Here is a 72,089-nt window from a genome sequence, read left to right as displayed (position 1 = left end):
GCCGGAGCTACTGTAGCGAGCTGCCACTCGTGCGGCGCCGGAACGTATGTACACGTCACTGCTAGGTTCGTAAGGAAGTGACACAAGTTTAACGTTGCAAAAATATGAACTTTTAGTTAGTACAAAATATGCAAACAATTACAACCTGCGCGCAACTCCTAAGGGCCCAATAAGTAATAAAATAAAATGAAATAGAATGTCCTTTCCAAAACTGTTCCTTGTAGAAATTGTTCTTTGAAGATCCAAGATTTAGTCAAGTTAAAAGTCAAGGGAAATAGTCAAAAGTCAGGGAAAATGTCCAGGAAGGGGACCTTGTTGTTCTTGGTCAACAAGATTGGCACAATCCTACCATAGGATCCGCTGGAAGCTGTATGGTGGATTTTCACAGTTCGTCATGGGAGGCTCGCCATCAAATGAATCACTGGTCCATTTTGTAGAGGACTGAAGCTTCTCGTTTTTTTTCTTGCATCCAAAAAACCTGACCTGTATAACAACAGGTTTATAGTCCAGAATAATAATTGCAATATCTAGCTGGGTTTTCTAGGTGTTGTACAACATTAAAATCACTTTTCAGTAAGGAAAACAAAATAGCATTGTTGCAGGAAGGTAACAATTAGTATTTTCCTATTAACAGTTCAATGGAATCAAAATATAGCATTTTAACCTTTAGAAATTAGAATGGATTGCAGTAATATGAACACAATTTAATTATGAACACTACAATTTACAAAGACACATTATCTTTAAGGTAATACGCATCACTCACATTTTCAATGTGTAGTAACTATGTACCTTAAGTCACAATTAGAGACAGTGACTAAATGCTTCACAGTGTAAGAACATCACACAGTACTTATTTTTATGAAATATGCCAAACCAGTAATCATTTCACTTTTAAATAATGAAATAATTGCTTTTTACAAAAAAATATATTCTCCAGAAACAACATAAAATGTGCAAAGTATCTTTAAACAGCTGCTAGCAAAGACTCATTCACTTCGTGGTGTTTTCCACACACACACAGAGAAATTTTCTATAGCTAGCTTACCAAGGAAAGGGATTTTCTGCCAGAAAGCCTAGCAATAAATGCTTCCTTGACGATTCTCGAAGTTCTAAAATGACATTTACATGGGTTTACCTTATAGGCAATTAAGTGTCAAGGGAGAAGAAGCAGGTTTTGCATACCTTTTTTTTTCTTGTTTCACATTTACACGGGCAAAATCAGAAGCCAATGCTCGATCATACTCGCGATGCTAAGCTGGAATGAGTACTGCAGAGCACTACTTCCGGTTTCTTTACAAAATAAACTTCCGTTTTTCAAAATAAAATTACTTATCATTCAAACACAAAATATGAACAAATAATGATTCGAATTTAACAAAGATTATTAGTTAACCCCTTTTTGGGTGGGTTACATCCTCCCCCTCTTAATTAACATGAGTCCCTTCATGTTCTTAATTGGGTGGAAGTACTTTCAAATGTTTCAACTAAAGCTTTGTTTAAACCCATCAAGTATGGTTTGTGCAAATGAAATCAGCGGTTTGCCAAGCTGTGGGTACGTGAACTTAGCAGGTGGCTTTCTCAACCGTTCAGATCTGCGTGTCTGATCAGCAGTTTGATGATCAGGGTTTTCACAATTAGCTAGATCTTGTTCCGTATTGTCCATTTCAGTAAGTTGTTTTTGTTCAGTGTCTTTGGGCTGTTCAAGTCTCTCTTCAGTTTCATTGTCCACTTTGTGTTCCATTTCAGGAGGTTCACATTCCTCTTCATTTTCAGATTCAAGTTCGTTTTCTGTCACATCCGTTAAAGGTCCATTCAGACTTTGTGTCTCATTGGGTAAGATTCCATTTTGGTTTGTTCCTTTTCTTTCCACAGGTTGATCCAGGAGTTCAGGAGGTAAGTCCTTGGATAAGTTGTCCGGTTCATCAACATTTGCTTTCTGCTCATTTGTAGCATTTGCGTTTGAGTTGACATTAGTTGGTTGGATGATTCGCATGGTTGTCTCGATTGTTGTAGGATAGTATCTTGGACTATAGTCATCTTCATTGTCAGAATCAGTAGGATTTTCCTCAGGAGAGATGGAAGTTTTCCTCGTTTTAGGTTTTGTCACTTGCTTCGGCTTTGCTACTTCCTCATCCTCCTCTGATAGAAAACCGCAAGGGAGCAATAAATCTCGGTGGAGTGCGTGCAAGGGTCCTTCCTGACCCTCAGGACAGACAGTGTACACAGGCATCTCCCCGGCCTTCTTGTGAACAACATAAATAGTGGACTCCCACCGATCGGCGAGTTTATGTTTTCCACGTAAGCGGAGATTTCGCACTAGGACCCTGTCACCAATGTCCAGTGTTGACTCCCTTACTCTCATGTCAAATCTGCGTTTGTTTCTGTCAGCAATTTTCTTTGCATTAGCAGATGCTAACTTATAAGTTCCTTTCAAATATGTCTTAAGATTTTTGACATACTGTGTGTGAGACGTACTCAAATCTTTATTAACGGTTAGACCAAATGCAATGTCTATGGGCAGTCTAGGTTGGCGCCCGAACATTAACTCATAGGGCGAAAATCCGGTGACATCACTCCTCGTGCAATTATACGCATGAGTGAGGGGTCGGACATATTCACGCCACCTAGTTTTCTCTTTGTCCTTGAGCGTACCCAACATACCTAGCAAGGTACGGTTATATCGCTCAACGGGGTTACCGTGGGGATGGTATGGGCTCGTTCTCACTTTCTTTGTACCAACCAAAGCGCACAATTCTTTAATGACTTGTGACTCAAAGTCGCGGCCTTGGTCGCTGTGGAGACGCTCAGGAAACCCGTAATGGACAAAGAACTGCTCCCAAAGGCATTTGGCTACAGTTAGGGCTTTTTGATCTCGAGTTGGAATAGCAGTTGCATATTTCGTGAAGTGGTCAGCTAAGACCAGAATGTCCTTGAAATTATGGCTGTCGGGTTCAATGGACAAAAAGTCCATACAGACGAGTTCCATCGGCCGACTTGCCTGTATGTTGACTAATGGTGCGGCTTTGTCAGGTTGTCTTTTTCTTTTAACGCACCTTGCACAGCTTTTGATCTTGGATTCAACATCAAGAGACATCTTCGGCCAATAAAAGCGAGATCTGGTTAGCTCCAGTGTTCGTTCAGCTCCTAAATGGCCCATCTCATCATGTAAGCTGTATAGCACAGGGTTTCTTAGAGTTTGGGGAAGGACAAGCTGGTAAACTGTTGAATGGTCACATTGTCTTTTTCTGTACAGCAAACTGTCTCTAATTTCGAATCGACTCATTTCTTTGAGCATAAGATGTAGTTCAGGGCAGTTGACACTAGCAGATACGGGTTCTCCTGATTCACACGACTGGATGACAACACTGATTACAGGATCGGCTCGCTGTAGTGCAGCTATCTCCTCTTCACTGAAGTTAGGGATGGTAGAAAGACCACTAAGATTTTCATCATCTGCGAAATCTGAGGAAATAGCATCTGGGTGCACTGCGAGAGACTTGATGTAACATGGGGACAGTTCAGGGTCATTTAGAAATACAGTGTTGCGTTGACATGTGGCTTGGACAACATCCACTGGTGCAAGATGAAAAGAGGTGAAGCCACGAATTCTTTGACTCTCTTTCTGTGATGCGTTGTCGTTGATTAGTTCCCCATGTGGTCTCCTTGAAAGGCCATCGGCATCTTGATTTTGCTTGCCCGTACGATACTTGATGTCAAAAGTGAACATAGACAAGGTTGCTAACCAGCGATAACTAGTAGCATCTAGTTTAGCTTTGTTTAGAACGTAGCACAAAGGGTTGTTATCGGTAATGACTGTGAAACTGTTTCCATATAAATAGTCGTGGAATTTTTCAGTGATAGCCCATTTTAAAGCTAGAAATCCCAACTTATGGGCTGGGTATCGAGCTTCACACTGCGAAAGACCCCGACTCGCATACGCAATGACGCGGGTCTGGCCGTCTTGTTCTTGATATAACGCTGCACCAAGGCCTGTTGTGCTTGCGTCTGTATGGACAACATAAGGCAATCTGGGGTTTGCAAAACCTAAGACTGGTGCAGAAGTTAGTTTTCCAATGATCTGATCAAAAGCATCTTGGCAGGCTTGGGTCCACCTTTCTCCGAAAGGTACTTTGGGATTATAGTACTTAGCGGCTATGTTGGTGATTTTAGCGCCTTTTCGTATGGGAGGGTACCCAGCTGTGAGGTTGGTTAAGGGCTTTACTATCTTAGAATAACCCTGCACAAACCTTCTGTAATACCCTGAGAACCCAAGAAAGGACCTAAGGTCTTTCAAGGTCTGAGGTCTTGGCCAGGTCTTTAGTGCTTCTGTCTTTTGGGGATCGGTTTCAACTCCGTTCTGTGATACTATGTGCCCTAAGTAACGGACTGAAGTTTGAAAGAAACGGCACTTTTCAGGAGATAGCTTTAAACCATTGTCTCGTAAAAGGGACAGGACATTTGTAAGACGGGTTTCATGCTCCTCCAGTGTTCTTGAGAAGACAATAATATCGTCTAGGAACACAAGTACTTCACGCAAATTGATGTCCCCCATGCACTTTTCCATCAAGCGCTGAAGAGTACTGGGCGCATTCGTGATCCCCTGGGGCATGCGATCCCATTCCCAAAAACCTAGTGGACACACGAATGCGGTCTTTGCTTTGTCACTCTCTGTCATCTCGATTTGGTAGTAGCCACTTTTCAGGTCCATTACTGAAAACCACTGAGAACCACTCAGGGCTGAGAAGGATTCCTCAAGATTTGGTAATGCATACGCATCTTTGACCGTTTGCATGTTCAATCGCCGGTAGTCCACACACAATCTGACATCACCATTTTTCTTTTTGATGATGACTATTGGAGATGCAAAGGGAGACTGTGATTCGCGAATGATACCAGCTTCAAGGAGAGACTGCAAATGATGCCTCACTGCATTATAGTCTTGAGGGTTAATGGGACGGGGACGGTGTTTGAAAGGTGTCTCGTCCTTCAGTTGGATGGAATGTTTCACTTTTGTTGCATGTCCACAGTCGAGATCGTGATGTGAGAAGATATCAGAAAACGTGTTTAACTTGTCAGTCATACATGCTTTCCACTCTTCTGGAAGTGACTCTCCAAAGTCAAAGTTTAGGGTAGAACTTTGTTGCTCATTTTTCTCGTTAGTAGACTACTGAAGGCTACTGCAACTAACGGTGTTCTGAGTTGGAAGTATCTCCTTAACAGCACTTTGTTCAGCCATACACACCTCACAGGTAGGCAAATGTCTCAATCTGTTTCATTCCTTACCACTACAGGTACTTTGTAAGGAGAGACTCTTGGAACGTTAATGAGACAACATTCAACAAAAATTCCTCCTGGTAAGAATGGCATGGTAGGTTGTTCAAGTAAGACACAATTTTCATTGTTCACATTGTCAATATGTGTATATCCTTCAAGCATTATCTTTTCACCAGCAGGAATTACACTTGGTTCAGTATTTCTCAGGTTGACAAGGCCAACTCGCCCATCTTGACGTTGCCAGTGTCTGACTTGTAAAGTTTTCAGAACTTGGTGGTAACCACAGAAAGCAGTATTTTAAATTATATTTCCATCACAAAATTGTTCGTAAAGTGGATCAAGAGTGTTTGTTCCAATTAACAATGGGGTGAGACTATTGGCATGAACATCTGGCACTATGAGGGCAAGAGTCTCAATTTCAGGCTGAGTGTCAATAAATTCTTTTGGAAACTGGAGTGTAACTTTTACATACCCCAGGTATGGTACAGACTGTCCATTTGCGCCTTCAATCTCTAGTAAGTCAGCAACTGGGTGAATGGTCTGATCGGAAAGGTAACTGTTATAGAAAGACAATGACATGGTCGTTACCTGAGACCCAGTATCAAGTATTGAATTGCACTCAAGCCCATCAACTTTAACATTAGCAGTGCTTTTACTGCCAACAAGTCCTTTGGGTAAGGTCCTGTATTTTGTCACTCTATGTTCTTTTAATTTGGCTTTCGGTTTGGTCTTTGGTTCAGTTATGGGACTTCCAGGTTGATTTGTTTCCATTTGTCCCTCAATAGAAACACAACTCAGTTTAAATGTTTGTCAGATGTTTCATTTTCTTTTTCCCAAGCTTGTTGTTTCTCTCTTAATAGAGTTCTTTTTGCAGACACCAAGGTGGCATTGGGAGGATCATTGCAGCTTGTGGCAATATGCCCATCCTCACCACAACGAAAACAGTACCATGGTTTTGGCTTGGGTTTAACTGTAACGCTTGTGGTTTCAGATGCGAGTTTCGGGTACGTCGTCTTCTTGTTGACTGGTTTCTTCTTTTGTTTATCTTTCTCTTTTTTATTTCCAGTTTTGTTTGTGGCTGATGTCTTTGGTTTTGGACTCAAGAGAGCAGCGATTTGAGCCTGTAGTTCAACAATTTGCATTTGAAGTTGTTGAGTAGCTTGTGGTTCTTCAGAGAAAGACTGCGATGACTCATAGGTGTCTCCAAGATATGCCTCATGTACTTGCGCTACAGCTTGGGCTTTAGGTTTTTGAAAGCCTAAATGCTGTTTCATCCGATTTGCTTTTGCAGTCTGTTTGTCCTCCTCTGTGCGTAAAAGGAGTAAAAACTCTGGAAAAGTGGGTGGATTCTCTCTTCGTTGCTCAAGATGAAGGTTGTTAATCAATGTATTGTTCCAACAACCTCTACAGAATTGCTTTAACAGTTGCTTCTCGGAATCTTGGGGTGCAATGGTTTTCATTTTTACGATTCGGTTCAAAAATGTTTGGAGTCTTTGAAGATAATTAGAAGGTTTCTCGCCCGAGTTTTGATTGACATTGAGAAACTGGGCAAAACGTTCATCTCTGTCTTCCACGATTGCACAATCTGAGTCAAGCAGGTCTAGATAAGATTTCGGATTGGCATGGGGATCAAGGGACTTGACTACAGTAGCAGCAGGGGGAAGTAAACTATCAACAATCCGTCTCACCAGTTGTGCACTTGAAACAGAAGAATCCGCCAAGTGACATTCAATACTGCTCCTCCAAGTATCGTAATCGACCTCAAAGTTTGGGCAAGGGATTTTGCCAGAAAATGGTCTTAGTTTGGTTGGTGCGTGTATATGAGAAGTGAGGTCTGAACTTATGACTATATGTTCAACCACTACACGCTGCACCTCGGGTGGGTTAAGCTGTTCAGCAGATGGAAGGAATGAGTTTGCTGACCCTACCTGCAAGGGCATAGCATTTGTTGGAGTTCTGAAAGTTGAGTTAGGTGGGTCGAGAGTGGCATTAGGTGAAATGGGGCCTACTAGTGGTTCAGCAGATCCCACGAGTGTATCCTGATGTATGCTAGATTCACATTGTTCTTTAATTAATCCAGTGATCCTCGTTAGCTCATCTTGTAGCAGGAGTTCAAAAGGTTTTCCACTGAGTTTTGCAATATTTTGCAAGTCTGTCAGAAATGTTTTGGTGATATCGGATCCCTTCTCACTTGAATACACACTAGCTAGGGCTTCAATATGAAAGACAACATTCTTATCTGAATCAAAGAGTTTGTCAATAGGTAAATCTTTCTCAATTGTCTCCAGGGCAGCACCACATGCATACTCTACAAGAGTTTTTCCGTACAACTCCGATATTTGGTCTGAAACTTGAATTATTTTGTCAATCGACCCAAATTGCTTCAAAAACTCATAAATTTCCTCGTCACCATCAGTATTTGTCAATCCTGACATAATGACAGCATTGGGAACCTTAATGCCTTCGCTCTCGATAACATCCATTTTGGTCAAATTTTGAAAAATATCAATTCACACTTGTAGGACACTTTTAGTAATAAAATAGTTATTACTTAACTCAAAGCTCCTGGCTGGCTCACCAAGTTTTACCGTGTAACCCACTTCAGGGTATGTACACGTCACTGCTAGGTTCGTAAGGAGCTGAGAGTTGAAGCAATAACGAAGTGACACAAGTTTAACGTTGCAAAAATATGAACTTTTAGTTAGTACAAAATATGCAAACAATTACAACCTGCGCGCAACTCCTAAGGGCCTAATAAGTAATAAAATAAAATGAAATAGAATGTCCTTTCCAAAACTGTTCCTTGTAGAAATTGTTCTTTGAAGATCCAAGATTTAGTCAAGTCAAAAGTCAAGGGAAATAGTCAAAAGTCAGGGAAAATGTCCAGGAAGGGGACCTTGTTGTTCTTGGTCAACAAGATTGGCACAATCCTACCATAGGATCCGCTGGAAGCTGTATGGTGGATTTTCACAGTTCGTCATGGGAGGCTCGCCATCAAATGAATTACTGGTCCATTTCGTAGAGGACTGAAGCTTCTCGGTTTTTTTCTTGCATCCAAAAAACCTGACCTGTATAACAACAGGTTTATAGTCCAGAATAATAATTGCAATATCTAGCTGGGTTTTCTAGGTGTTGTACAACATTAAAATCACTTTTCAGTGAGGAAAACAAAATAGCATTGTTGCAGGAAGGTAACAATTAGTATTTTCCTATTAACAGTTCAATGGAATCAAAATATAGCATATTAACCTTTAGAAATTAGAATGGATTGCAGTAATATGAACACAATTTAATTATGAACACTACAATTTACAAAGACACATTATCTTTAAGGTAATACGCATCACTCACATTTTCAATGTGTAGTATTTATGTACCTTAAGTCACAATTAGAGACAGTGACTAAATGCTTCACAGTGTAAGAACATCACACAGTAATTGTTTTATGAAATGTGCCAAACCAGTAATCATTTCACTTTTAAATCATGAAATAATTGCTTTTTACAAAAAATATATTCTCCAGAAACAACATAAAATGTGCAAAGTATCTTTAAACAGCCGCTAGCAAAGACTCATTCACCTCGTGGTGTTTTCCTCACACACAATCACAGAGAAATTTTCCAGAGCTAGTTTACCAAGGAAGGGGATTTTCCGCCAGAAAGCCAAGCAATAAATGCTTCCTTGACGATTCTCGAAGTTCTAAAATGACATTTACATGGGTTTACCTTATAGGCAAATGCATATTAAGTGTCAAGGGAAAAGAAGCAGGTTTTGCATACCTTTTTTTTTCTTGTTTCACATTTACACGGGCGAAATCAGAAGCCAATGCTCGATCGTACTCGTGATGCTAAGATGGAATGAGTACTGCAGAGCACTACTTCCGGTTTCTTTACTGAATAAACTTCCGGTTTTCAAAATAAAATTACTTATCATCCATCCATCCATTATCTGTACCGCTTCTCCTCACAAGGGTCGCGGGGCGTGCTGGAGCCTATCCCAGCTGTCTTTGGGCAGTAGGCTGGGGACACCCTGAACTGGTTGCCAGCCAATCGCAGGGCACACAGAGACAAACATCCGCACTCACAATCACACCTAGGGACAATTTAGAGTATCCAATCAACTTACCATGCATGTTTTTGGAATGTGGGAGGAAACCGGAGTGCCCGGAGAAAACCCACGCAGGCACGGGGAGAACATGCAAACTCCACACAGGGAGGCCGGAGCCTGGATCGAACCCACGACCTCTGAACTGTGAGGCGGACGTGCTAACCAGTCGACCACCATGCCGCCAATTACTTATCATTCAAACATAAAATATGAACAAATAATGATTCGAATTTAACAAAGATTATTAGTTAACCCCTTTTTAGGTGGGTTACAAACAGATGAAGATTCTTTTTGGAATATTGCACAAATATGTATTTCTATTACTATTGTTATTATATGCTAGGCAAATTTTCCCTATATTTGTATCCATAGGATTGGGAAGAGAAACAGATGATACCTGTGGTTGAACATCATTAAATAGCATCGGCATTCCCACGGGAATGGCATCAAACAATATGGCGTACTCTTTAGGTGTGACTGGAAATTTGTAAGTATGTAAAAATTCAGTGTAGGACATGAGCCGTCCATTAATATTAAATAACTGTTTACTAAGATAATGTGTTTCTTAACCCAATTGGGGAAAAATAAAGACTTGTTTTTGTACAATATGTTTCTATTATTTCAAATCAAATATTTGTGGAGTGAGAAGTTGTGCTTGTATATAAGGGACCATGACAGACAAGAACTTGTCTGTGAAACATTGAAAGCTTTACTAGTTTATCTATATTGTAGTCACAACCTAAAATAAAACTTAAACCACCAAATTTAGAGAATATGTAATAAGTTCCAAATAGAGACAGGATTTTTTAACCCTTTGCAATTCCACCTGGCAGTATTACCTGAACGAAAGGTGCACCAAAGTAAATTTGATGCTGTTCTTGAACCATTTGGAGTATCGGCATAGTTTTGGTCACTTTTTGAAGATAACACTTTTTTTCTCCTGAACTGTCAGAATCTTTTTAAGTGCTACTGGCACTGAATTATGGAAGTTTGAATACATAAAAGAAGGCCGACCCACGACCTTCTTTTAGCAAGAGTAAGTAGAACTTTCTCAGCTCAGCAGTAAGCGTCTACTTCCTCGGCCATCTTAGAAACCACTCGAAAAACATAGACTCTAAGAATATAATAAGAATAAGAATAAGAATAAGAATGCCTTTATTGATCCCACAGTGGGGAAATTTTCATTGTTACAGTAGCAAAGATATAGGTCACACAGGGGCGGCGGCATAATGTGGCCATTAATGTATAACATTGACGGCAAACATTTAGAATCAAACCTATGTAGATATACGCAGTAACATGTGTATATACACATATGTATACACACCAACCTACATCTACATAAAAAATATGAGGAACACTCATTTCGGCCTGTACATAGTACAGAGGAAAAAATACTCTAAGTGACAGTGCTGCAGTGCTGTAGTGAAATGTAAGGCACAGCATTGGATAAAAATAAAACTAGACTAACAGTAGTGGGGAATGTTGAGTATTGCACGGTATTACAGTAGTGGGGAATATTGGGTATTGCACGATACGAGCTCAGGTGCAGGACTGCACAATTGCACTAATGACCGCCAGTTTGTAGAGACTACACAATGTTCTTGTTAAAGAGTCTGACAGCAGCAGGCAAGAAGGAACGGCGGAATCTCTCCTTTGCACAGCGAGGGTGTAACAGTCTGTCACTGAAGGTGCTGTGGAGTGCTGTTAGGGTGCCCTGGAGGGGGTGGTCCGGGTTGCCCAGCATTGATGACAGCTTGGCCAACATCCTCCTGTCCCCCACCGAGTCCACAGAGTCCAGGGAGCAGCCCAGGACAGAGCCGGCCCTCTTGACCAGTTTGTCCAGCCGCTTCTTGTCCCGGGCCGAGACGCCGCCTGCCCAGGTGACCACTCCCTGGAAGATGACCGATGCAACCACCGAGTCATAAAAGTTCCTGAGGAGTGTCCCCTGAACCCCAAAAGACCTCAGTCTCCTGAGGAGGAAGAGTCTGCTCTGACTCTTCCTATAGAGGGCGTCTGTGTTGTCGCACCAGTCCAGTTTATTGTTCAGATGAACACCCAGGTACTTGTAAGTTGAGACTCTCTCAACATCTGTTCCCCGGATATTCACTGGTGCAGGTGAAGAGTGCTGGCGCCTACCGAAATCCACCACCATTTCTTTGGATTTCCCCGCATTGATCAGGAGGCGGTTCTGCTGGCACCAGTCCACAAAACCCTGAGTAAGTTCTCTGTACTCCCGATCATCTCCGCCTGTGATGAGGCCGACAATCGCAGAGTCGTCAGAGAACTTCTGCAGGTGACAGGTAGGGGTGTTGTAGTTGAAGTCCGAGGTGTAGAGGGTGAACAGGAAGGGAGCCAAGACAGTTCCCTGTGGGGCCCCCGTGCTGCAGAGGAGCACGTCAGACACACAGTCCTGTGTCCTCACATACTGTGGCCGGTTTGTGAGGTAGTCCTGGATCCATGTGGTGAGGTGGTGCGCCACCCCCGCCCGCTCCAGCTTGTCTCCCAGTAGGGTGGGCTGGATGGTGTTGAAAGCACTGGAGAAATCAAAGAACATGATCCTCACAGTGCTCCCCGCCTTCTCCAGGTGGGAGAGTGAAGTGTGGAGGAGGTAGATGATGGCATCATCCACACTGATGCCAGGCTGGTATGCGAACTGGAGTGGGTCCATTGAGGAGCTCACCAGGGGGCGCAGGTGGACAAGGACCAGTCTCTCCAGGGTCTTCATCAGGTGAGACGTCAGCGCCACCGGTCTGAAGCTGTTGAGCTCCTTCGGGTGGGGGGTCTTTGGCACCGGGACCAGGCAGGATGTTTTCCATAGCTGGGGGACCCTGCCCAGCTTCAGGCTCAGGTTGAACATGTGCTGGACAATTCCACACAGCTGGTCTGCGCAGGATTTGAGGAGCTGGGGGCTGATGCCATCTGGACCCGCTGCCTTCCTCGCCTTCATCTTCTTCAGCTGGTTCCTCACCTGAGATGTTGTGAAGGCCAAGGCTGGACAGGAAGGAGTGGTGGCTATCTGGTGTAGCTGGGAGCTGGAGACTGTGGAGAAAAGAGGGGAGGGGGTGACACGCCCAGCAGGAGGAGTAGGTGGAGACTGCAGCAGGAGAGACGGAGTGGAGGCAGGCATCTGATCGAACCTATTGAAAAAGAGATTTAGCTCATTTGCCCACTGCAGGTCCCCCCCAGTCCGGGTCTTGGGTTGTCCGTGGCCTGAGATGGTCTTCAGGCCCCTCCAGACTCCCCTGGCGTTATTCTGCAGCAGCTGCTCCTCCATCCTCTTCCTGTAGGACCTTTTCCCCTCTCTGATCCTCCTCCTCAGCTGGCGCTGCACAGTCCTCCGCTCCTCTATGTTGCCTGACGCAAAAGCCCTCTTCTTCTCCTTCAGGAGAGCTTTTATGTCTGGTGTGATCCAGGGTTTGTTGTTGGAGAAACACCTTACTGTCCTGGTGGGTATGGTGTTCTCCATGCAGAAATTTATATAGTCTGTAACAGTGTCCGTTAGACTACTAATGTCTTCCCCGTGAGCATCGCTGAAAACTTCCCACACAGTTGTGCTGAAGCAGTCCTTTAAGGCCTCCTCGGCCTCTCCAGACCATCTCTGAACCGTGCGGGTCACAGCTGGCTGCCTGCGGACCAGAGGTTTGTACACAGACTGGAGAGCCACCAGGTTGTGATCAGCTTTGCCCAGCGGGGGGAGGGGCAGTGATGTGTATGCCTCCTAGGTGTTGGCATAGAAAAGGTCCAGTGTTTTATTGTCTCTGGTGTGGCAGGTGACATACTGTGTGAATGAAGGCAGAGAGGAGGAAGGGGAGGCATGATTGAAGTCACCAGAGATGAGTACCAGGGCATTTGGGTGCTGTGTTTGTAGCCTGCTCACTGCTGCAGTCAAGACATCACAGGCTGTGTCGCTGCTGGCAGCTGGTGGGACGTAGACAGTCACCGCGATCACGTGACTAAACTCTCGCGGGATGTAGAATGGCCTCATGCCAACAGCTAGCAGCTCAATATCCCTGCTGCAAAGCTGCTCCTTAATCGTGATGTGCCCAGGATTACACCATCTATCGTTCACAAACACAGCCAGCCCTCCTCCTTTCCTCTTTCCACTCTCCAGCGTCCTGTCCGCGCGTATGATTTGGAAGCCGTCCAATTCTACGACCGCGTTCGGCGTTAGCGTTGTTAGCCACGACTCCGTGAATAGCATCAGGCTAGCCTCCCGGAAGTCCCTCTCGTGCCGGGTAAGCGCCGCTAGCTCGTCCATCTTGTTGGGGAGCGATCTAACATTCCCCATGATAACAGACGGGAGGACGGGATGGTATCGTCTCCTCCTTTCCCTGCGTTTAACCCCCGCACGAGATCCCCGTCTCTTCCTCCTCAGCTCACGGGGGATATCGGGTCTCGCCCCGGGGGCCGGCGCATGGTTAGCACGGAGTGCTAACAGCTGATTCCGGCTGTAAACAATGGGGGCTCGGCTCCGAGCCAAGTCGCCGGACACGATCGCGCAAAAAATAGCCATCAGCAGCAGCAAGAATACCGCAGTTTGGGTGTCCATTGCTACGCAAGTTACGACTATCAATTATACCAAAAAAGTATGAGGTAGAGTAATATTAAAGAACAAAAACACACGAAAAGGCTCACCGATGAGCCGGAGCTACTGTAGCGGGCTGCCACTCGCGCGGCGCCGGAAGTCGAGAAGGAAGCATTTCGAAACAAGAGGGCAGCTTTAAATCGCAGAAATGTGAATAGATTGGTTTGCCTCAGTGAATGAGTATGAGTAGAGATGAGGGCTGTCTTGTTTTGTGTTAATAAAGTCAGTTTAAAGGAGGAACACACGACGTGCTGATACCACCTAGAGCAGGGGTGCCCCACACTTCTTCAGCCTGAGAGCTACTTATGACATGACCGAGTCAAAATGATCTACCACCTACTAAAAATGCAAAACACATTATTTATAAATATATTGAGATTTATTTTTATATGTACCGTTTTTGCTGGTGTACCTTGCATGACTGCATCAACCTATATATAGCACAATACAACAAAAATACAACAATGTCAAAAAGAAAATGCAGGAGTGCAGAAACGAGGTGGAGAAAGAGTAAACTTACAGTACACCACGAAATATGTGAACAACTAAAATCCTACAATAAAACTGTCAAACAGGCAATAATTCCCTATTTCTCAAACCTCATTAGAATTAATAAAAACAACCCCAGATTTCTCTTCTCCACCTTTTGAACTTTTAACTAGCTCTGATTTTAACAAGTCCCCACAGAGACCAACAGACGCTCTCTGTGAGGACTTTGCAGACCACTTCAGAAGTAAAATCAGTAAAATAAGATCCAGTCTTTTAGCCCGTCACATCACAAGATCCGGTAAACCTGGACAATCACATTTACAAGAGGAAACACGAGCAAGTTTTGCCCTGGTTGACGCAAGGACGCTTGGTCGAGTTTTCTCCCAGGTAAATCCAACAACCTGCCTTTTGGATCCAATTCCCACATTTCTTTTTAAGACATTTTAGTGTCATCAGGAGACACGGGGTCAGCTTCCACAGCTATGCTGATGACACACAGCTGTATATTTCTGTATCTCCTGATGACACAGGACCCATTGATACCCTTTTAAATTGCATTTTAGATATTAAATCATGGATGGCAGAGAATTTCCTACAGCTCAGTCAGGACAAAACTGAGGTTTTAGTTATTGGAAAGAGAAACTTTTAACAAAACTACAAGATTTTAAACCCTCAGAATGTTTGAAGAACCTGGGCGTCATCTTTGACTCTGAGCTCAGTTTCATTCCTCATATTAAAAATGTAACTAAGATAGGTTTCTATAACCTTAAGAATATTGCCAGAGTCCGCCTGTTTCTCTCTCAGGCTAACACGGAAGTGCTGATGCATGCTTTTATTTCCTGTCGTTTATATTATTGTAATGCCCTGCTCTTTGGCCTCCCCAAAAAGAATATCTCTTCTTTACAACTACCCCAGAATTCAGCCACTCGGGTGCTGACGAGAACCAGAGTGTGGGAGCACATTACACCAGTTTTAAAACCGCTGCATTGGCTACGTGTGTGTTTCAGGATCGATTTTAAGGGACTTTTATTAGTTCATAAATGTGTTAATGGTTGTGGGCCATCTTATTTGTCTGATTTGCTTTTACCATACCAACCCTCGCAGATCCTGAGGTCCTCTGGCGCCGGCCTTTTAATTACTCTTGGGGTGAGGACCTAAACACATGGCGAGGCTGGACTCAGCCATTTTGGTCCTCAAATTTAGAATAGCCTGCCAGAGGACGTCAGGTCCGCAGAGACTGTTGATATTTTTAAGAGGAAGCTCAAGACCTACCTTTTTAGTTTGGCTTTTAAATAATTTAAGTAATTTATCTTTTTCTTTTTATTGGGGATTATTTTTACTCTATCATATTTTATCATTCTGATTTTAGTTCTTAGATTATGTTACTGTTTTGTCTTTTAGTGTTGTTGCTTTCTGCTGTTGTTAGCTTTTAGCTCCAGTGTTTCCTCATGGGGGGGCCTCCGCGTTCGGGGGTGGCTGCCCTTCCAGCGGGGGGCATTATCGCAGGAGCTCCCTAGTTCCAGGTGATCGGGGGCCTCCACACTAGGTGTGGGGTCTCCTCGGCTAATCTGGGCCGGGGATCTCTGTGATGGTGGCACACTAGGGGGTGGGGGGGGCTGTGCGTGTGTGTGTGTGTGTGTGCGTGTGTTTGTTGCACAAAATAAGGTCCAGGTGACCGGGGGCCTCCACACTAGGTCTGGGGTCTCCTCGGGTAATCTGGGCCGGGGGTCTCTGTGATGGTGCCACTCCCAGTGGCCCGTGGGCTGTCATTCCCCTCAGCGTGAATGAGTCCCCCTTGGGTTGTGTGCTTTGTGTGTGTGTGTGTGTGTGTGTGTGTTGGGGGGGGGGGGGGCGTGTGTGTGTGTGTGTGTGTGTGTGTGTGTTGCACAAAAATGTGCTGCACAGCTTCCCAACCATTCGAAAAAGGAGCTGACCTCCCAGCCATTTCAAATTGACCCTCAAACTCCCTAGCCATTCCAAAATAACCGTGACCTTTCAAGTTGTAAAATAAAGTAGTCAAAGGGTGACTGAGAATAGTGCCCCCTTTTTTAACACGTCTTAGAATGTTTCCCAAACAATGATCAGGTTACTTTACAACTAGAGAATGCAATTCCTGGAGAAATTGCGTGTGAAGGCAAAGGAAGCTGTATGGAAACCTCATAATGCGTTGGATGACCTTGAGAAAAATCCAAAGGGAAACAAGAAAAGAGGAAGTAAGGAAACAAGTTCGAAAAAAATAGGGAAAACAAAGAATGATGGAATCAAAGGAAAGGACGAGGCAAGAAACCAAGATACCAAGGAAAACAAGCAAGAAAGAAAACAAAGTTAGAAGACAAAATAGTAGGAAGGAAAGGATGAGGCGAGGAAATGAGGAAGAAAGGACACTAGGAAGCAAGGAAGGAAGGAAACCAGGAATCTCGGGAAGGACGGAACCTGCGGATGAAAAATCGGGGTATCCCAATATTTTTAAAATAAATGGCCACTTCATTAGGGACACCTGGGGATGAAATATTGGGGTGTCCCAATACTTTTGAACAGCATGGCCGCTGTATTAGGGACACCTGGGAATGAAAAATCGGTGTGCCCCAATACTTTTGAAAAACATGGCCGCCGCATTACGTTAAACCTGGGGATGAAAATTCTGTGTGTCCCAATACTTTTGAACAACATGGAGACTTCATTAGGGACACCTGGGGATGAAAATTCTGAGTGTTCCAATACTGTAAGATGGCCACCTTAATGGGGCTGGCTGAGGGTCGAGAATCATGGGTGCAACTAATATCCCAGCCCAAGACGGCCGCTGCACTGGGGAGACCTCTGGGTGAGTATCCCCAGTCAAGTTAATATCCCTGCCCAAGATGGCTGCCGCACTGGGGAGACCTCGGGGAGAGTATCCCCATTCGAGCGAATGTCCCTGCCCAAGATGGCTGCCCCATTGGGGAGACCTCGGGTTGAGTATCCCCAGTCTAGCTAATGTCCCTGCCCAAGATGGTCGCCGCAATGGGGAGACCTTGGGATGAGTATAGCCAGTCTAGCTAATGTCCCTGCCCAAGATGGCCGCCGCGTTGGGGAGACCTCGGGGTGAATATCCCCAGTATAGCTAATGTCCCTGTCCAGGATGGCAGCCGCACTGGGGAGACCAAGGGGAAATAGCACTGGTCTACTAGAAATGAATGGTGAAATTGTTTGGCTTTTTTAAGGGCGAATGAGTTGAATGTGTGGGAAGTAGGACTTTTTGGGGATGTTGAAAAGCTCAATGTGATTTGAATGAGTTGTATGACTTGAATTTGTGGAAATTGAAATGGTGTAAATGTGAAAAGTTGAATGTGCCAATGGAAATGAATGGTGATTAGTTTAATTTTTGTGGTTTTTTTCAGGGTAAATAAGTTGAATGTGTGGGAAATAGGAATTTGGGGTGTGTTGAAAGGCTTGACCAATATGAGTTGAATGAGATGAATGTTAGAAATTTAAAATTGGAATGATGTAAATGTGAATTGGTGAATATGGCAATGGGAATGAATGGTGGATTTTTGTGTTTTTTTTTTTACTGGTGAATAAGTTGAACTTTTGGGAAGTAGAAATTTTGGGTGTGTTTAAAATTTACCATTGTGAGTGGGGAGACCTCGGGTGTGTATCTCCAGTCTGGATAATGTCCCTGACCAAGATGGCCGCTGCACCAGGGAGACCTCGGGGCGAGTATCCCCTGTCTAGGTTATGTCCCTGACCAAGATGGCAACCGCACCGGGGAGACCACGGGGTGAGTATCCCTAGTCTAGCTAATGTCCCTGACCAAGATGGCTGGCGCAGCGGGGGAGACTTCGGGGCGAGTATCCCCAGTCTAGCTAATATCCCTGTCCAAGATGGCCGCTGCAACGGAGAGACCTCGGGGTGAGTATCCCCAGTCGAGCTAATGTCCCTGACCAAGATGGCTACTGCACCGGGGAGACCTCGGGGTGAGTATACCCAGTATAGCTAATGTCCCTGACCAAGGAGGCCACCGCAACAGGGAGACGTTGGGGTGAGTATCCCAAGTCTAGCTAATGTCCCTGACCAAGATGGCCGACGCACCGGGGAGACCTCGGGGTGAGTATCCCTAGTCTAGCTAATGTCGCTGACCAAGAAGGCCGCCGCACCGGGGAGACCTCGGGGCGAGTATCCCCAGTCTAACTTATGTCCCTGACCAAGATGGCCGCCACACCGGGGAGACCTCGGGGTGAGTATCCCCAGTCTAACTAATGTCCCTGATCAAGATGGCCACCGCAGCAGGAAGACGTTGGGGTGAGTATCCCAAGTCTAACTAATGTCCCTGACCAAGATGGCCGCCGCACCGGGGAGACCTCGGGGTGAGTATCCCTAGTCTAGCTAATGTCGCTGACCAAGATGGCCGCCACACCGGGGACAACTCGGGGTGAATATCCTCAGTCTAACTAAAGATCCTGACCAAGATGGCCGCCGCACCGGGGAGACCTCGGTTGTGTATCCCCAGTCTAGCTAATGTCCCTGACCTAGATGGCCGCTGAACCGGAGCGGCCTCGTGGGCGAGTGACCCCAGTCTAGCTAATGTCCCTGACCAAGATGGCCGCCGCAACGGGAAGACCTCCTGGTGAGTATCCCCAATCTAGCTAATGTCCCTGACCTAGATGGCCGCCGCACTGGGAAGACCTTGGGGTGAGTATCCCCAGACTAGCTGATGTCCCTGACCAAGATGTCCGCCGCACCGGGAAGTCCTTGGGTTGAATATCCCCAGGAGAGCTAATGTGCCTGACCAAGATGGCCGCCGCACGGGGGAGACCTCGGGTGAATATCCCCAGTCTAGTTATTGTGCCTGACCAAGATGGCTGCCACACACCGGGGAGACCTCGGGTGTGTATCCTCTGTTTAGCTAACGTCCCTGTCCAAGATGGCCGCCGCAACGGACAGACCTCGGTGCGAGTAACCACAATCTAGCTGTTGTCCCGGACCAAGACAGCCGCTGCATGGGGGAGACCTCTTGGCGAGTATCGCCTGTCTAGCCTATGTCCCTGACCAAGATGGCTGCTGCACCGGGGAGACCTCGGGGTGAGTATCCCGAGTCTAGCTAATGTCCCTGACCAAGGTGGCGATCGTACCGGGGAGACGTTTGGGTGAGTATCCCCCAGTCTAGCTAATGTCCCTGACTAAGATGACCGCCGCACCAGGGAGACCTCGGGGTGAGTATCCCTAGTCTAGCTAATGTCGCTAACCAAGATGGCCGTCACACCGGGGAGACCTCGGGGCGAGTATCCCCAGTCGAGCTAATATCACTGACCAAGATGTTTGCCGCACCGGGGAGAACTCCGGCATGTATCCCCAGTCTGGCTAATGTCCCTGTCTAAGATGGCCGCCGCACTGGGGAGAACTTGGGGCAGGTAACCCCAGTCTAGCTAATGTCCCTGACCAAGATGGCCGCTGCACAGGGGAGACCTCGGGGCGTGTATCCCCAGTCTATATAATGTCCCTGTCTAAGATGGCCGCCGCACTGGGGAGAACTTGGGGCAGGTAACCCCAGTCTAGCTAATGTCCCTGACCAAGATGGCCGCTGCACAGGGGAGACCTCGGGGCGTGTATCCCCAGTCTATATAATGTCCCTGTCCAAGATAGCCGCCGCACTGGGGAGACCTCGGGGCGAGTATCCCCAGTCTAGCTAATGTATCTGAACAAGATGGCTGCCGGACAGGGGCGAGCTTGGGGCGAGTATCCCCAGTCAAGCTAATGTCCCTGACCAAGATGGCCACCGCAAAAGGGAGACGTTGGGGTGAGTATCCCCAGTCTAACTAATGTCCCTGACCAAGATAGCCGCCGCACCGGGGAGACCTCAGGGTGAGTATTCCTAGTCTAGCTAATGTCCCTGACCAAAATGGCCGGCGCACCGGGGAGACCTCGGGGCGAATATCCCCAGTCTAGCTAATGTCCCTGCCCAAGATGGCCGCCGCACTCGGGAGACTTTGGGCTGAGTATCCCCAGTCTAGCTAATGTCCCTGCCCAAGATGGCCACCACACTGGGGAGACCACTGGTTAAGTATTACCAGTCTAGCTATTGTCCGTGCCCAAGATGGCTGCCGCACTGGGGAGACCTCGTGGTGAATATCCCCAGTCTAGCTAATGTCCCTGTCCAGGATGGCAGCCGCACTGGGGAGACCAAGGGGCAATAGCACATGTCTACTAGAAATGAATGGTGAAATTGTGTTGCTTTTTTAAGGGTGAATGAGTTGAATGTGTGGGAAGTAGGACTTTTTGGGGGTGTTGAAATGCTCAATGTGATTTGAAGGAGTTGAATGACTTGAATTTGTGGAAATTAGAATGGTGTAAATGTGAAATGTTGAACGTGCCAATGGAAATCCCCAGTAAATCTTATGTCCCTGTCCAAGATGGCGACCGCACCAGGGAGACCTCGGGGCGAGTAACCCCAGTCTAGCTAATGTCCCTGACAGAGATGGCCGTCGCAACAGAGAGACCTCGGGGCAAGTATCCCCAGTCTAGCTAATATCCCTGACCAAGATGTTTGCCGCACCAGGGAAACCTCAGGGCGAGTAACCCCAGTCTAGCTAATGTCCCTGACCAAGATGGCCGCTGAACCGGGGAGAACTCGGGCCGAGTAACCCCAGTCTAACTAATGTCCCTGACAAAGATGGCCACCGCAACGGGGAGACGTTGGGGTGAGTATCCCCAGTCCAGTTAATGTGCCTGACCAAGATGGCCGCTGCACCGGGGAGACCTTGAAGTGAGTATCCCCCTTCCAGCTAATGTCCCTGACCAAGATGGCCACCGCAACAGGGAGACGTTGGGGTGAGTATCCCCAGTCTAGCTAATGTCTCTGATCAAGATGGCCGCCGCACCAGGGAGACCTAGGGGTGAGTATCCCTAGTCTAGCTAATGTCGCTGACCAAGATGGCCGGCGCACCGGGGAGAACTCGGGGCGAGTATCCCCAGACTAGCTTTTGTCCCTGACCAAAATGGCCGCCGCAACGGGAAGACTTCGGAGTGAGTATACCCAGTCTAGCTAATGTGCCTGACCAAGACGGCTGCCGCACCGGGGAGACCTCGGGGCAAATATTACCTGTCAAACTTATGTCCCTGACCAAGATGGCCGCCGCACCAGGGAGACCTCGGGGTGAGTATCCCTAGTCTAGCTAATGTCGCTGACCAAGATGGCCGGCGCACCGGGGAGAACTCGGGGCAAGTATCCCCAAACTAGCTTTTGTCCCTGACCAAAATGGCCGCCGCAACGGGGACACTTCGTAGTGAGTATACCCAGTCTAGCTAATGTGCCTGACCAAAAGGGCTGCCAACACCGGGGAGACCTCGGGGCAAATATCACCTGTCGAGCTAATGTCTCTGAACAAGATGGCCGCCCTACCACGGATACCTCGGGGTGAGTATCTCTGCTCTAGCTAGTGTCGCTGACCAAGATGGCAGGCGCACCAGGGAGACCTCCGGTGTGTATCCCCTGTATAACTAACGTCCCTGTCCAAGATGGCCGCCGCACCGGACTTACCTGGGTGCGAGTAACCCCAGTGTAGCTAATGTCCCTGACCAAGACGGCCGCCGCACAGGGGAGACCTCGGGGCGAGTATCCCCTGTCAAGCTCATGTCCCTGACCAAGATGGCCGCTGCACCGGGTTGACCTCAGGGTGAGTATCCCGAGTCCAGCTAATGTCCCTGACCAATATGTCGAACGCACCAGGGAGACCTCGAGGTCAGTATACCAAGTCTAGCTAATGTCCCTGACCAAGATGGCCGGCGCACCGGGGAGAACTCGGGGCGAGTATCCCCAGTCTAGCAAATTTCCCTGACCAAGATGGCCGCCGCACCGGGGAGACATTGGGGCGTGTATCCCCAGTCTAGCTTATATCCTGACCAAGATGTTTGCCGCACCGGGGAGAACTCTGGCGTGTCTCCCCAGTCTGGCTAATGTCCCCTTCCAAGATGGCCGCCGCACTGGGGAGAACTTGGGGCAGGTAACCCCAGTCTAGCTAATGTCCCTGACCAAGATGGCTGCTGCACAGGGGAGACCTTGGGGCGTGTATCCCCAGTCTATATAATGTCCCTGTCCAAGATAGCCGCTGCACTGGGGAGAGCTCTGGGCGAGTTAACCCAGTCTAGCTAACATCCCTGACCAGGATAGCCGCCGCAGCGGGCAGACCTCGGGGCGAGTATCCCCAGTCGAGCTAATGTCCCTGACCAAGATGGCCACCGCAACAGGGAGACGTTGGGGTGATTATCCCCAGTGTATGTAATGTCCCTGACCAAGATGGCAGCCACACCGGGGAGACCTCGGGGTGAGTATCCCTAGTCTAGCTAATGTCCCTGACCAAGATGGCCGGCGCACCGGGGAGACCTCGGGGCGAATATCCCCTGTCTAGCTAATGTCCCTGCCCAAGATGGCCGCCGCACAGGGGAGACCTTGGGCTGAGTATCCCCAGTCTAGCTAATGTCCCTGCCCAAGATGGCCACCACACTGGGGAGACCTCTGGTTGAGTATAACCAGTCTAGCTATTGTCCCTGCCCAAGATGCCTGCCGCACTGGGGAGACCTCATGGTGAATATCCCCAGTCTAGCTAATGTCCCTATCCAGGATGGCAGCCGCACTGGGGAGACCAAGGGGCAATAGCACATGTCTACTTGAAATGAATGGTGAAATTGTGTGGCTTTTATAAGGGTGAATGAGTTGAATGTAAGGGAAGTAGGACTTTTTGGGGGTGTTGAAATGCTCAATGTGATTTGAATGAGATGAATGACTTGAATTTGTGGAAATTGGAATGGTGTAAATGGGAAAAGTTGAATGTGCCAATGGAAATCCCCAGTAAATCTTATGTCCCTGTCCAAGATGGCCGCCGCACCAGGGAGACCTCGGGGCGAGTAACCCCAGTCTAGCTAATGTCCCTGACCAAGATGGCCGTCGCTACGGGGAGACCTCGGGGCGAGTATCCCCGGTCGAGCTAATATCCCTGACCAAGATGTTTGCTGCACCGGGGAGACTTCGGGGTGTGTATCCCTAGTCTAACTAATGTCCCTGACCAAAAGGGCCGCTGAACTGGAGAGAGGTCGGGGCGAGTTACCCCAGTCTAGCTAATTCCCTGACAAAGATGGCCACCGCAACGGGGAGACGTTGGGGTGAGTATCCCCAGTCCAGCTAATGTGCCTGAAAAAGATGGCCACCGCACTGGGGAGACCTCTGGGTGAGTATCCGCCTTCTAGCTAATGTCCCTGACCAAGATGGCCACCGCAACAGGGAGACTTTGGGGTGGGTATCCCCAGTTTAGCTAATGTCTCTGATCAAGATGGCCGCCGCACCAGGGAGACCTCGGGGTGAGAATCCCTAGTCTAACTAATGTCGCTGACCAAGATGGCCACCGCACCGGGGAGACCTCAGGGTGAGTATCCCCAGTCTAGCTCATGACCCTTACCAAGATGGCCAACGCAACAGGGAGACGATGGGGTGAATATCCCCAGTCAAAGTAATGTCCCTGACAAAGATGGCCGCCGCACCGGGGAGACCTCGGTGTGAGTATCCCTAGTTTAGCTAATGTCGCTGACCAAGATGGCCGGCCCACCGGGGAGACCTCGGGGCGAGCATCCCTAGACTAGCTGACGTCCCTGACCAAGAATGCCGCTGCACCGGGGAGGCCTCGGGGTGAGTATACCCAGTCTAGCTAATGTCCCTGACCAACATGGCCACCGTAACAGGAAGACGTTGGGGTGAGTATCCCCAGACTAGCTGATGTCCCTGACCAAGAATGTCGCTGCACCGGGGAGACCTCGGGGTGAGTATACCCAGTCTAGCTAATGTCCCTGACCAAGATGGCCGCCGCATCGGGGAGACTACCGTGCGAGTAACTCCAGTCTTGCCAATTTCCCTGACCAAGATGGCCGCCTCATCGGGGAGACCTCGGGGCGAGTATCCCCTAAACTCCTCGGGGTGAGTATACCCAGTCTAGCTAATGTCCCTGACCAAGATGGCCGCCGCATCGGGGAGACTACCGTGCGAGTAACTCCAGTCTTGCCAATTTCCCTGACCAAGATAGCACACGCACCGGAGAGGGGTTGGGGTGTGTATCCCCAGTCTATCTAATTTGCCTGAAATAGATGGCCACCGCACCCGGGAGACCTCGGGGCGTGTATCCCCAGTCTAGCTAATGTCCCTGACCAAGATCGCCGCCGAACCGGGGAGACCTCGGGGCGTGTTTCCCCAGTTTAGATAATGTCCCCGACCAAGATGGCCGCCGAACCAGGGAGACCTTGTGGCAAGTATCCCTCGGCAATCGTATGTCCCTGTCCAAGATGGCCGCCGCACCAGGGAGACCTCGGGGCAGGTAACCCCGGTCTAGCTAATGTCCCCGACCAAGATGGCCGTCGCACCGGGGAAACCACGGGGCGAGTATTCCCAGTCTAGCTAATGTCCTTGACCAAGATGGCCGCCGCTTTGGGTAGACCTCGGGGCGAGTGTCCCCAGCCTATCTTATTTCCCTGAAATAGATGGCCGCCGCACCCGGGAGACCTCGGGGCGTGTATCCCCAGTCTAGCTAATGTCCCTGACCAAGATGGCCGCCGAACCGGGGAGACCTCGGGGCGAGTATCCCCAGTCAATCTTATGTCCCTGTCCAAGATGGCCGCCGCACCAGGGAAATCGCAGGGCAAGTAACCTTAGTCTAGCTAATGTCCCTGACCAAGATGGCCGTCGCACCGGGGAGACCTTGGGGCGAGTATTCACAATCCAGCTATCATCCCTGACCAAGATGGCCGCCACACCGGGGAGAACTCGGGACAGGTAACCCCAGTCTAGCTAATGTCCCTGACCAAGATGGCTGCCGCACAGGAACGAGCTCGGGGCAATTATCCCCAGTCTAGCTAATGTCCCTGACCAACATGGCCTCCCCAACAGGGAGACGTTGGGGTGAGTATCCCCAGTCTAGCTAATGTCCCTGACCAACATGGCCACCGCAACAGGGAGATATTGGGGTGAGTATCCCCAGTCTAGCTAATGTCCCTGACCAAGATGGCCGCCGAACCAGGGAGACCTTGTGGCAAGTATCCCTCGGCAATCTTATGTCCCTGTCCAAGATGGCCGCCGCACCAGGGAGACCTCGGGGCAGGTAAGCCAAGTCTAGCTAATGTCCCCGACCAAGATGGCCGTCGCACCAGGGAAACCACGTGGCGAGTATTCCCAGTCTAGCTAATGTCCTTGACCAAGATGGCCGCCGCTTTAGGTAGACCTCGGGGCGAGTATCCCCAGCCTATCTTATTTCGCTGAAATAGATGGCCGCCGCACCCGGGAGACCTCGGGGCGTGTATCCCCAGTCTAGCTAATGTCCCTGACCAAGATGGCCGCCAAACCGGGGAGACCTCGGGGCGAGTATCCCCAGTCAATCTTATGTCCCTGTCCAAGATGGCCGCCGCACCAGGGAAATCGCAGGGCAAGTAACCTTAGTCTAGCTAATGTCCCTGACCAAGATGGCCGTCGCACCGGGGAGACCTTGGGGCGAGTATTCCCAGTCCAGCTATCATCCCTGACCAAGATGGCCGCCACACCGGGGAGAACTCGGGACAGGTAACCCCAGTCTAGCTAATGTCCCTGACCAAGATGGCTGCCGCATAGGAACGAGCTCGGGGCAATTATCCCCAGTCTAGCTAATGTCCCTGACCAACATGGCCTCCCCAACAGGGAGACGTTGGGGTGAGTATCCCCAGTCTAGCTAATGTCCCTGACCAACATGGCCACCGCAACAGGGAGATATTGGGGTGAGTATCCCCAGTCGAGCTAATGTCCCTGACCAACATGGCCACTGCACTGGGGAGACCTCGGGGCGAGTATCCCCAGTCTAGCTAATGTCCCTGACCAACATGGCCACCCCAACAGGGAGACGTTGGGGTGAGTATCCCCAGTCTAGCTAATGTCCCTGACCAACATGGCCACCGCAACAGGGAGATGTTGGGGTGAGTATCCCCAGTCTAGCTAATGTCCCTGACCAACATGGCCACCGCAACAGGGAGACGTTGGGGTGAGTATCCCCAGTCTAGCTAATGTCCCTGACCAAGATTGCCGCCGCACCGGGCAGACCTCGGGGCGAGTATCCCCAGTCTAGCTAATATCCCTGACCAACATGGCCACCGCAACAGGGAGACGTTGGGGTAAGTATCCCCAGCCTAGCTAATGTCCCTGACCAAGATTTCCGCTGCACGGGGGAGACATCGGGGCAAGTATTCCCAGTGTAGCTGATGTCCCTGACCAAGATGGCCGCCGCTTCGGGGAGACCTCGGGGCGTGTAAGCCTAGTCTATTTCATTTCCCTGACATGGATGGCCGCCGCACCCGGGAGACCTCGGGGCGTGTATCCCCAGTTTAGCTAATGTCCCCGACCAAGACGGCTGCCGAAACGGGGAGATCTCGGGGCGAGTATCCCCAGTCAATCTTATATCCCTGTCCAAGATGGCCGCCGCACCGGGGAGACCTCGGGGTGATTTAACTCAGTCTAGCAAACCCCCCTGACCAAGATAGCCACCGCACCGGGGAGAACTTGGGGTGAGTATCCCTCGTCTAACTAATGTCCCTGACCAAGATGGCCTCCAAACCGGGGAGACCCTGAAGTGAGTATCCCCAGTCTAGCGAATGTCCCTGACCAAGATGGCCGCCGCACCGAGGAGACCTCAGGGCGAGTATCCCCAATCTAGTTAATGTACCTGACATAGATGGCCGCCGCACTGGGGAGACCTTGAGGTGAGTATCCTTAGTCTAGCTAATTTCCCTGACCAAGATGGCCGCGGCACCGGGGAGACCTCGGGTGCATATTCCCAGTCTAGCTAATGTCCCTGACCAAGATTGCCGCCGCACCGGGCAGACCTCGGGGCGAGTATGCCCTGTCTAGCTAATATCCCTGACCAACATGGCCACCGCAACAGGGAGACGTTGGGGTAAGTATCCCCAGTCTAGCTAATGTCCCTGACCAAGATTGCTGCCGCACCGGGGAGACCTCGGGGCAAGTATTCCCAGTGTAACTGATGTCCCTGACCAAGATGGCCGCCGCTTCGGGGAGACCTCGGGGCGTGTAACCCTAGTCTATTTGATTTCCCTGACATGGATGGCCGCCGCACCCGTGAGACCTCGGGGCGTGTATCCCCAGTTTAGCTAATGTCCCCGACCAAGACGGCTGCCGAACCGGGGAGACTTCGGGGCGAGTTTCCCCAGTCAATCTTATATCCCTGTCCAAGATGGCCGCCGCACCAGGGAGACCTCGGGGTGAGTATACCTCGTCTAGCTAATGTCCCTGACCAAGATGGCCTCTGCACCGGGGAGACCCTGAAGTGAGTATCCCCAGTCTAGCGAATGTCCCTGACCAAGATGGCCGCCGCACCGAGGAGACCTCAGGGCGAGTACCCCAATCTAGTTAATGTACCTGACATAGATGGCCGCCGCACTGTGGAGACCTTGAGGTGAGTATCCTTAGTCTAGCTAATTTCCCTGACCAAGATGGCCGCGGCACCGGGGAGACCTCGGGTGCATATTCCCAGTCTAGCTAATGTCCCTGTCCAAGATAGCCGCTGCACCGGAGAGACCTCGGAGCGAGTAACCCCATTCTAGCTAATGTCCCTGACCAAGATGGCCGCCGCACAGGGGAGACCTCGGGGTGAGTATCCCCAGTCTATATAATGTCCCTGTCCAAGATAGCTGCTGCACTTGGGAGACCTTTGCGTGAGTTAACCTAGTCTAGCTAACGTCCCTGACCAAGATAGCCACCGTAACGGGGAGACCTCGGGGCGAGTATCCCCAGTCTAGCTAATGTCTCTGAACAAGATGGCTACCGCACAGGGGAGACCTCGGGTCGAGTATCCCCATTCTAGCTAATTTCCCTGACCAAATTGCCGCCGCACCGGGGAGACCTCGGGGTGAGTATCCCTAGTCTAGCTAATGTCCCTGACCAAGATGGCCGGCGCACCGGGGAGACCTCGACGCGTATATCCCCAGTCTAGCTAATTTCCCTGACCAAGATGGCCGCCACACAGGGGAGACCTCGGGGCATGTATCCCCAGTCTAGCCAATGTGCCTGTATAAGATGGCCGCCGCACTGGGGAGACCTCTGGGTGAGTTAACCCAGTCTAGCTAACGTCCCTGACCAAGATAGCCGCCGCACCGAGGAGACCTCGGGGCGAGTATTTCCAGTCTAGTTAATGTCCTTAAACAAGATGGCTGCCGCACAGGGGAGACCTCGGGGTGATTATCCCCAGTCTAGCTAATGTCCCTGACCAAGATGGCCACCACAACAGGGAGACGTTGGGGTGAGTATCCCTAGTCTAGCTATTGTCCCTGACCAAGATGGCCGCTGCACCGGGGAGACCTCGGGGTGAGTATCCCCAGTCTAGCTAATGTCCCTGACCAAGATGGCTGCCGCACCGGGGGGACCTCGGGGCGAGTATCCCCAGTCAATCTTATATCCCTGTCCAAGATGGCCGCCGCACCAGGGAGACCTCGGGGTGAGTATACCTCGTCTAGCTAATGTCCCTGACCAAGATGGCCTCCGCACCGGTGAGACCCTGAAATGAGTATCCCCAGTCTAGCGAATGTCCCTGACCAAGATGGCCGCCGCACCGAGGAGACCTCAGGGCGAGTATCCCCAATCTAGTTAATGTACCTGACATAGATGGCCGCCGCACTGTGGAGACCTTGAGGTGAGTATCCTTAGTCTAGCTAATTTCCCTGACCAAGGTGGCCGCTGCACCGGGGAGACCTCGGGTGCATATTCCCAGTCTAGCTAATGTCCCTGTCCAAGATAGCCGCTGCACCGGAGAGACCTCGGAGCGAGTAACCCCATTCTAGCTAATGTCCCTGACCAAGATGGCCGCCGCACAGGGGAGACCTCGGGGTGAGTATCCCCAGTCTATATAATGTCCCTGTCCAAGATAGCTGCTGCACTTGGGAGACCTTTGCGTGAGTTAACCTAGTCTAGCTAACGTCCCTGACCAAGATAGCCACCGTAACGGGGAGACCTCGGGGCGAGTATCCCCAGTCTAGCTAATGTCTCTGAACAAGATGGCTACCGCACAGGGGAGACCTCGGGTCGAGTATCCCCATTCTAGCTAATTTCCCTGACCAAATTGCCGCCGCACCGGGGAGACCTCGGAGCGAGTAACCCCATTCTAGCTAATGTCCCTGACCAAGATGGCCGCCGCACAGGGGAGACCTCGGGGTGAGTATCCCCAGTCTATATAATGTCCCTGTCCAAGATAGCTGCTGCACTTGGGAGACCTTTGCGTGAGTTAACCTAGTCTAGCTAACGTCCCTGACCAAGATAGCCACCGTAACGGGGAGACCTCGGGGCGAGTATCCCCAGTCTAGCTAATGTCTCTGAACAAGATGGCTACCGCAGAGGGGAGACCTCGGGTCGAGTATCCCCATTCTAGCTAATTTCCCTGACCAAATTGCCGCCGCACCGGGGAGACCTCGGGGTGAGTATCCCTAGTCTAGCTAATGTCCCTGACCAAGATGGCCACCACAACAGGGAGACGTTGGGGTGAGTATCCCTAGTCTAGCTAATGTCCCTGACCAAGATGGCTGCCGCACCGGGGGGACCTCGGGTGCGTATCCCCAGTCTAGCTTATGTCCCTGTCCAAGATTGCCGCCGCACCGGAGAGACCTCGGGGCGAGTAACCCCAGTCTAGCTAATGTCCCTGACCAAGATGGCCGGCGCATCGGCGAGACCTTTGGGCGAGTATCCCCAGTCTAGATAATGTCCCTGACATAGATGGCCGCTGCACCTGGGAGACTTCGGGGCGTGTATCCCCAGTCTAGCTAATGTCCCTGACCAAGATGGCCGCCGCACCGGGAGACCTGTGGCATGTATCCCCAGTCTAGCTAATGTCCCTGGCCAAGATGGCTGCCGCACCGGGGAGACCTCGGGGCAGGTAACCCCAGTCTAGCTAATGTCCCTGACCAATATTGCCGCCGCACCGGGTAGACCTCGGGGCGTATATCCCCAGTCTAGCTAATGTCCTTGGCCAAGATGGCAGCCGCACCGGGGAGAACTGGCGGCGAGTATCCCCAGTCAATCCAATGTCCCTGTCCAAGATGGCCGTCGCACCGGGGAGACCTCGGTGCGAGTATCCCCAGTCTAGCTAATGTACCTGACCAAGATGGCCGCCGTACAGGGGAGACCTCGGTGCAAATATAGTGAAAAAAGAGCAGCAATGGCATGAATTTTTGGAATAGTTTAAAGTTTGAACGGGGTGAATTGGATGAATTATATGGAAATCGCGGAAAGCCAAAAAAGTGGGAGGACCTCGGGGTGTGTTTCCCCAGTCTAGCTAATGCACCTGCCCAAGATGGCCGCCACACTGGGGAGACCTCGGGGAGAGTATCCCCCGTCTTGCTAATGTCCCTGCCCAAGATGGCCGCCACACTGGGGAGACCTTAAGGTGAGTATCCACAGTCTAGCTATTGTCCCAGGCCAAGTGGCTGCCGCACTGGGAACACCTCGGGGTGAGTTTCCTCAGTCTCGCGAATGTCACTGTCCAAGATGGCTGCCTCACCGGGGAGACCTCAGGGTGAGTATCCCCAGTCTAGCTAATGTCCCTTCCCAAGATGGCCGCCACACTGGGAAGACCTCGGGGTGAGTATCCCCAGTCTAGCTAATGTCCCTTTCCAAGATGGCCGCGGCACTGTGGCGACCTCGGGGTGAGTATTCCCAGTCTAGCTAATGTCCCTCCCTAAGATGGCCGCCGCATTGGGGAGACCTCGGCGTGAGTATCCCCAGTCTAGCTAATGTCCCTGACAAAGATGGACGCCGCACCGGATAGACCTCGGGAATATTTTCCCCAGTTTAGCTAATGTCCCTGTCCAAGATGGCCACCTCAATGGTGAGACCTCGGGGTGACTATCCCCAGTCTAGCTAATGTCCCTGCCCAAGATGGCCGCCGCACTGGGGAGACCAATGGGCAATAACACTGGTCCACTGGAAATGAATGGTGAAATTGTGTGGCTTTTTAAGTGTGAATGAGTTGAATGTGTGGGAAGTAGGAATTTTGGTGGTGTTGAAAAGCTGAATGTGAGTTGAATGAGTTGAATAACTTGAATTTGTGGAAGTTGAGAAGGTGTAAATGTGAAAAGTTGAACGTTCTAATGGAAATGAATAGTGAATAGTTGAATTTTTGTGGGTTATTTAAGTGTGAATGAGTTGAATGTGTGGAAAGTAGGAATTTTGGGGGTGTTGAAAAGCTGAATTTGAGCTGAATGAGTTGAATGACTTGAATTTGTGGAAATTGGAATGGTGTGAATGCGAAAAGTTAAATCTGCCAATGGAAATGAATGGTGAAGAGTCAAATTTTTGTGGGTTTTAAGGGAGAATGAGTTGGATGTGTGGGAAATAGGAATTTGGAGTGTGTTGAAAAGCTTGACCAATATGAGTCGAATGTGATGAATGTTGTGAATTTTACATTGGAATGATGTAAATGTGTATTGTTGAATATTGTTGAATATGGCAATATTGGAATTAATAGTGGAATTTTGTGGGGTTTTTACGTGTGAATAAATTGAATATTTGTGAAGTAGGAATTGTGGGTGTGTTGAAAAGCTTTTCCAATGTGAGTGAGTTGAGTCTTGTGAATTTGAAATTGGAATGGTGGAAATGGGGAAATGTTGAAAGTGCCATTGGAAATGAATGTTTTTTTTGGGGTAAAAAATGGGAAATATTGGGGAAACGGTAAATTTGGTTAATGTAAAAAAATACTACCCCAGAAGGCATGAATTTTCTGAATGTTTTGAAAATTGAATGAAGTGAATCGGGTAAAAAAAATGTGAGAGGAGTCGCATGCCAAAAAAGTGGAGTGGAATAATAAGAATAAACTGTTGGAATAACATGTGTGAAGGCGAAGGCCTTCACACAACTAGAGAATGCAATTTCTGGAGAAATTGCGTGTAAAGGCGAAGGAAGCTGAATGAAAACTAGGGAATGCGTTGGAATGAAGTTGAATGAAGCAGAATTAAGTGGAATGAAGTTGAATGATACTGAATGAAGTTGAATGATCCTGAATGAATTTGAATGACCTCTATGAAAAACTTTGGAATGTGTTGGAATGATCAATCCATCCATTATCTGTACCACTTATCCTCACAAGGGTCGCGGGGCGTGCTGGAGCCTATCCCAGCTGTCTTTGGGCAGTAGGCGGGGGACACCCTGAATTGGTTGCCAGCCAATCGCAGGGCACACAGAGACAAACATCCGCACTCACAATCACACCTAGGGGCAATTTAGAGAGTCCAATCAACTTACCATGCATGTTTTTGGAATGTGGGAGGAAAACGGAGTACCCGGAGGAAACCCACGCAGGCACGGGGAGAACATGCAAACTCCACACAGGGAGGCCGGAGCCGGGATCGAACCCACGACCTCTGAACTGTGAAGCGGACGTGCTAACCAGTCGACCACCGTGCCGCCCGTGTTGAAATGATACTGAATGTAATTGTATGAAATTGAATGACCTCAAATGATATAGAATAGCCTGGAATGAGGAGGACATAAACAAACCAGAGGGGAAGAAAGAAAAGAGGAAGTAAGGAAAAAATAAAAGGAGAAAGTCAGGAAAAAAAGAAGGCAAACAAGGATGGAATGGCTGGGGATCGAAACCACAACCTCTGATGAGAAACGACCACTCTACCACTGAGCCATGTCACCTCCAATGTGAGAACGTGAGTTGAATGAGCTGAATGTTGTCAATTTGAAATTGGAATGGTGTAAATGTTGAATGTGCCATTACTGAATGTGATGGGCACTTGGGAGTCACTTCGTGGTCACTTCTTGGTCATTTGGGGTAACTTCCGGGTCACGTGGGTCAATTCTGGGTCCTTTGGGTCACTTTCGGGTCACATGGGTAATTTCCGGTTCATTTCTGGGTCATTAAGGTCACTTTCATAAAAGGGCTCTTCCTAGTCTACCTACTGATGACGCAGCATCAGATACTTCGACATGGTCACAATGGCGGGGGATCGAACCCACAACCGCCGGGTTGGGAAACGACCACTCGACCACTGAGCCATGCCAGCCCAGTCTTTCAAAGATGTTCCTTGTTCCCAAGCGGCTATACTTTCACCTTCAGGTTGTTAACTTAAAAAAAAAGTGGGGTATAGGCCTATACAGATGTTTTTTTTTTTAACTCATCAGGATAGGTGAGAAAACTAAGCCACCCAAGCTTCCAAATGACCCTGACCTTTCAAATCGTAAAATTAAGAGTCAAATGCACAACACAAATGGGGTGGCATGGCTCAGTGGTAGGGTGGTCGTTTCCCAACCCAAAAGTACCTTCATAAATAATCATTTACGTCGCCGTTATGTTGTCTTTTTTTAGATTTTTAGATCACCATGACTTCATGAATAACACTAGTTTATGTCGTCATTATCTATTTGTTTTCGGATTTTAGATGTCCATTCCTGAATAATAATAATCTATGAAATCAATATATCTGTTTCAGATTTAACTGTTTTCATGAATAACATTAATTTGTGTCATCTATAGATCTATATTTTTCATACAATACTTAGGTATGATGTTTTTATAAACATCCAAGTTCTCCAAGTTGGCTTTGTGTATAAAAATGCTGTTCCATTTAGGATGAGTGAGGGGAAACTAGTCTCGAAAAATAAACTCACTTTTTTTTTATTTTTTATTTTTTTCACAAATCTGAATAAATAATGAAATGTATTTGGATTCTTTATTTTTCAGAACAGTATTGAGATGTAACAAGTTCCCAATATATCAGGTAAGTGACAAAGTGACTCTAATCACTAGTTTCTGTAAACTGAGTGCAACATAACTTGATGTGTTTTTTTTTAGCTTTAAAAAAAGTCCCCTCCTCTGTTTCGCTCCTAAGAAGAACGTCCCCAAATGCAGCCATAAATGCAGACGTGTGAGGGAGAGTTTTAAACCATTATTGTGGAAACTAACTCATATTTAATGACCTACATAAGTTTTTTTTACAAACTGGTCAGCCTCAACGTTTAAAATCAGTTCTTTATCATTAAGATTTACTTGATGAATCCCAATCTTTATTAATAACGCAATTAATTTGTAGACTCATATTTAAACACATAAGGATTTTACAAATTGGTCAGTCTCAACATTTAAAAACAGTGTTTTTATAATCAACATTTACGATAGTTGACCTTCTTTATTAATAATGCAATTATTGTGTAGACTAAAATGTAATCACATACATACCGTTTTTACAATTGTACCTTAGCAGGAATGATGAGAAAACAAACTACAAGGAGTAAAGTTACGTGCAAAACTCAAGAGACACTCTGAGCTATCTATCCTCTCACCAATCTTCCTCCAACCAGGTGCTTGACCGCGTCGGCGTGAGCGACAACTGATGTTATGGGATTGTGGTATTGCCCCCCAGCAACCCCCGCCCCCTCTTGTAATGCACCAGTTGTAGGTGGGAGGCGCGGGTTACGTGATGTGAAAATAAGGAAATACAAACACGCTTGAACGCAGATTGTTTTCACAATAAAATTAAATGCATCGTCTAGTCATCTCGGTCTCTTTATGGTTGTAGCAGGCACGATATCTATTGTGGTCGCTGTCTTTTTGAAGCAATGCCCCCTGGCCTGTTTCAAAACAACTTGTTTCCACGAGTATATATATTATTTTTATTTTTTTTTGTTTTGTTTTGTTTTTTGTTTTTGTTTTTTTTATATTATAGTATATTCAAGCTGCGCGCAGCACTGACTCAAGAATGACGCAGCCACATCAAGGTGGAGTTCATGCACTTCTCTGGCGTCTTCCCTATTTCCGGAAATACGCCATAGCCAACCAGCTGTGTATAGTGGTTTGCTGGTATGCTCCTTTGGAATGACCTTCCATTAAATGTGAGACATTTCTATTCTTTGGCTGTTGATCCTACGTGAGACTGACAGTTTTCTGCTGTTTTCCGGTGTCTATTGTATATAGTATTTTGTGTTTTAATTTATTGCTTTCACTTGTTATATTATTGCTATTTTGTTATCGTAATGTAAAGTGCTTTGTTACAGCTGTCGCTGTTCTGAAATGAGCTGGAAACATGAAGTTGTATTGTATTGTATTGTATATTTCCACCATGCAATTCAATGCAAATGCTTCCACTACTCAGTGAAAACAAATAGCCAGAGCTGGGCACTTGACCACTTTTTGCCGGTCCGGCCGCAACCCTCCACTCTTGACTTGGGTAGTACCCTTCCGGCCACGACCCTCCGGCCAGATTCATAAACATTGTCGACCCCGGCCCCATTCCGCCCCCCGACCCCAAAAAAAAGTGATTGACGTCGCTGCGGGAGAGACGCTAACGGCAGAGGCTTTTTAGAGATCATTAGCTGGCTGATTTACTATTCGAACCCGCTGTGGATCCGCTTCAAATGCACAAGTAGTACTTATCCAACTGTGTGTGCTTACTTGCATTGCGAGCCCCGGGGTTGGATTTGTCGTATTGTATAATTATTTGGGTCCAACAGATGGCCAGAAGTCGCAGTCAAGTTACTTATTTATTCTCCACACTTTCCCTCCTTCCCGGCCTTCAAAATAAAAGCATACCAGCAAACCACTATACACTGCAGGTTTGCTATGGCGTATTTCCGGAAGTAGGGAACGCCAGAAAAAGTGCATGAACTACACCTTGATGTGCTAGCGTCTGAATATACTCGTGGACACAAATTGTTTTGAAACAAGTCGGGGGGCGTCGCTTCAAAAAGCCAGCGACAACAATGCATGCCTGCTACAATCATAAAGGGACCAAGATGACTAGACGATGCATTTAATTTTATTGCAAAAACGATCAGGAAGGTGGCGGCTAAGGGGGAACATGGGTAGGCAAATTCTTTACACACACAACGCTGCCGAACTAGTTTTGCTTTGCAGCAGCTTTGCAACGAGATGCGTGCTGCATTCTCTCCTTCGTGTGGGAAACTGTATGTCATCGCAACATAATGGACCGATCAGAGCAGCAAAAAATCCTGATGTGTGCGTGGCATGTGTTGCAGCCCTGTCGCCAACAGCACAATGCATTGGCCACGTGAATCATTGCGGCAGTTGTTTGAGTAAGAAGAGACGTGAGACAGCAACGTGCGTTCAAGCATGTTTGTATTTCCTTATTGTCACATCACGTAACCCGCGCCTCCCACATGAAACTGGAAACTGGGGCATACCATTACAAGAGGGGGCGGGGGGGGGGCAATACCACAATCCCTATAACAGCAGTTGTCGCTCGCACCGACGCGGGAGTAGAAAGCAGCCTAAAAAGAAGCCTTTCACCAAGTAGGCTGAGATGGTTTTTGGCCGCCTCGCGAGCACGTCACACGCATGAGGGCCGATTAGTGGACCGGACTAAAATCAACTTCCGGCCATGCTTAGTCCAGCCATTTTAAAAAATTTGTCACGCCCCACCCCTCCTCCCCAAAAATGGGCATCCGGCCGGGCCGGAGGGTCGGACTGCCCAGCTCTGCAAATAACCGACGACATACTGTATTGCTTTTGCCCGTGACTAGCATACACACCGAGAGCTTCGTTTCACCGTCATTAGTTGTGTGGTGAATAATCCATCCATTATCTATACCGCTTATCCTCACAAGGGTCGTTGGGCGTGCTGGAGCCTATCCCAGCTGTCTTCGGGCAGTAGGCGGGGTACACCCTGAATTGTTTGCCAGCCAATCGCAGGGCACACAGAGACAAACATCCGCACTCACAATCACACCTAGGGGCAACTCAGAGAGTCCAATCAACTTACTATGCATATTTTTGGAATGTGGGAGGAAACAGGAGTACCCGGAGAAAACCCACGCAGGCACGGGGAGAACATGCAAACTCCACACAGGGAGGCCGGGGCCGGGATCAAACCCACGACCTCTGAACTGTGAGGCGGACGTGCTAATCAGTCGACCACTGTGCCACCCTGGTCTCACGTTATCTATTATATTATTGATTTGGGATATAGCGTTAAACAAGCTCATCAGGTGGCCGTCGGCTAACTTATGCTCATTTGTCTGTGCTGTACTTCACAACAAAATAATTACAAGTAGGGCAAACAATACAATTTCACTGGATTTATGTGTTGGCATCACAGTTACCTGGCTGGTGGAGCATAGGAGGAGATGCCTGTGTGTCCCAGATGAGGTGGCTTGGGCATCTGATTAGGATAGCTCTTGGTGAGGTCTTCTGGTCATGTCTCACGAGCGGAGGCTTCATCTGTGAAGCCCGCCGCAGCCCGGTCCAAAGTGGTGGTTGGGACCCCTGCCTTAGGATGAATGGAGGCAGGCCATGTTCATGGAGGAAATGGACATGCGCAGGCAGGAGCTCCACATCCTCGAGGAGGCCAGAAGGCAGGAGCTCCGGAGGTCGGAGGAGAGTGCCAGACTGAAACGAGAGATGATTCGGGAGAGCAGAATGCAAGACAGGGACTTCTAATTGGGCTTTCTGACGGTGATTAGCAAATTGATGGACAAAATTGGCCAGAACCAATCATTTATTTCATTTTTTTAAATCACTCATTTGTTTTTTCAAATAAAGACTTGCAAAGTACAATATATTATTTTTTTATGTAGAAAAAACAGGTCATGCAAACAAAATATTTCAAATCTTTTACACTGGTATATTTAAGAACTTCATAATAGCTGCACAGGCATGGAGGGGTAGTACATTACTCCCCTCCCCTACTGACTTTCATCATCAGTTGAATAAACTATGTACCTTGCCCACTGACGCTCCGTGTGAACTCAAACTAGTGGGCTACACACAAGTTCTTACAACCAGGAACTACTATTATATTATTGCTATTTTGTTGTTGCTTGCTTTGTTACAGCTGTAGATATTGTGAAAAGGTGCTATATAAACAAAGTTGTAATGTAATGTATTGTTAACTACAATTCAAACAAGAAATTAATATTCGAAGAAAGTGAGTAGCATGGTGCTTTATTTGAAATTCAATATGGGCACCACCATTGGCCACCAACTTCTCCAGTTGCATGGGAACTGAATCAAGTGATTTCACAAGGAACTCTTGTGGGATGGAAGACATATTGTAACTTCTTGTTCGCACTTCAAGGTCTTTCAAAGTTGTTGATTTACTGGAGGCGACTTGCTATTTTAACAAACCTCAAAGAAAAAATTCGCCTGGTGCTACGTCAGGACTTCTGGTTGGCCACGACAACCCATCCATCTCCCAAGTGGGCATTCAGCCATCCATGAACCACAATAGCAAAATGTGAGGAGTGCCACCTTGCATGACAATCAAATCTTCAATATTCACCAAATCACTGATAATTGGCCAGATTTCATCTTTCAGCATGTTGAGGTATCTTTTGGAATTGGTGGTATTGCCAAGGATGAAGTGACCCACAATTCTGTCCCAATTCATTCCACACCATACCGTTTTTGGGCCGATTCTGCATTTTTTTTTCAGAGGTTATGTGTGGATCTTCTCCTGTGTTGGTATAGTCTGAAAGTCTTTACGGAGAATCAGAAGAAGAAGAAAACGAATTTCTACGAAAACAACAACAATCGCTGCTCTGGCCCTAATAAGAAGTATTTCAAAATAGGGAGTTACTTTTCAATCACCCTGTATCTGTTGTGGCTGGTTGTTCCTTGAAGTAACCGTTGCTATTCAGTTGCTACGGTCCTTTTATGCTTTGTCCTTTATTGTGTCATATAGGCCTGATGTCTTACAGTTTATAAGCACGTTGTCAGTTTGATAGACTATCTTCGAGTGAGGATGCAAGCTTTCTTCCAGTCAGAATTCCTCCAGTCCTGCTCTCAGTAGTTACTTTGTATTTTCGTTGAAAAAGACCTTTACTTTTCAACTTCCGTGTCATGTCTGCTCCTGTGTTCTAATCCTACTCCTCACGTGACAGAATGTCACCTGAACCTGTCACGGACCCAGCAGACTCAGACACAATCAATCGAGCTGCAGACGTCACCACCTAATCTAAACCATCCCTCCACCTGCAATCAGGCAGTGATTGTCCCACCAGCTGCTTCTTCGCCTTTTCACGGCGGAACCCCTTGTGTCATTCCTCCTCGATGGGTCACCTAGAGCGTCGCAAGCCCCGGTCTGCCTGCTACCACCATCAGCCTGCCAACAACCCCCACACGTTTCAGCTCTATCTTTTCCTCCACTCACCTGTGCCTTCTACTTGTCCTAGTTTGTCACATTCCTCTTCTATTTTACCACCTGATGTTTTCTTTTTCGACTCAAATTTTTCTGATTGTAAGATGGCCACGATTTGGTTAACTTCCTTTCTGATTCCAATTCCGATTTTCAAACTGATTTCAAACTGACTTTCCCGGTCCCTTCCCCAGTCATTATTCAAGCCCTTGTCAGGTTTTGACACGTTTTTATGTTGATGATCTCTTAGTGTCCACCACAGAATCTTTCCCATCAGACCCTTGCTTGGGCGCCCAGTTGGCTATTTACATAGGATACCCGCGTGGTGGCCAACATAGGCGCCTGAATAGACGTTCTGGTTCCTCCCGTAATTCCACCTTTTCCAAGTTACGTAATTCCGAACCTATACCCAGGCCACTTCACTCCCCACCTTTTTCCTCACCTTGTTCACTGTGCATCATTCATCTTGTGCTCGTTGTCTCATCTGTTTGTATTTAGTTGATTGTTTTCTTAGTCTTAGTTGGTTCATTGTCTTAGTCGCGTCTAACTGCTTTTTTATTTTTTCTGTCTTAATGCAGGTCAAGATGTTTTCCTAGTGTTTGTTTAGTTACTTTGTTTCTTGTTGTTTTGGACTCATGTTTATTTAGTGTTTGATTTTTTATCTTGTTTGTCTTTGTTCCTTTGGATTCTGGCCACCAGGTGGTGCCCCTTGAGGGGTTCCTGTTGTGACCGGTTGTTCCTTGACGAATCAGTTGATATGCAGTTGCCATGGTCCTTTTTTGCTTTGTCTTTTATAATGTCATATAGGTCTGATGTCTTAGAGTTTATAAGCTCGAATGACTCAGTGACTCGTTGTCAGTATGTCAAACTTTCTTCCAGTGAGGATGCAATCTTTCCTCCAGTCATGCTCTCTGTAGTTGCTTTACATTTTCGTTGATAAAGACTTTTACTTTTCAACTTCCGTGTCACATCTGCTATTGGGTCCAAATCCCGATCCACACGTGACACTATGCACAGCCCTGCAATAAGGAAAATAATAGTGAGTATGAGGAATAATAAGATTGGCAAGCATTGCTATACTTGATATAATTTTAAATTTCAAATCTGCAGTTGCAGCAGGTAGTGCATTGCACCGCAATAGGCCCATAAAACTTTTGAAAGGAAGCTTAACAATATTTAAGTGCATTGAGTTCAAATGATAGTTTTCCTTTTTCAAATATGGCTGACTCATGCAGGCATCCGCAAACAGAAGCTGTTGGGGCAGCTGAAGGTGTGTGTTTCACAGAGTTAAATCACATTTTATGGTATATCAACAACTAGAGTTATACAACTAAGGCAAATGAAAAACTGGGATAGTAGCGATGACACACAAGAAAACAAAGTGACTCATTCAAGCCAAACATGATCAAATTTAGTTAAAATATGGCAGTAAGAACTGGTACTTAAAAAACAAAATATGATAATACTGTGCTCCACATTATAATGTATGCTGAATTAATATTAAATTTGCATTTGCATTTTGTCTTTTTATAGTGACACTTTTTCATTTTCCTCATGCCTATGCTTATGAAAAGTGCAGTAAAAAAGTGCGATGGTCCAATAACTTGTGAAAGGAATTAAAACACTGGGAATTTCAAGAAAATCACTTTACTGTTAAATAATTTGGTTATGACTTAGAGAGCAAACGGGTTATTTTTTATCAAGACCACTGATGTGCATTGAGCTAGTGTCAAGAACCACTCAATGCAACCCTAACCCACAATCAAAGGCTTGCTGGGCGATATTTGAAACGAAAGACTGACTCACTGCGGCATGGAAGCCTCATCAATGCTTCTCCTCTTAGCACTTTCCAGGACCATTGTGGACCTCTAAGGACCTCGGATGCCTCGCCATATTTAAAGGAGACGTATTTAATCTGGCCATCTCATAGGGAAAACGTCACTTCTCCTCGCCTGTTCCCTCACTCAAATCTGTCCCCCAAGCAACAACCAGTCTATCTAACGATGCTATTTTTACAGAAACCTCACCTCACCTCAAAAAATGGACTTCCGACTATGCTTAGTCCGACTATTTTTTAAAGCTTCCTCTTTATCGTTTATCGGCTCCAAAATGGGCATCCGTAATAGGCAGATAGATGGACCGGTCTGTCACATAGGCATAATGCCCAGTTCTGGAATTTTGTCCTACATAAAGTTGTCAAAATGACCTTTGCAAAGTATGTGAAGTTTCTAACTGATAAGAACCATGCTTTCCACATGAAAACAATCTGATGAAATAAGCCATTTCACGCTGCACAAAATACCATTGAATTTTTAAAACTCATGGTGTGGCCACCATCATCCCCCGGCCTCAACCCCTTTAAGAAACTGTGTAGCATCTTAAAAACAAACATCTATGAGGATGGAAAGTGATATTTCTTATTTGGTTGAAATAGCTGAACAAACGATTTTAAACATTTTCAGACAAGCACGTTTAATTCATACATAGTTTGTGAACTCTGCAACAAAGTGGTCTTAGCCCCCCAAAAAATCCCAAAATGTTCTTCCTTCATCACAATGAGAAGAAAATGGATTTTTCATAGCATTTAACATTAAATTCATATTTTCAATTATTGTGAAAGTTGTATCGATCATTTCCTGTTGCTGTACAGACTTTGGATTGTGTGTATACAATATACTGTATATTATAGAAACATGTTAGGGCCTTACATTAAAGAATACAACAGACATTTAAGAACCTGTGGAGCATCTTAAAAACAAGCGTCTATGAGGATGGAATGTGATATTTCTTATTTGGTCGAAATAACAGAACAAATGATTTAAAGCCTTTTCAGACAACCACATTTAATTCAGACATAATGCACAAACTCTGTAACAAAGTTGTCTTAGCCCCCCAAAAAATCCCAAAATGTTCTCCCATCATCACAATGTGAAGAATGTGTTTCATAGCATTTAACATTACATTCACATTTTCAACTAATGTGAAAGTTGTATTAATCATCTCCTGCTGCAGTCTAGACTTTGGATTGTGTGCATACAATATACTGTATATTATAGAAACATCTTTGGGCCTTACATTTAGGAATACAACAGGCCTTAAAGAAGACAAACAGTGAAACAGTACAAAGATGCATGTAAAGAGTGCAAAGGCACACCAGAAGTACCACCACCAGCTGCAGCACAAGAACCACCACCAAAAACTCCATATCTGCCTCTTTCAGACATATGAGAAGACGTAGAGAGGATATGGGTTGATGGGCAGATGCAGACACCTCCCAGCAACCCGTCCGTGGTTCTACCCTGTGGTAGAACAGCATGATGTCACCTACCATAGGGTAAAACCACTGACGTGACACCGGAGACAGAGACACAATGTGAAAGCAGATGAACAATTGACACACCAACAACATATAAAAAAAATACAAATAAACCAAAAAAACACCACACAGAACGAGGACGACAATGTGCTGGAGAGATGACTGAGGGAGCAAGACAGATGATAATATACTCGATAATCTTTGATGGTGACATTTGAAGATTTCACTCAAGCTTACATAAATACGTGTCTAATTTGGCCTTAAATAGTAGCATAAGTTATCACAGACCATTACTGCAATAAAGACTATTTTAATTACACAATTAACTCTCACCTGGCAATGCCCACCATCGTAAGAGCCCTTCTGTCCCCTCATGATGTCGTCTCCGGCGAAGGTCATATGGCTTCACATTCATGATCTAATGATGCATAATAACAATTTGTAATTCATTTTGTTAAAAAATAATATAATATGACTGGCTTACCTTACACAGGTGCCTTACCTTAACTAGGGATCTTAAAGTCATGTTTGACTAACTCAGACTAGAGCTGAACGATTAATTGCTTTTCAAATATAATCACAATTTGACCAGGGGGAATTTTGTAAAAGCTAAGGCTGCGATTTGACAGGTCATTACCGTCATATTCGAAGGTTCGAATACGGAAGAAAAATCACAATGAGAAGCCTCATCTATTTTAAGCGCTTTCGGTCATCAGTCTCCTTATGTGTAGTTTCGAGAAAAAGGTCACTATATTAGGACACCTATCCATTCCATCGACACATTGGAACCAGTCGTTTGAAGTTGATAAGAAGAAAAACTCAAGTTGGGTGGAGGTAAAGATGCGTGTGTACTTCCAAAATCAGACTGGTCAAATGAAGCCAGTTTGTTCACCGAAGTGAGCTATCACAACATTGTGAATTATTTGTTATTTGATTATAAAGAAGAATGCCTACACTTAGGAAGACTTTGATGTAGGGCTGAACGATTATGGAAAATAATCTAATTATTTTCCTAAGAATTGCGATTGTGATGATTTGCAATTTTTTTCAAGGTCCTTTGTGTTTTTTAATTTATTTTTCAACAATTAATCTTTATTACAACAAACTATCCAGATCTGTTATGCATTATAGAATACTGAGTTAAAGTCAAATGAAGAATTAATTGATATGATAGGCAGTTTATCTACTACAATTAGAGGTATGCACGTATTAAATATTTTGATGTACAGTTTGGTATTGCAGTAAACATTTATCACGACAACAATTCTGCCACACAGTTGTGGTGTCAGTACTATACTGATATTATACTGTAAAACAGGGGTAGGGAACTCCTGTTTTGGATCTCTCCCTACTACAACACACCTGATTCAAATGATTAGCTCATCAACATGCTCGGTAGAAGTCTGAAACAATCCTGATCATTCGATTCAGATGTGTTGTAGTCAGGAGAGATCCAAAACAGGCAGGATATGGCCCTCGAGGAACCAGAGTTCCCTGCCCTTGCAGTAAAGGTAAAGGCACAAACTCAAGTGCAGATTACAACAATGTAAACAAATCAGTCGCTTTGCCACTTCCTACATATTACTTTGTTTCATGAAACATGATGTAAATGTGGATTGCACTTCTTAAATCACTGACTCAACATATCATATAGACGGATAAATAAATAAAACACACATGTACAAAATGAAAGCTTATCCGATCTCCAGTTAATAACATAACACCAGAGCTGGGCACTTGACCCTTTTTTGCCGGTCAGGCCGCGACCCTCCGCCCTTGAACTGGGTACCCTTCCGGCCTCAACCCTCCGCCCTTATTCATAAAACGTATAGCCCCCTGACCCCGTTGCGTGCAAAGGTTACAAATACCAGCTGATTGTCAACTGTCATTTTACCTGAACCATCAATCAGGAGGAGCACACAGCCTGCTAGTATGTAGTATCTCATTAGCAGAGCATTGAGCCTATAGTACTATGCATTATGGGTGATGTAGTTGCCCAGGAGTAAGGACAAACACATTTTTATTCTGTAATGGACCAAGAGAAATCATGTCACATTCACACAGGTAACGGAGCAATCTCCCCCCGGACAGAAGCTGTCTCTGGTTTGCCGGGAAAGCGCAGCTACATCACACAACCGCTGTGTGTCTCATTAATAAAAGCCCCCTTTGCTACAACAGACAATGCAGAATCAACAAGCATATTTACAAAATGGACAATGTAGATTAATAACGCACAGAAATAACCCTTGAATTGTTGAAACAGAATATGTAGAGTTTTGAGAATGTCCACAAAATTAAAATAGCAAAATATAAAACAAAATATTTACTGGGCTACATATGACATGGCCACCTACAAGCTACAAGTACAGAGACAATAAAAAAAGAGACTAGGCTTGGAGAACCGTGAGCGAGAATCTTATCATATCTGCACTGTAAAAAATGTTTGTGAAATTAACATTATTATGCTGTAAAATATGACATCAAAAATCTGTAATATGAATAACAATGAATCGGTGTGTATTTTAAGGCGACATGTAAAAAAATTATTAATTGTTAACTTTACAGTTAATATATGAAAAGGAGCGGCACGGTTGTCGACTGGTTAGCGCGTCCGCCTCACAGTTCAGAGGTCGTGGTTTCGATCCCGGCTCCGGCCTCCCTGTGTGGAGTTTGCATGTTCTCCCCGTGCCTGCGTGGGTTTCCTCCGGGTACTCCGGTTTCCTCCCACATTCCAAAAACATGCATGGTAAGTTGATTGGACTGTCTGAATTGCCCCTAGGTGTGATTGTGAGTGTGGATGTTTGTCTCTGTGTGCCCTACAATTGGCTGGCAACCAATTCAGGGTGTCCCCCGCCTACTGCCCAAAGACAGCTGGGATAGGCTCCAGCACGCCCGCGACCCTTGTGAGGATAAGCGGTATGGATAATGAATGAATGAATGAATGTGAAAAGGATTTCCTTGTAGAATTGATACATTACTGTATTTTTAACATTGAAAATGTGTTTTAATTGAAAAAATGCAATACAGTGAAAATACAATATTGCTTGGTTTAAACAACTGAAATAAATAGTATAGTAATATACTGAAATAATACAATAGTATATACCATCTAATCTCATGCACTGATTTGCATTTCCTGGCTGACAGCCAATCACAGAGTGATTGTCACTGACACCACTTTGCAGATGGGTGTTGCTGTCTTATTCATTCAACTCATATCTAAAAAGCACCATGACACAAAATATATGAACTTGCCACAATTCAACAATTCACAATTCTACTTTATAATTTAGATTTGTTCTCACTTCCACCATGAATGTGCTGGACAAAATTCTGGACATGTATGCATTCTACTCATGAAACCATGACTGAGGACCGCACAACAAACAATGTTAACATATGCATATCACCAGGAAGGTTGAGATGATATTTGATTGCCTCGTGTCCATGTCACATGCATGAGGGCTGATTAGTAGGCTTGACTAAAATCCGGCCATGCGTAGTTGTGCCCTTTTCTTAAAAATTTGTCACTCTCTGCCCCAAAAATTAGCGTCTGGACAGGCTGGCCCCGGGATGGACTGCCCAGCTCTGCATAACAAGCTAACAAGTAAGATAATGCCCACTTTATGACGTAATATCAAGCGCCAAGCAGGCATTCCTATGGAGCCCCTCTGGTGCCAGGGTATGAGAAAAAATATTTTTCTGATAATCTGTACCCACAATTTAGTAATCTGTACCCTCATATTAATAAACTGTACCCACAGATTAATAAACTGTACCCACAGTTTAGTAATCTGTTCCCACAGTTTACTACTCTGTACCCACAGTTTACTAATCTGTACCCACAGTTTAGCAAACCGCTTGCGTTCCGTCGTACACACAGCCGTATATCTGTCAATGTAAATTCAATTCGGAAGTATATTGTTTGTAGAGCGTAGTGCAATGCTTTGTGAATCATATTTAGAGCAGTTATGGCATGGTTTATTTTCACTTTCATCCCCTAATTCAAATGGAAATACTATTCTTGAGTTCTATGGTGTTGCTTAAGCAGTTTTAGCAGCTGCGAACGGCTACAATTAGCCAATGTGTTTATTTTCATTTTTCGTGCGTCAAATTCATTCAAAAAAAATATTTTTTCTCATACCCTCGCTCCAGAGGGGCTCCGTACATTCCCACTCGGCGACTCATCATTAAACATTTTTTTGTCTGTCTTTTGGTTTGAAACATACGGCTGAATTCATCCTTTTAATGTTTGACCGCTTGACAACTTTGCACGGATGCGTTTTTATTTATCGTGGCTCAAGCAGTCGCACACAATTGGTCTCTGTGTGTGCGCTCAAACTTCGAAGACACCTAAATACAAGTCAACACTTACAACGGCGACACACATCCGACAAGCCATGATAGATACTTCCTCCAACACGCGCTCTGACATACAACAGCAGCCAAAACATCACAAAATAGACAATGCACGTACACGTTGAGGGTTCTTTTTCCCCCACATTTGGGAAGCAATAACCATGCGAGGTGAAAAGGATCAAGCATGTTAGAAAGCTGAAGGCTAGCGCGTCCTCCCCCTCTCCCCCTCCGCTGTCAATAAAGTAATGACCATTTAAAATGCAGCCTTCATGATTAGAAAAGAGCGCTTTCTCAATTTAAATTATATTGAATTGAAATAAATTTAACTATATTGAAACAGAAATTAATTGTTAAGCCCTACTTTGATGCTGTCAAGAACCTGGACTATTTTAATGACTTTGTGTCCAGGTGGGTGGAACATGATGGCTGCAATTAACACACCATCTCTTCGTCTCCTGACAGCAAAGGTATGTTGCTTTTGGTTGACACGTACTTCCATGGTATAAAATGTCATTCATTAAAACATTTGTGTGTCATGTGTCAACTTTCAAACCGCTTATCCTATACAGGGTCGCGGGGAGGTGCTGGAGCCTATCCCAGCCGTCAACGGGCGAAGGCAGACTACACCCCGAACTGGTCGTCAGCCAGTCACAGGGCACATACACACACCGTCACTGAGCGGGAATCGATCCCCCGCTGCCCACACACAACTCAGGCGTGTGTACCACTACACTATCAGTGACTCACTAAAGCATTTGTGTCCGGATAAACTCTTCTTGCTGTACTTGGTCGAAGCCTTTCAAGACAGCACTTAGCTTGCTAGCGACTAACAAAGAGACGCATTTGTTTGCAACACATTGCTCAGCAGACATTAAGTCTGGGTTTAACCCATGAAGGCCCAAAGCGCTTGGCGAAACATCTCCCTAAAACCTATGGTCGACTAAATTCACATGGCAGGATAATCGGCCCGATTTTAGCCCCGAATCTCCGCTCCCGACAATCTTAGGTCGGGAGCGACTCTTGTAATGGCTCCAAAGATAATCTTAGCAGGTAATCCTACCGGTGTGGTTTGCTCAGTCTCGTCCGCTCGGAAGGATGTCAGAGTCCACAAGTGCGTCATCTGTATCACTACTGGCACTTATTCGGCACTCTGCACTTATTTCAGAGATCCCGGAATCATCTGCGTTTGGTAGTGTTGCACAGGATATCAGTACCAGTACCGTACCGTGATTATTCGGCGTCAAAAAAGGCTCAATAGCATTTTTTTAACACCAGTATTTAAAAAAAAAAAAAAAAAAAAAGCACACGAAGCTCACCAACACTGTGTTAAAGGCAAGTACACATACGTGCAAAGACACCTGACATGTGAGAAACGCCTTAAGTGGCACACCTCCTTCTACGTGTGTCCAAGAGGAAGATGGCCTTAAGCAGGGAGTTTCCAGTGGATTTCAAAATGTGTACCACACCTCTGGTGGGGGACTAGAGGTGAGAGACAGCAGGTTGAGACAGTTAAAGGAAAAATAATTTAAAATATATATATATATTTGAGCCCAAGCGCTCAGTTCTCTGGTGCAACAGGCCTCAGAGTCATGGTAAGCTGAAGCGCATGAAGAGCAAATACTTAACACTTTAAATGCCAAGAATGACTTCAGTTGTGCATTACAATCAAAACATTTAGTATCATGGACTAGTTAGGTCGTTTGAAATGTTTTTTAATTGGTAGTGGCTGATATGGGTCTGATGTTCTTCCCCCTTAAAATTGCAGGCACTTGAGGAATGCAATGAGCGAAACCGCCAGCAGAGGATAGCAGTGCACAGTTTTAGATATTAAATCCCCTCTTTTTGCCAACTGTTTGCAGTAGGACTTCACTGTCATAGTTGCTGCGGCGAGAGCCAACAGACTTTTAGTTGGGCAATCTGAAGTATAACATTCGAACAGGGAACACACACAGGTTAAATCACAGGGTATGTGTTATGATAGATAGAAACGTGTGTATTATAAATGAAATTTTAATTCAATTTAATTTTTCACTGAAAGCAGGGCAAATTTCTTGAACTTACCAATACTCCATTGCTGGTTACTCGAGAACAGATAGTACATTCTGCCGTTGTCCTGACGTTTCTCTGTTAACACAAGTATCACAATCAAAATCATTAACGTTGAAATTAATGTAGTATTTAGAAACTGTTTATAGGGTTTCAGTGGTAGGCATAAAAGTCCATCCATCCATTATCGATACCGCTTATCCTCACAAGGGTTGCGGGGCGTGCTGGAGCCTACCCCAGAGAGTCCAATCAATTTACCATGCATGTTTTTGGAATGGTCCGCTGATACTGTAGTGGTACACATGCCTGAGTTGTGTGCGGGCAGCGTGGGATCGATTCCCGCTCAGTGACAGTGTCTATGTGTGCCCTGCGACTGGCTGGCGACCAGTTCGGGGTGTAGTCAGCCTTCGCCCATTGACAGCTGGGATAGGCTCCAGCAACTCCCCGCGACCCTATATAGGATAAGCGGTTTGGAAGATGACATGATGACATGACATGTTTTTGGAATGTGGGAGGAAACCGGAGTACCCGGAGGAAACCCACGCAGGCACGGGGAGAACATGCAAACTCCACACAGGGAGGCCGGGGCCGGGATCGAACCCACGAACTGTGAGGCGGACGTGCTAACCAGTTGATCACCGTGCCGCCGGCATAAAAGTCAACATAGTGAAATGGCTGACGTTCTCTTTAGAGATACCCTCCCTGGGATGTTTGGGTGGGGGATTTCACTGCAACACTGGACAACGCTCACAAGTTAATGTGGTATTTCACATAGCTAGAGCCAAGTAACCTAACATTGTGACTTGATGTGTTTACTGTGGGGTTAATGGCAGTGTTTGTGAGTCACAATTATTGGCCACGATAGGACATTAGTATATTTACATACCTGTCAACTTATACGTTTACCCCGTATTTTTTACGTTTTTTGATCATTTCAAATTGTGTACGCCGTATAACAATTTTTGTAGGGGGGAAAAAAAAAAATCAAAACTCGTTTTTTGTGAGACCGATCTCATCTTGTCCAGTTCGGCTCTAATCTGGAGCGTCCGTTAGCGATTGCGACAGTAAACTTCGGTCGACTTTCACGAGCATAGAGCACATGCATGTATGTATTTAGTAGATTTATACTGTATAAAAAATACTCTGTTGAACAATGAGTACAGTTGTGAATGTATCGGCAATGGAGAGCAGGGGTCTAAAACGATGTACATGTCCATATTCTCCTCTCTTTGTCATATTGACATCATTTTTTCATTAACAGGAGTGTGCGGAGCATTCTGAGACAGTAGTGCTGGCAGTGCAAAACCTTACTTGGTTTCTGCCCAACTGCTTCCTCACTCTAGTTCCAGTTTATTTATTTCACTACTTTCTTTCTTGCTGCCTAAAATATCCCACCCCCTTTACACTGTATTTTTAAAACTGAGTCAACAGATAAAAAGGAAAATGAAGTAACCACAGTTGAGAACATGTAGAGAAGAAGTAAAACTGAGGCAGTGCTATAGATATGAGGTTTTATTCCGAAATACCACAACATGCTGAAAAGGTATAAGAGCAGGCTTTTTGGATAGGACATAACTAAGTGATGAGGTCACAGAAACATGAATGAGATGGCACCTGCCAGAAAATTTTATGCATGAAATTGTGACGAAATAAAATTGTATGTTATACATTTGGGGAAATGCTGGAAGATGTAAAGTCCCAACAATAATATTTCTCTTTCTATAATAATATCTCATTATGTTTGATCTCAGAGTAAAGGAAGTGCTGACATCGGCTCAACGTTTTGGTGGTGCTGATATAGATTGTATGGCTCTCTATCTACAGGTAATCAACTATCTATGCATCAACCATCTATCTATCGGTCCATCTACTGTTTGTATACACCTATCTGGACTACTTGGTGTTCCAGGTGACGAAAAACAGCTCAGGTTTAGTATTCCAGATGGTTTAGCTTTATGTCTGAAACAGAAGCATATCTACAGTGATACAGTGATCCACCTTCCATTGCGGGGGTTACGTCACAGACCCCCTCACCACACGCACACACATACACGCGCACACACGCACACACACACACACGCATACACACCGCAAAGTTAAAATTCACAGAATGAAATACTGTGTTAAAATACAACCTAGGCATGTTTTTATAACATTTATGGTACTTCGTTTTTTTTCTTTTTGTTTTTCTTTTAACACACTTTCAAAACAATACAAACACATTTCAAGAGATAATATATTGAAACAGAGCAAGAGCAGTGGATAACACAGAAAATACAAACAGTAAAAAAATACATTTTATTTAAAAAAACAACAGTTTTTGTACGTATTTGTACTTTTTGCCCTGTTGTCTGAAATCAAGTCCTCACTGTCAATGAGAAACTGTTCTCAATAGCCTTAGCTGGTTAAATAATTAAATGAATACATATGGTTTAAAAAAGCATGAAATACCAGTACCAGGGAAACTCAACCACAATATAGTGGAGGGAGGTTTACTGTACTTACAAAATGCTAAATACCCAAATAAAAATTTGTCGTGAGAGTAGAATGAAGGATAAACATACCCCATCCAGGGGGCGATGAGACAAGAGGGTCATTTTCCACAGGAGCGATGGACAGCTGAGGGAGAAACCGAAAAAGACAAACCATATTCACTTAAGGCACTTTTCTCTATCTCACCTATCATTTTTCTGAGGTGAATTATCACACAATTGCTAGGCAGCCTATTTATAGCACAGAGTAATCTTTCTGTCTTCTCAGTTATAAGTGCAATCAGAAAATGTTGAGAAAATAGTTTAAGAAAAATCAAATGATACAAAAGTAAAAGACAATCAAACTCACTCAAGAAGCGATCCAAGTCTCAGAGTGTCAAGATTGAGATCTGACTGCCAACAGAGAGATGACCTTCGGTAAGTCGGGTGGGCTGAAGTATGTGAGGATGCTTAGGATTCCGACAGTCTCTTCCTTGGTCCCTTGGTCTGGAGCGACTGAGGGCTCTTGTGCACTAGTGGCTTGTATGCCTTCCAAAATCTACATGCTTGGTAGGAGGATAAAACAACACTGCTGTTCCAATGAGCTCACTGCCTGTATGGCTGAACCCTCCCCCTCAACTTCCCGCAAACTCACTGATACACTTCATACCCCCTCCACCTTCACTCCGGCAACCCCCTTAATCCACACTGAGGTCCACCTCCTCTCTTCTAGTGTTGCTGTGAAAGTTGTCAGAGACGTGCGATGTCTGAGGGAACTGAGGGTACATTCATGTTTGTTCCAGACTGGCTCACCCCTGCCCCACCCACTCTGCTTCCTCAGCCTAACCTGCAGTCTGACAAAAGGCACTTTTATTCATTTTGGTCCTGGACCACTACGGGGTTTACTTAGCCTGTCATCACACACACCCCCACGCACACACACACACACTGGAAAGTAGCCTGTGTGTGCCAAGACGTGGAAAGTTTGTTCATGGCAAACAGTCATTCAGTGTGTAGGTTCGCGTGTTAGGACATAACCCCCACACCTGCCAGACAAATCCACTCAGTGAAATGGTAAATGAAAAGATGCTTGTTCGGCTTTAGTGGCCACTGATGTTTTATCATGCTAATGAGATGTTAATCAACCTGACTACTGACTAGGTATGTTACAAACAAACCAAACTTATGGGGGAACATTTGTAAACTGCCACAATTCTTTAAAAACACGAATAAACCTAACTAATATGCGTTTTCCCCGAAAGGGCTTGTCTCACCCAATAAAAACAAAAACATTTTTAAATATTGAAATACATTTTAAAAAAAATCTGCGATAAGGTGAATGCACAGGTGCCGAACCGCAACAGTGCGGGAGTGGACCACTTTTTTTTTTTTACTGACAGGGGGTTCGTAGGCTGGTAATTGTCCATCACTGATATAGATAGATGAACAGACATATCAACACTAGTGATGGGCATAACAGTTCTTTTCAGTGAACTGAATCATTAGAATCAGTTCATCAAAAAAAAAACGTTCAAAAGATTCATTCACCGAATCTTCAGCCCCCCCCTACAACAACCCCCAAACACCCCCCCAACCCCAACCCCGACCACCCCCCCGCCGCACACACACACACACACACCCACACCCCTCCACACACACACACACACACACCCCCACACACACACACACACACACAGCCCACCCGCACACAAACACGCTACCTCTCCTCCGTCACGGACGCAGTGAGTTTAAAAAAAACAACTACTGTGGTCACCCTGATGTTGCAGTAATTTTAATTTGTGTGTTTGTGTTTGTATTGTCATTATCATTATTGTTACTATCAAAAACGTTGCAGCTATAATGTATGAATGAGAACGAACCATTGGTGAACGGGAAATGGCTGCACGTTCACTCACTGACTCGTTCGTGAACGGAAAATGCAGCACGTTCACTCATCGAATTGTATGTGAACTGGAAACGCAGTACGTTCCATCACTGATTCGTTCGTGAACGGGAAATGGCTGCACGTTCACTCACTGACTCGTTCGTGAACGGGAAGTTACATCACTGATTCCTTCATGAACGGGAAGTTACCTTACTGATTCCTTCGTGAACGCTAATAGTGTGGCAGTATGTTCATAAAATCCCTCCTCCATCTGACGTGGCTGCTGATTGGTTGTTTGCGGAGATTGACGACATGCGCGTGGCTGAACTCAAATGAACGTTGAAAAGAACGAATCGTTGTTCTGCACGTGTTCTTTGCTTGAATGAAGATTGAAGATTGATCGATTGAAAATATTGTCCTGGGGATGACCCATTTAGAGGGGAAGCGTGTGTATGGGGACTATTGGATGTAGGTGACTTGGAAGCGTCCATTGGCTTGCTCATTCGGTACGAGCTTACAAATCAAAAGGTGAAGCAACAGCAAGCCTTTGGAACGCTGAGACTTGAAGGGCAGTATTTCCCGCCACCATGTCTTTGAATTCATTCCAATTTTGTCTCATGTGGACAACAGCCAATCAAAGTGACGAAATGTCAAGACTGGCGACGCCGATTTAACATGCGTAAACGCCCCCAAGACGCTTACTGGCGAGTTACGACACTACGACGGTGGTCACTACACACTAATCAGACTGCGCATTCAGACGCCACGACGTTTCACGACCTCCGACATCGGTTTGGTCTGTCTAGGCCTTAAAACTGAAAGTTTGACCTGATAGTGGCGCTACAGAAAAGGCAATTTCATCACCAAAACAATAGGTTTCATCCTCTTGTGGCCAATAATGTTGTCAGAAAATTTGAGAAGATTTGTATAGAACCTTTTTAAGATACATTAATTCTAATTTAAAAATTTGGCGTGATGTGGCGTGAGAGGACATGTCAACTCACTGATAAGTTTCATTATCAAGGGGGTATTTATGTATTCAACAATTAAAGTGCCTGACACAAAGATTGTGTCAAAAATGTTATGTACATCACTTTATAGAGGCAAATATCCCTGGGGTCAAATTATCCCCAAGGGTTTTTTTATATACCTCCTATTATATTTGGGGATAATAGGAGGGATAAATAGTAAAGCTGTGGGTGGTTTGTGTTAGAAGCTCTGCCTTATGTAGCAGTCCGGGCGAAAGCTCACACTTTTCTATTTAAATGTTATTTGAGATAAATCAGTTCTTCAGTCCCCTCCATGAGCCGTGAACTTATCATGATGGAGGGGTTTGAGTGTCCCAATGATCCGAGGGTGTAAGTTGTCTTGGGCTTTATGCCTCTGGCAAGGACACCCATGGTAAACAGGTAGTAGGTGAGGGACCAGACAAAGCACGGCTCACGACCCCATATGATAAGTAAAAATATTGGACAAGTTCTCCCTTGCCCGGGTCACTGGGGCCTGTATCATTTTTACTAGCCCTAAGCAACTTTGAGGAGGATGGAAGCAACCCAAAAATAATACAAATGTCCTGAATTGCTTACGGCATACTCAGTCGTTTCAAAAGTCTACGCGCTATTACTGGTGTCATGGCGTAAGCACCAAAACAAACAAAAACACCAAAGTATTGTTTGAACAAAATTAGATTCATTACCTCATCACTATTCATCTTTCACATGGAAATAGAAATGCAATTCAGTCCAACTTGCAGGCCAGCGAGAGCTCAGGATTTCACGACACTACGCGGTGGTGTGCATGGGAAATGTGGTTGAGGTTTGTCAAAACACTACCGCTTTTGTCCACATGGCGCCGCCATAATCAACAAAAACTGACATGACACAGTGTTGCTTTAAACAATAAATGGGACCTAAATCAGTGTGCATTTTTGTAGACGAATAAAGACAAGGCGAAAATGTAGTTCATTAAATAAAAATGGGGCTAAAATTTACTCACGTTTTAGTTCACGAGCATAGACGAGCAAAGCTGGGCACTTGACCCTTTTTTGCTGCTCCGTCCTCCATTCTCTGTCCACGACCTGGGTACCTTCCGGCCTCGTCCCTCCGTCCTTATTCATAAAAATTATCGTCCTCCAACCCCGACCTCCGACCTCATCCTTTTAAAGTGGTTCCATCCTTACGCCCCCGACCCACCAAAATAATAACCCCCCCCCAAAAAAGTTTCCGCTGCGGGAGAGATGCTAACGGCAGAGGTTTGTTTAAAGCTCATTAGCTGGATAATTTACTATTCAAATCCGCTTACATTATGCGCACCCACTTCTGGGTTAACGGTTTGACGAACCGCTTGCCACCACACGTTGAATGTGTGTAAGGAGACGATGTGAGTGAGTCGAGAGTTGTCATGTAACTGCTTTATTTAACAGTGGGCATTGTTTTTATGTCAATGCAGCAGACGTGAGCGATATTCTTCAGTCTGAACAGATAGGCGGAGACACCCGGTCCAGGAGAGCTTCCATTGGTCAGCCCTTCAGGATCCTGATTGGCTCGGTGGTTTCCCCTCCAGCAATTTCGGTGCTGGCATGTGTTCTCAACAAATCTGTTGAGGGTGTTTCTGGTGGCGTGATTCAATTAAAGTCAGTGCAGTTAGCGCGGGCAGGCGCGGTTCCATGCGGGATGCTTGGAGTGGTGGGACGCGGAGGGAAACACTTAAAATCCGCCCATTCGCTGCAGCTAAACAAAATGAACTTTTTTCCCTCTTTGCCTCACAGCAGTCAATCAGCATCGGGGAGTACTACTACAGAGTGTCCTGTACATTTGGCGGGTCTTGTGTGGAGAGCGCAAAATGAAGGAAAACATTATTATTGTGGTTTGTGGAGATCCGGAGCTATATGACACAGCCAGCTACCAGTACCAGGACAGGCAAAAAGAGACCAGGCTTGGAGAACCATGAGCGAGGAGCTCGTCATACCTGGTATGTTTTGACTTTCTTTTATTTTTTTTTACAGCTGTTGAACTTTACCAAGACGGCAATATTTGTTTGCATTAGCTTTAGCACGTACTCCTCCAGCACGTACTCCACCAGCAGTGGACAGTCAAGTGACATGCTGGTGTCACTCGCCGGTGTGCTGGCTCTGACACTGCTCGTGCTACTGGATCTCATCAGTTGTCGCACGAGGAAAACTTGTGCTGTATCTCCATGGGGGCACAAGATAGCGAGGAAAACAGCAACCCTCTAAAGACATATCACAGTTCATCGCTAAAACGTGGTAAGTTAAAAAGTTTGGTGGCACTTGTTTATAACGTAACATGAAACTAATGGCTATAACATTCCAACAATAACGTTCAACAGACCACAAACTAATGCTGGCTAATTTACTAGTTTGTGGCAAAGAGCGATAGGAGCAACTTATCTTCTCCAATTGTGCGTGAAGTTGATAAGATAAGATAAGATAAGATAAGAATGCCTTTATTGATCCCACAGTGGGGAAATTTTCATTGTTACAGTAGCAAAGATATAGGTCACACAGGGGCGGCGGCATAATGTGGCCATTAATGTATAACATTGACGGCAAACATTTAGAATCAAACCTATGTAGATATACGCAGTAACATGTGTATATACACATGTGTATACACACCAACCTACATCTACATAACAAATATGAGGAACACTCATTTCGGCCTGTACATAGTACAGAGGAAAAAATACTCTAAGTGACAGTGCTGCAGTGCTGTAGTGAAATGTAAGGAACAGCATTGGATAAAAATAAAACTAGACTAACAGTAGTGGGGAATGTTGAGTATTGCACGGTATTACAGTAGTGGGGAATATTGGGTATTGCACGATACGAGCTCAGGTGCAGGACTGCACAATTGCACTAATGACCGCCAGTTTGTAGAGACTACACAATGTTCTTGTTAAAGAGTCTGACAGCAGCAGGCAAGAAGGAACGGCGGAATCTCTCCTTTGCACAGCGAGGGTGTAACAGTCTGTCACTGAAGGTGCTGTGGAGTGCTGTTAGGGTGCCCTGGAGGGGGTGGTCCAGGTTGCCCAGCATTGATGACAGCTTGGCCAACATCCTCCTGTCCCCCACCGAGTCCACAGAGTCCAGGGAGCAGCCCAGGACAGAGCCGGCCCTCTTGACCAGTTTGTCCAGCCGCTTCTTGTCCCGGGCCGAGACGCCGCCTGCCCAGGTGACCACTCCCTGGAAGATGACCGATGCAACCACCGAGTCATAAAAGTTCCTGAGGAGTGTCCCCTGAACCCCAAAAGACCTCAGTCCCCTCAGTAGGAAGAGTCTGCTCTGCCTCTTCCTATAGAGGGCGTCTGTGTTGTCGCACCAGTCCAGTATATTGTTCAGATGAACACCCAGGTACTTGTAAGTTGAGACTCTCTCAACATCTGTTCCCCGGATATTCACTGGTGCAGGTGAAGAGTGCTGGCGCCTACTGAAATCCACCACCATTTCTTTGGATTTCCCCGCATTGATCAGGAGGCGGTTCTGCTGGCACCAGTCCACAAAACCCTGAGTAAGTTCTCTGTACTCCCGATCATCTCCGCCTGTGATGAGGCCGACAATCGCAGAGTCGTCAGAGAACTTCTGCAGGTGACAGGTAGGGGTGTTGTAGTTGAAGTCCGAGGTGTAGAGGGTGAACAGGAAGGGAGCCAAGACAGTTCCCTGTGGGGCCCCCGTGCTGCAGAGGAGCACGTCAGACACACAGTCCTGTGTCCTCACATACTGTGGCCGGTTTGTGAGGTAGTCCTGGATCCATGTGGTGAGGTGGTGCGCCACCCCCGCCCGCTCCAGCTTGTCTCCCAGTAGGGTGGGCTGGATGGTGTTGAAAGCACTGGAGAAATCAAAAAACATGATCCTCACAGTGCTCCCCGCCTTCTCCAGGTGGGAGAGTGAAGTGTGGAGGAGGTAGATGATGGCATCATCCACACTGATGCCAGGCTGGTATGCGAACTGGAGTGGGTCCATTGATGAGCTCACCAGGGGGCGCAGGTGGACAAGGACCAGTCTCTCCAGGGTCTTCATCAGGTGAGACGTCAGCGCCACTGGTCTGAAGCTGTTGAGCTCCTTCGGGTGGGGGGTCTTTGGCACCGGGACCAGGCAGGATGTTTTCCATAGCTGGGGGACCCTGCCCAGCTTCACGCTCAAGTTGAACATGTGCTGGACAATTCCACAGGGCTGGTTTGCGCAGGATCTGAGGAGCTGGGGGCTGATGCCATCTGGACCCGCTGCCTTCCTCGCCTTCCTCGCCTTCATCTTCTTTAGCTGGTTCCTCACCTGAGATGTTGTGAAGACCAAGGCTGGGCAGGAGGGAGTGGTGGCTATCTGGTGTAGCTGGGAGCTGGAGACTGTGGAGAAAAGGGGAGAGGGGGTGACATGCCCAGCAGGAGGAGTAGGTGTAGGCTGCAGCAGGAGAGATTTAGTGGAGGCAGGCATCTGATCGAACCTATTGAAAAAGAGGTTCAGCTCATTTGCCCAGTGCAGGTCCCCCCCAGTCCTGGTCTTGGGTTGTCCATGGCCTGAGATGGTCTTCAGGCCGCTCCAGACTCCCCTGGCGTTATTCTGCAGCAGCTGCTCCTCCATCCTCTTCCTGTAGGACCTTTTCCCCTCTCTGATCCTCCTCCTCAGCTGGCGCTGCACAGTCCTCCGCTCCTCTATGTTGCCTGACGCAAAAGCCCTCCTCTTCTCCTTCAGGAGAGCTTTTATGTCTGGTGTGATCCAGGGTTTGTTGTTGGAGAAACACCTTACTGTCCTGGTGGGTATGGTGTTCACCATGCAGAAATTTATATAGTCTGTAACAGTGTCCGTTAGACTACTAATGTCTTCCCCGTGAGCATCGCTGAATACTTCCCACACAGTTGTGCTGAAGCAGTCCTTTAAGGCCTCCTCGGCCTCTCCAGACCATCTCTGAACCGTGCGGGTCACAGCTGGCTGCCTGCAGACCAGAGGTTTGTACACAGACTGGAGAGCCACCAGGTTGTGATCAGCTTTGCCCAGCGGGGGGAGGGGCAGTGATGTGTATGCCTCCTTGGTGTTGGCATAGAAAAGGTCCAGTGTTTTATTGTCTCTGGTGTGGCAGGTGACATACTGTGTGAATGAAGGCAGAGAGGAGGAAGGGGAGGCATGATTGAAGTCACCAGAGATGAGTACCAGGGCATTTGGGTGCTGTGTTTGTAGCCTGCTCACTGCTGCAGTCAAGACATCACAGGCTGTGTCGCTGCTGGCAGCTGGTGGGACGTAGACGGTCACCGCGATCACGTGACTAAACTCTCGCGGGATGTAGAATGGCCTCATGCCAACAGCTAGCAGCTCAATATCCCTGCTGCAAAGCTGCTCCTTAATCGTGATGTGCCCAGGATTACACCATCTATCGTTCACAAACATAGCCAGCCCTCCTCCTTTCCTCTTTCCACTCTCCAGCGTCCTGTCCGCGCGTATGATTTGGAAGCCGTCCAATTCTACGACCGCGTTCGGTGTTAGCGTTGTTAGCCACGACTCCGTGAATAGCATCAGGCTAGCCTCCCGGAAGTCCCTCTCGTGCCGGGTAAGCGCCGCTAGCTCGTCCATCTTGTTGGGGAGCGATCTAACATTCGCCATGATAACAGACGGGAGGACGGGATGGTATCGTCTCCTCCTTTCCCTGCGTTTAACCCCCGCGCGAGATCCCCGTCTCTTCCTCCTCAGCTCACGGGGGATATCGGGTCTCGCCCCGGGAGCCGGCGCATGGTTAGCACGGAGTGCTAACAGCTGATTCCGGCTGTAAACAATGGGGGCTCGGCTCCGAGCCAAGTCGCCGGACATGATCGCGCAAAAAATAGCCATCAGCAGCAGCAAGAATACCGCAGTTTGGGTGTCCATTGCTACGCAAGTTACGACTATCAATTATACGAAAAAGGTATGAGGTAGAGTAATATTAAAGAACAAAAACACACGAAAAGGCTCACCGATGAGCCGGAGCTACTGTAGCGGGCTGCCACTCGCGCGGCGCCGGAAGTCGACAGTATGTCCACCTCACAGTGCGGAGGTCATGGATTAGACTCTGTTCCCGGCCTTCCTATGTGGAGTTTGCATGTTCTCCCTGTGCCTGCGTGGGTTTTTGTTGGGCACTCCAGTTTCCCCCCACTTTCCAAAAATATGCATGGGAGGTAAATTGAACACTAAAATGTCCCTAGGTGTGATTGTGAATGTGAATGTTTATTTGTGCATGCCCTGCGATTGTCTGGCAACCAATTCATGGTGTACCCCCGACTACTGCCCTGTGATAAACTGAGATAGGCTCCAGCATGCCCCGCGACCCTTGTGAGGCTAAGCGGTTTGCATAATGGATGGATGGATGAGCTGCACATGGATGCAAACTAAAAACTAAAGCGAACTAAAACATTTAATCTAGATAAAATAATACGCCACATTTAATAAAATAATTTTAACTCCCATTTACATACAGTATGTGAAATAGCCTAAATGTAGTAATTAAAGTAAAATCATATCACAATAAGACCTTTGACCTCTGTTATGGAAATAACAAAGGATGCATATAAATCCAGCACCGTCCCATCACTGGGTTCCTCTGATCACAGCTGCATCTACCTCATCCCCGTCTACCGGACTCTACTGAAGCAAGGCAAAGTACAAAACCTTCGAGTGAAAACATGGGATGAAGATTTTTGCCTTATCTTGCTGCCTGGCTGCTTGGATGCTATTGACTGGAACATGTTCAAAGAGTCTTCTGCTGATATTGATGAGTTAACAGACATTGTGAGAAGCTAGGTTTTTTATTGTGAGAACTGTGTCATACCGGTATTCTTGTCCTCCTGATGCGCGGATGTGGTAGTATCTTTCGTACCAGCTGAACGCATGACAACTGCTGGTCTCCAGTAGCCTTTCTCCTGAAGCGGATGTGTTGTCCTTCATGTAGAGGTGTCATCGTCTTAGATGACATGTCGTAGTATTTTTTTCTGTTGTTGTTTCTGGGTTCTCCGAATATGAACGTCTTTGTGTTTGGTGATCTTGGTTTGCAGTTGCTGGTGAGTGTTAGGCAGAATTGAGCGTGAGCGATGAATCATTAACAGCTGAACTGGTGATCTGAAGTTATCCACAGGGGTATTGCGATACTCAAGTAGACTCAAGTAGGGATCTCTCTGATCAGCTTTGGCCTTTTCCATAAGGGATTTAGCAATGTGAACAATTTTTTCTGCTAAGCCTTTGCTTTGTGGATAGTGCGGGCTGGAGGTTACATGTGTGAAACCCCACATGTTGGAAAAATCCTCAAACTCCCTGCATGTGTACTGTGGATCATTGTCTGATATCACAGTTTCAGGGATACCATGTCGAGCAAATGAAGCTTTTAATTTGCGTACAACGGTAGAGGCTACGGTGATGTGCAATCGGTCAAGCTCAAAGTATCTGCTGTAATAGTCCACTGTGACTAGATAGTTCTCATTGTTCCAGGTGAAAAGGTCGGTAGCAATGGTTTGCCATGGCCTGTCGGGGATGTCGTAACTGATCATTGGCTCTTTAGTGTTTGAAGGTTTGTATTCATTACAAATATGGCATTTTCCAACCAATTCCTCAATCTGCCTGTTCATCACAGGCCAGAAGATGATGTCACATGCTTGTTGCTTGCACTTCTCCGCACCTATGTGGCCTGCATGGATACGCAGTAACATCTCTGAATGCAGCGAGGCTGGAATGACAATTTTTTCTCCCTTAAACAAAATGCCATTAATTAACGAGAGCTCATCTCGATGGTTCTGATATTCTGCTATGTTTTGAGGGCACAGTCTCCTCTTCTCTGGCCATCCCGATTTAATTATCTTTTCCATGGAGCTGAGCATCTTTTTCAGTCTCCATCTTTATATTTTCAAGTCTGCTGCCACTGACAGGCAGGTGTCTATACACAGTGTGTACTTGCATGTCCATACCTTCACTGAGGCTGGTGTCCGGGTCAGGCAGCGGCTTTCTAGAGAGGGTATCAGCAACAGGAATGTCTTTGCCTGGTTTGTGAGTGATGTTAAAGTCGTACCTCTGTAGTTGAAGCATCATTCTCTGTAATCTTGGAGGCGCTGCTGCAAGTGGTTTTCTCAATATGGATTCAAGCGTTTTGTGGTCACTTTCCACCGTTATGTGTGATTTGTGCATAATTGATTTCACAGTCAGTGATCTAGATGCATGGCCTATGGGCTTTTCTTCTTGTAACAGGACTGCACCTAATCCATGTTTTGATGTATCTACTTGAAGCTTGAGTTCCTTACAGGGAACAAAATATCTTAGGACTGGACCTTTAATTTTTTGAATGCTTTCTCATGTTGTGCATCCCATCTGAATTCACTTGTTTCTTTCAGCAAGTGACACATAGGTGCATTGACTTCAGACAATCCCGTGGCGAATTTGGACAAATAGTTTATCCTAGTAGTAGTTATAGGATTGTTTCTAGTTCACTTTTGTCTTTTGGTGGTTGCATGTCCCTCACAGCTGCAATTTTGGCTGGATCTGGCTTGATTCCATCCTTGGTGATTCGGTGTCCAAAGTAGCTGACATCTGTGGCACAAATTTTATTCTTTTCAGGCTTCAGTTTTACTCCACGCTCTCTGAAGCGTTGCAGCATGGCGCGGAGGTTGGCATCATGTTCCTCTTTTGTCTTGCCATAGATGAGGATATCATCAACTATTGCCGTAACACCTTGCAAACTTTCGTAAATCAACTTTGTGCTGAAACGCATCTTGAGCAAAGTTTAATCCAAAAGGTAAGCGAAGGAATCTGTATCGTCCAAATACAGTGTTTAAAGTGGTCAGTCTTGAGGACTCATTTGAGAGCGTGATGGCCCAATAGCATGACCTGCATCCATTACACTGAAGAAACATGCTCCGGCCAACTTGGATGTATCCTGGAGGGTAGGTAAGGGGTAGTGTGGCCGTTTGATGACTTTGTTCAAATCCCGTGGATCAAGACAGACTCTGTTTTCCTGTGCGTGTTTTTTCTGCTGCCACCATCGAGTTAACTTATTCAGTTGGTTCGTTGACTTTAGCGATGATTTCTTGTTTTTCCATGCTTGTCAGTTCCTCCTTGAGGCAATGACGGAGAGCCAAGGGAATTTGCCTAGGTGGATGAACCACAGGTACTGCATTTGGGTCAATGTGAATCGTGCACTCTCCAGGAAACAGGACTATTCCCGTGAATACATCAGCGAACTCGTCCATAATTGACATCTCACCTGAGCTGTGGAGAGACATTATGAGTTTAATGAGTCCAAAATCCAGCAATGCTTTTAGTCCTAAAACAGGAGGAGCCAGTGTGTCAACGATATGGACCTTTAGTGTCATTTGAATGTCTTTGTACTGGCATTTCATGTTGCACCTTCCTCTGACAGATAACTTTTCACCCCCATATCCATAGAGGGGACGTGTTGTTGGTTGTAATGTGTCATGTGTTCCCAGACATTTGAAGACGTTAGTGGGAATGACATTAGTTGAGGGTCCAGTGTTGAGCTTAAAAGTGACAATAGTTTTATTTGGTCCAACCAACACATCTGCAAATGCCTGCTCAGTCTTCTTTTTGTTGTCGTTTTCTCGTGTAACTGCATCAATAAATAAGTCTTCATCCTCTGTCTTGCTGTGTGCGTCAACATCACTTACGATGTGCACTCCTTTATTTTGCTTGGAGCGACAAACTTTTGCAAAATTATTCCATTTGCTGCATACTTTGCACTGTTTACCTTTTGCTGGACATCTGTCTTTTTCTCTATGTGACTTGTTTCCACAATATCCACATGTCTTGTGACGCTCTTTGTCACCAGGTCTATGAGTGTTCTCCGTATTTCCCGTTTCGCTGTCTTGGTGCCTTTTCCAAGTTTTCTTCTTTGAAAAATGATGACTGATAGCCTGAACAGTCTGCTTGTGCTGGCCGCTGTTGCCACAAGTTATCGTCTTGAGCAGTGCTTGTGCCATATCGTGGGGCCTGACAATGTCTATAGCTTTATCCAGTGTCAATTCAGATCCAACATTCAGTAGCTTTTCTCTCGCTTTAGGTGAGTAAATTCCAAACACGACACGGTCTCTCACCATCTCATCGCTGTTTGAATAATTACAGTCCTTAACAAGCAATCTCAAGTCCGTCAAAAACTGTTCAAACCGCTCATTAGCCCCTTGAACCTTTTCATGGAATTTATAACGAGCAAATATAATGTTTGACTTTGGCATAACGTATGCTTTGTAGCGCTCGTAATACGTCTTCAGTACCCTTCATTCGTCGTCTGTAAGCGTCCATGCGTTGTAAATGTCTCTGCCTCTCTCACCAACCCAAAGAAGAAGGTAGCTACACTTTTCGTCTTTCATGGACCGGAAAACATCAAATCCACATGGAGCTTGAATTTTTGCCATGTTTCGGGCAGGTTGCTCGCATCCCAGTCCATGCCAGGCGACAGTACTCAATCAGCTCTTAAACTCTAACTCTTAAGCTGTTTTTGTTGTCATTGTTATATTGGTCCAAGCAAAGTTTATTTAGGCATTTAAAATGGACAGAAAACTGAAGAAAAAAAGGGTGGTCTCTTCATTTTTTTCCCCTGGCTAGATATTGTAACTAACAGGTAATGTTATGGCAGACGGTGATAAGAAACCGATTTTTCACTGGTACACTAAACCATACAAAAAAAAACATTCATAATGCTATGTGTATATAATCTGGTATGGTATAGGGTCAAGGTACTGTGGAATCAGCAGCCAGGAATGGTGTCTTTGCTTTTCAAAACTATATCCAATAACTCTACACGACCAACAGCGATAGGGCAGTCAGCACCTCCGAATCCAACTGTCCAACATTAAATGACAAGGTTTGTTGTTGTACTTGTAATGTTTTAAAGCTATGTAAGTTTTATGCTAGCATACTTATTGCCATTTCAATTCACAGGTCATTTCCAGGATATTTTAAACCCAAATTCAGCAGGGGTAAAAAAAAAAAAAAAAGGTGTTTGACTCCCCAAAAGCATCTTGTTAAGACACAGATCAAGCAAACTGCTCTTAGTTTTTATCTCCTGCCAAAATATACATCTCACACACCATTACCAACAGAGGAGCTAGAACTTCTCCAGGCAGGCATGGGGTGACAAACAGTGTCTTTACCTGAAGATGGTGACCACAATGAGTTGTCAGTCAGATTATTTAAATTACCTGTAGAGTTAGTTTTTTGAAACACTGAACCCTAAATCTTGAGACATTGTTGCCGTTTTATAATTCCCATCTTCTCTTCCATTGTTTGTTTTTACTTTGACCTAAAAATAAGATTTCAAGACTGCTGGCTGAAACATTTCCCAAAATGGAGAACCTTTATGGCGGATGGCTCTTGCATAAAGCAACAGGTTAGTAAGAATTACACCATTTTATTATTTTCTTCTGGTTTAATTTTGGTGTTCCACAGTTACTGATGTCCTTCCTATTTTTCCCATACATAACTTACACAGTGCTTTGAGATCTTGCTGTGCACATAATTTTCCTCCTCTTCAATAAAGGTGTTGGTGGTCGACGAAAGCTCACAGTCATTCCACCAGAAACAGAGGGGTACTCTATTAAAGCTCTACGTGCTATGTCAGCAGGTGGAAGAAACACCTTTTATATAGTACCCCTTCAGGAGACATTAGACACTTCTCCCTTGCCTCCTGACTCACACCACTTTACAAAAATGCCCCAAAATACCTGTTACCAGTGTAACAAGGTCATGCCGTTGCAAATGCATGCTGTACACATCAAGATATGAAAAGGAAATGTGTCCTCTGATGAAATGAGTGATGAAGTATGAGTATTTTTGCTAAATTAGTAATAAAACAATACAAGTTGTTAAATATAATGCATACGTATATATTTATTTTTCAACTTTATTTTTAAATTGCAGTCTTTTGATTAGCTGTGTATTATGGAAAACAAGGTAAATGTAAAGCCTTACATATACTACCAAATTTTCATAGATCTAGATGAAAAGTACAACCGGGCAGATTTTTTAAATAATTCTAGGGGGCGCTAGCGAGCCATTTTTTAAACAATTGTGACGTGAAACAAAAAAAAAAGATGATTTCACCAGGCCTGATGTGTGTGCAAAGTTTCGTGAGATTTTGTGCATGTTTAGACCCTCAAAATCAGCGTAGCTTTATTTGCGAACAGCCCGCTGCCACGGCGACAGCTTTTAATGAAAAGTCACAAATATCATATTTTAACATCAGGAAGGTCAAAAGAGCATTTCTGAGGTCATCTTGGTCAACATGCGAGGAGAAAAAGATCAAAGACTAAAACATTCCTTTAGCCAATAGGTGGCGCTATGACTACGATGAAAAATAAGTTCGGAGATGTCTTCAGGCTTCGACTATTATCAAATGTCAGTAGGTTTTTAGAAGAAATTATCATGTGGGTCAAGTTCCAGTAGCTATTGTAATCAAACCAAATTCATACTTTAAACTTAATTAAAAATGGCCGACTTCCTATTTGGTTTAGCATATGGCTCCAAGAGACTTTTTTGTAGGCCTTGAACTGTTACATATGCCATCAATTTTTGGTAGATCTAGAAAAAACGTACAACCGGGGCTGAATTTAAAAAAACATTCTAGTGGGCACTAGCGAGCCATTTTTTATAAATTGCACACAAAAAAAAAGAAAGAATATTGATGAATTCGCCAGGCCTGATGTACATGCAAAGTTTTGTGAGATTTTGTGCATGTTCAGATCCTCAAAATGGGCGTTGTTTTTTTGGCGAACTGTGTGTTGCCATGGCAACAGCTTTTCACGAAAAATCACATATTTCGTATTTTAATATTAGGAAGTCCTGAACACTCTTTCGAGCAAAGATGAGGTGGACGCGGTTAACCTGCTAGGATAAAAACATTAACGAAAAAAACATGTGTTTCCTTCAGCCACTAGATGTTGCTACCACTACGATGAAAAATAAGTTTGTAGGTGTCTTCAGCCCTTGGCTATCATCAAATCTAAAACATTTCGAGAAGTTTGGATGACCTGAGTCAAGTTAAAACAGCATTTATTGTCACGTTACATAATCAGACTTTGCGGGACCATCATGGCCACGCAGTGTTTCTTTGCCAAAAAGTCACAATATTCGGCGTAGAGTAAGGTTTTGAGGCTTTTCTGACAAATTTTCAGTCTGATTCGTTTAACGGGCTCCGTGCAATAAATAGAAATGTTAAAAATGAAAATTTTGGTCACCACTAGGTGGCGTTATTTATATATATAACAGAATATTATCATATAGATGTCTTCTAGTTGTGAGTCTTTACATACAGATGAAGTAGGGGATTTTTTGGAGCATGTGCAGTGAGTTATTAAGGGTTTTCTCCTGTATGGCGAAGGAAAAGAATGTACGCCAAATTTGATGCCCCGCCCTGTCATATAGTTTATTGAAAACTCGAAAAAAAAATTCCCAGTTGTTGCCCCAGGTCTTAAGATGATCAATCCAAAGTTTGAAGTCAATCAGATGAATCCTCCGGGACATGAGTGCAAAAGTACGCACTCTGTAAATGTGTAAATGTGCAAAAATTATCCAAAATTGGACATTCAAAAATTCATAGCTCACTTCCTGTACACTTTAGACTATGGCTAAAATGGACTTTTTTGTACGTCTCGCAGTGCTACACGTGCATGGCAATTTTCGTAGGCCTAGGAGGTCAAACGGGCTGGAATTCTATTTTGTTTTCCTACTCTAGGTGGCGCTACAGAGCCATTTCATTTGCTTCGTTTACAGCGACTTTAAAAGGCGACTTTTAGGCCCGATGAGACTGCAAAGTTTGGTGAGTTTTCGTGCATGTTTAGTGGGGTCAAGAATGCGATCATTTGGTCAGAAAAATAACAAATAAATAATTTCTACAAAAACAATAGGGACCTCGCAGCGGTCGCTGCTCGGGCCCTAAATATGAAGTTCAGATCTTCCTTAGACAACCACAATTATGACATTTTCAATATTCAATAAAATAAAAAAACACAAATAATTTCATAATTTCTTTCATAATTTCTTAATTTTTTCATGAATCTCATTGGGTGGGCAGTCTGTCAATCCGGTTGAGCCTGTGCACACCCAGGCCCACCCATGGCTCCGCCCCTGAAATAAACTATAAAATACAAGAACTTATAACTATCTATAATTCACCTTAATTAAACAAATGTAGACTGAAACAGCACATAATCCCTGAGAAATACCCCAAAAATATAAATTAAAATGTGTAAAACAAAAAGAAAAAGATCAGCAGTCTCTAGTAGAGCCATCAATGTAATTAAAATGAGTCAAAATTTGGCTCTTTTTCCTGCTTTGACACATTTCTTTATTACTTTCTTTCTTTTTGTCCTCCGTGTTGCACTCTCTCTCCTTTCTTGACCCTTCCGTGTGCTCACTGTGCTGTGTACCAGACTACCACCCCTCCCCCCTACTGCTCAGCGCACGAAGCAGCGCAGACACAGAGACGACACCACACACATTGACCAATCACGTGCGCCTTTAAGTGAAAAAAGGCGTCGTGAAGGGAGCCGGCTTCTGATTGGTGGAAGCCGGCTCCCGTCGTTCACTTCATAGAGCTGGCTCATAGAGCCGTTACGTTCGCGAACGACACAAGCCTATTTTGAAATATTACCACAACAATAAGAACAGCAAATTGTGTTAGAACCAGAAGAACACCGTCTGTTTTGAGTTTGAGGCTTCCCGGGATCGTACTTACTGCTGTAAGATGCGATTGGATAGCAAACAGCCAATCAGAAATAGCCCTATTGTCCGATTCCTGATTGGCTAAGAATTGTGGCACAATTATAGCGCCTGTTTCGCAAGGGTAAATGAGCGTATTATACGTGTAGTAGAGATAAGAAGCAAGCGTAAAAAACAATCTTGTGCATGCATGTGGACGGTTTTGTACACACGAAACACATTTTAGAACGTACAAAACATGCTTTTCGTACGCGGTATTTGACATTACATACAAGCGAAACACTTTTGTACCTGGTATTTCACATTACAGACACACAAAACACATTTTTGTACGCGGTATTTGACATTATGCTTTCGTAATTGTGTCATCGATCTAACGCCATACACCATCAGGACTGTAGCATTCCCTGCAGTTCCAAAAGATGTTAAAGTTATCGATGAATTTAATCCCATTGGCGATGATGCCTGTGACAACCATGTATTCAGGCCAAGAAGTCTGGAGAAACAATATACAATACAATTTTATTTATATAGCGCATTTCATAACAGCTAGAGCTGTAACAAAGCACTTTACAAACAATACAATAACTAGAACAAAAACAATAAAAGGCTGTGATACATGTTTTAATAAATATAGACATAAATGATATAAATATATGAATAAAATATAAATAATGAAGCCAATAAATTGACATAAAACACTATATACAATCGACACCGGAAAAGAGCCGAAAATTTCAGGTCTGATCAAAAGCCAGAGAAAAGAAATGTGTCTTCAACCGGGTTTTAAAAATGGACAGAGAGGGGGCTTGCCTAACAACCAATGGGAGGTCATTCCAGAGGGAAGGACCAGCAGTTGAAAAGGCTCGATCCCCTCTGAGGCTCCTCTTGGTCCTCTACACCTCGAGCAGCACCTGGTCCGCAGACCTGAGGCTGCTGGAAGGTGCGTAGGAGCTCAGAGAGGTACGCCGGGGCCAGGCCATTTAATGACTTATAGACAAATAAGAGAATCTTAAATTGAACCCTAAAATGCACTGGGAGCCAGTGAAGGGAGGCCAGAATTGGTGTTATGTGCTCCATCCTCCGAGCTCCAGTTAGTAGGCAGGCAGCAGAATTTTGGACCAACTGGAGACGTTTGAGGGAGGACTGGCTGACTCCGAAATAAAGTGCATTGCAGTAATCTAGCTGAGATGTAACAAAGGCATTGATGACTGTTTCTAAGTGCTGATGGGAAAGGAGCTCGACTTTACAACAGCGCTGATATGCTGGTCCAATTTAAGATCACTGTCCATTTTAAAACCCAAGTTTGAGACTGTTGGCTTTAGATATGAAGCCAGGGGGCCCAGGACAACAGGGTGGGATGGAGACGAGCCGCTGGGACCGAACACCATAACTTCTGTTTTCTTTTCGTTGAAATTTAGGAAATTTAGTGAGATCCAATTTTTGATGTCAGGACAAAAGTGGTCTTAAGGAGGAAGCCTCTTTTTTGCTTAACGGGATATAGATTTGACAGTCGTCCGCATAGCAGTGGAAGGAAATGCTGTGTTTTCTAAGGATGAAACCCAGGGGCAGCAAATACCGTAAGAACAGCAATGACCCTAAAATAGAACCCTGTGAAACACCATACGATAGAGGGGCAGAGCAGGACTCAGAGGAACATAGGCTAACAGAAAAGGTCCTGCCACCCAAATAGGATCTAAACCACTCTAGAGTGCATCCACTAATGCCCACTTGGTGTTGCAAGCGAGTCAAAAGAATACTGTGGTCTCCCGTGTCAAAACCTGCAGTCAAATCCAACAAAACGAGACATACGTGGTCTCCAGTGTCATTTGCCAGTGTTGTCATTGAAAACACATAGCAGGGCTGACTCTGTGCTATGCATCTTCTTGAAGCCTGACTGGAAAACTTCCATGAAATTGTGTTTATCCGAGTTTGATCTTAGCTGTGAGTGCACCACTTTTTCCAGAATTTTAGACATAAAAGGAGCTTGGAAATGGGTCTAAAATTTGAAAGACCAGCTTGATCAAGGCCATTTTTTTTCAGCAGGGGTTGCACTACAACAAACTGTTGGGGGACCACACCAGAAGACAGGCTGCTGTTGATAATGGCCAAAACCGATTTACCAATTGTCGGGACAATCTCCTTAAAGAAGTGTGGAGGAATGGAGTCATAATGGTTGGTTAATTAATTATTAATTACCCAATGGTTTCATATGACAAACCACTTCCTCCAAAAATGTCAAAGAAACCGGCTCAAACGAATCAAACACTGCTGAACAAGGAACTTGGACAGAGGGGTCAAATGTGGCGTTCGAAACAAGAGCCCTAGCTGTAGCAACCTTGTCAATGAAAAACTGCAAGAATTTGTCGCACATTTCAGGGGACGAGTCCATGCAAGTCGGTTGACGGGGCTTGAGTACAGAGTCGATTGTTTTAAATAGGGCACGTGGATTTTGGCGATTTGCCTGAATCAGACATGACAAATGGTCTCTCTTGGACTCCTTCACCTTTCCCAACGCCAGCAGTCCTTTAGGATTTGATAAGAGACCTGCAGCCTGTCTTTTTTCCACCTGCGTTCAGCTCTGCGGCATTCTTGTTTAGCTGTGCGAGTGCTCTCATTAAACCATGGCTCCGGTCTAGTTTTTTGCCGCCTAATTTTTAATGCAGCCACGGAGTCCAAAATATTAAGGCAAGATGAAGGGAACCAAGTGCTGAGCTCCTCTGTGTTTGAAG

At 45.8% G+C, this 72,089-nt stretch overlaps 1 long non-coding RNA gene across 1 annotated transcript; it reads right to left on the bottom strand.

Annotated features, from left to right (window-relative positions):
- Positions 1 to 37,565: 37,565 nt before the first annotated feature.
- On the bottom strand, positions 37,566 to 52,318 carry LOC147148046 (uncharacterized). Its single transcript, XR_015086553.1, has 5 exons — positions 52,152 to 52,318; positions 51,875 to 51,929; positions 49,326 to 49,388; positions 43,239 to 43,323; positions 37,566 to 40,608 (listed from the first exon to the last, which is right to left on the bottom strand). It is a non-coding gene; the product is annotated as an uncharacterized LOC147148046 (long non-coding RNA).
- Between the last annotated feature and the right edge of the window lie 19,771 nt (positions 52,319 to 72,089).

This window comes from Filicampus tigris, chromosome 4 (assembly GCF_054856515.1).
Source record: "Filicampus tigris isolate MCC_2025a chromosome 4, RoL_Ftig_1.0, whole genome shotgun sequence".
NCBI classification, from domain to species: Eukaryota; Metazoa; Chordata; class Actinopteri; order Syngnathiformes; family Syngnathidae; genus Filicampus; species Filicampus tigris.
Note: the sequence above shows the minus strand (reverse complement) of the source record. Positions and strands in the feature narration are given on the sequence as shown.